At 36.2% G+C, this 72,089-nt stretch overlaps 1 protein-coding gene and 3 long non-coding RNA genes across 4 annotated transcripts; 1 reads left to right on the top strand and 3 right to left on the bottom strand.

Annotated features, from left to right (window-relative positions):
• Positions 1 to 21,763: 21,763 nt before the first annotated feature.
• LOC140892798 (uncharacterized) lies at positions 21,764 to 24,048 on the bottom strand. Its single transcript, XR_012152916.1, has 2 exons — positions 23,829 to 24,048; positions 21,764 to 21,968 (listed from the first exon to the last, which is right to left on the bottom strand). It is a non-coding gene; the product is annotated as an uncharacterized lncRNA (long non-coding RNA).
• A 6,553-nt stretch (positions 24,049 to 30,601) lies between these two features.
• LOC140889867 (uncharacterized) lies at positions 30,602 to 31,114 on the bottom strand. The gene has a single exon (XM_073297606.1). The coding sequence runs from the start codon at positions 31,112 to 31,114 to the stop codon at positions 30,602 to 30,604; it is 513 nt and encodes a 170-aa protein (XP_073153707.1).
• Positions 31,115 to 56,010: 24,896 nt separating this feature from the next.
• LOC140892855 (uncharacterized) lies at positions 56,011 to 58,130 on the bottom strand. Its single transcript, XR_012152925.1, has 2 exons — positions 57,886 to 58,130; positions 56,011 to 56,236 (listed from the first exon to the last, which is right to left on the bottom strand). It is a non-coding gene; the product is annotated as an uncharacterized lncRNA (long non-coding RNA).
• Positions 58,131 to 60,069: 1,939 nt separating this feature from the next.
• On the top strand, positions 60,070 to 62,217 carry LOC140892886 (uncharacterized). The gene is made up of 3 exons (XR_012152931.1): positions 60,070 to 60,326; positions 60,459 to 60,540; positions 62,020 to 62,217. It is a non-coding gene; the product is annotated as an uncharacterized lncRNA (long non-coding RNA).
• The last annotated feature ends 9,872 nt before the right edge of the window (positions 62,218 to 72,089 follow it).

Here is a 72,089-nt window from a genome sequence, read left to right as displayed (position 1 = left end):
ATTCGATCGGAGCTTCCAAACCCTTCCCAAGTAATTATGATTAATTCCTAAATCACTGATTTTGGTTACGGGCTACTACAAAATTACTCGCAAGCGTACGAGTGTCAAGTTTTAATATAGTGAAAGAGAGAGTGTCGATCCCACAAAGAGTAATTTGAAAATATTCAATACTTGTAATGAAAATAGTCTTAATTTTATCTAGAAAATCAAACTTTTGAAATTTGCTGAACAATTAGATAAATAGTAAAGTTTGTAAAATGCGCACAAACACAATAATTAAGAGATTATCAATCAGAGAGAAATAGTTTAAAGGTTTTGATTTCACCTGGTCTCGACAATATTCATTCCTATTTAATCTATTTTCATGAGTTCATTTCAATTAATAACCAAGAACACATAGATTATACTATTTCCCTCTCCCGAGTATCAAATAGAATGTATCAATCACAGATCTATTTCAATATCCCTATTAAAAATCTACTTGTAATAATATGTGTAAAACAATGTTCTTTCTAGGCTCTATTAAAGTTATAAGCTCTCCCGAGTCATGTAAACAATTAATTGTGTGAATTCTATCGATCCTATTCTAAATCCCCTCTCCCGAGTGCCGGATTCTAAATAAATATGGCAAATCAATTTATGGCCAGTAAATTGAAAAGACTTTCAAAACTAGAATCACAATTAATTTAGAAGAACTCAATTCAATAAAATCAACAATTTATAAACATGTCTTGATCAGGCTACATCAACCTTTAGACTTATAAAGTTTAGTTCATAATCAAAAATAGTTGAAACCAATTCATTTTCATGAAACTAGACATCAAATCAATAATATAAATTCAAGAGAAAGAAAACAAATCCAAATATTCGATCTTTCGTGTCCGAACGATCTATCTTCGTCTTTGTTCTTTGATGTTCTTCAAACTTGTGCAGAATTTTCTCTTCCAAAGTCTCCAAAATCTTCTCTCGATCTATCCTTGATTCTCCTCTGATGTGCGGCGGCTTTTCCCTCAATTGTGTGGAAAAGAATCCCTTTTATATGTGCTTCAAATCCAATAAATAAAAGCCCACGAAAGTCCGAAGGTTTCCTTCCCGAAAAACCCAAAAAACTGAATTTCGTGATGGCACGCCCGCGCCTGAAGAGAGGGGCTCCCGCGCATGACTCTCTGTCTCCGGATGCTCAAAATTTGCCCTGACGCGCGCCCGCGCATGTCTCTCGGGTTAGAAAATCTGCATCGCGCGACAACTTTCAAAAAATTATATCTCACAATCTAACCGTCGGATTGAGCTGAAATTTTGATAGTAGCTTCAAAACATCTTAAACTTTATTATAGACGGTGAAAATTGGATTTTGATGCCTCAATAATTCCCAGTAATTTTCTGAATTTGATACTCCATAATGCATCATTCCGCTTCTTCTTGCTACTTTTGCGTCAATCCTTGCAAATCACAAAAACAACAACTAATACACATAATATCCACTCGATACATCACTATATAAATTTAGTGCATAAATTGCACTTATCAAATTCCCCCAAACTTAGACTTTTGCTAGTCCCGAGCAAAACAATAATGAGCAATATAATTTAGCCTCCGAATTTTTACATTCCAAGATTAAATACACATGTAGGCTAATTTTCTCAAGAGTTCTCGTGTGTGTGTGATTGACCAATCTTGTCTATCCTCCTCGCTTTCGATACACTGGTGCAACAAGTTTGTTTCATAGAATCATCAACTCCGCTCTCTAGTTTCAAAACAGTCTCCACCATGTTCAACTTCTACTCACTAAGATCAAAAGGATTTTTCAAGTTATATCAAATATTTTTCATAACATCGCTGGATTTTGCACCCAATTTTATTTTAGCCTCATAAATTACCCGCAAACTTAGCTATAACTAAAGATAGGATTTGAATTTCAATCCCCTCGTCTATAGCCCGGATGGAGCATCAACCCCATTTTTTCCGCAAACTTAGCCATGGATTGGTGATTAGAATTTCAATCCCTTTTCAGGCCCGGATGGAGTTTGTTTTAACAAAAAATTTCTATGTTGCTTTGGCAACTTTTCATCATTCAATAAAAATTTTGCCTAAATCATTTCTAAGCTTGTAGAAGTCTACCTCGATTTCAAGTATAAATCACCAAAGTTAAGAATCAAATCATCCAATTCACTAACAATATCACAAAGTTTCTCTAATCACTAGGGTCTAGACAATCAAAGCATAGTGCATATGGATGAGAACTCAAGATTAAATATAGCTAGCATTGACATTTTTAACACCAAAAATTATTTTCATCATAGGCCAACATAATTGCAACATCATGCCTTCAACTCCAACTAACTCATAAAAAATTTCAGATTTTCACAATTTTTAAGCATCCCCCCAAACTTAAATTGTGCATTGTCCTCAATGTACATTATTCATTAAAAACAAGGGACACATACCTTAGGCACCAAGCGTCAGTACTCGGCAACATCTTGATCAATCAAAGCTCTGCTTTAAGGGTGGCTCCTAAACTCTTTCAGCTCCATAATTTTTCACCTACACAATTCAAAATCATTATTAATGTCTAGTCTCAACATGCACAAAAGATAAAAAAAAAAAAAAACAACAACAACAACTAAAGAATAAAAAAATAAAACAAATAAAAAAACTAGCTTGGGTTGCCTCCCAAGAAGCGCTTAGTTTATAATCCATAGCCCGACTATATGCTCATTTTAGCCCGGTACCGCTTTATTGGAGGATTTTCCCTTTTCCTTCACCCTCCAAATATATTCTACAACCCGCTTGATCTTTGGTTTCTTTCTCTTCTTTTTCTTCTTCTTTAGCACCGGTGGATCCTTCTCTCTGGGCACTTTTATAGCACTAACATCTGCATGACAACTTTCCATCTTCTTTGATTCTTTAATCATGAACACCTTTTCTGTGAATGGATTGTTAGCCTCTTTGAACACATGAAAAATCACCTCTCACCATCAACTCCCATCGACAGCTCTCCTTTCTTAACATCAATCTTTGCTTCAGTAGTAGCCAAGAATGGTCTCCCCAATATCAATGGAATATTTCCATCTTCCTCCATATCCAACACCACAAAATCCACAGGAAAAATAAACTTATCTATTTTTACCAAAACATCTTCAATGATTCCAAGCGGATATGTAATAGATCTATCAGCCAACTGCAAAGCGATCATTGTGGGCTTCACCTCACCAAGTCCTAAGCTCCTGAAAACAGACAAAGACATTAAATTAATGCTAGATCCTAAATAGCAAAGTGCATTATTAAAATAAGAAGAACCAATTGTGCAAGGAATAGTAAAACTCCCTGGATCCTTAAGCTTTTGTGGCATCTTCTTTTGCAGCACCGCACTGCACTCTTCAGTTAGATTCACCACCTCATTCTCTTGCAGCTTCCTTTTCTTGGACATTACCTCTTTGATGAATTTTGTGTAGTTCGGCATTTTCTCCAAAGCATCGACAAAGGGGATGTTGATATTAATCTTCTTAAAAATCTCCAAGAATTTGGAGAACTGCTCATCAAGAGTCTTCTTTTTGAACTTTTGGGGGTATGGAAGAGGAGGTTTGTATATCGATTTCGGCTCAATTTCAGGATCCTTCTCTTCGACTTCCTTCTCTTCAACAACAGCTTTTCCAGGCGTCTTGCTCTCAGGTTGGCACTCTTCTCTATCTACTTGCTTCCCACTCCTCAACGTGATATAATTGCACTGTACCTTGGGATTCACCTCAATATTGCTAGGGAACTGGCCACGGTTGTTATCTTTCAGTGCGTTCGCCAACTTCCCTATGCTAGTCTCCATAGACTTCATCATGGCATCCATATTTACCACATGTGTCTCCAAGCTGTCAAGGCGAGACTCAGTTCTCGCCATCCTCTTACCTGATTCCTGCACAAAGGTACTAATAACGTCCTCAAAAGATGGCTTACCCTCACCCTTAATTGTGTTGTATCCCGGAGGAGGATTCAACACATTGTTATTGTTAGCATAAAAAAAATTTCATGATTACGCATACTAGGGTGATAAGTATTAGGGACAGGGTTACCTTTGTAGCCTCCATACCCTCGATAGCCCGTAGGATTTATATAATTCACTTCTTCTAGGGACTGAGATCCTCCAACTCCAGTTGAATCTGCAAAAATAATCTTATTCAAAGAAGCTACCTGTGTAGTCAGTGCAGATAATTGAGTAGTGAGGGATGTGAGAGGATCCACTGCATACACTCTAGTTGGCTTCTTGACTCCCATATGCTCAGATGGCCATTGGAAACAATTGATTGTCAACTGCTCCAACATATCATAGGCCTGTATAGGGTCCTTAGCAAAAATGGTGCCTCCAGCAGCAGAATCCACATTCATCCTTGTAGGCGCATTCAGTCCATTGTAAAACTACTCGATCTGTTCCCAATCTGCAAAATTGTGGTTAGGACAATGTCTAAGTAATTCTTTGTACCTTTCCCACACCTCGTATAGTTGTTCAGTGTCCATCTGCCTGAAAGTTCTGATCTCTATCTTCAGTTGGGTGGACTTGGCAGGTGGAAAATATTTTGCAAGAAATTTGACCGCCATATCCTCCCATGTAGTAATGCTTCCTAGCGGCAGTGACTGCAACCAACTCCTTGCTTGATCCCTGAGAGAAAAAATAAACAAGCGTAAACGTATAATATCCTCAGACACACCATTAATTTTTATCGCATCAGATATTTCCAAGAAAGTGCATAGGTGTAGGTGAGGATCAGCAGTGGCGCTCCCATTAAATTGGTTCTGTTGAACCATGTTGATCAACGACGGCTTCAGTTCAAAATTTTTGGCGTTAATGGTCCCTCGAGCGATTCCAGAATAGTGAGTCTGGATCGTCGGCCTGAAGTGATCTCTGATAGGCAACAGGGAAGCTTGATTCACATTCTCTTCAGCCATGTTATTGACTTCTTCTCTTCTAATTCTTCTCAAAGCACGTGAAGTGCTCTCGATCTCAGGATCAAAAAGTAAAAAATTCGCACTTTGAGATCGTCGCATAAACTTTAATTTAAAAATAAGAAAAAATCAATTAGTAACTTAAAATAAAATAAAAACTCTAAATTAAAACTTAGACTAATTGGTAACAAGACTAAACAAAATCAAAATTTACTCCCCGGCAACGGCACCAAAAACATGTTGTGAAAATTACTCGCATGCGTACGAGTGTCAAGTTTTAATATAGTAAAATAGAGAGTGTCGATCCCGCAAGGAGTAATTTAAAAATATTCAATACTTGTAATTAAAATAGTCTTAATTTTATCTAGAAATCAAACTTTGGAAATTTGTTGAACAATTAAATAAATAGTAAAGTTTGTAAAACGCGCACACACACAATCCTTAAGAGATTATCAATCAGAGAGAAATAGTCTAGAGATTTTGATTTCACCTGGTCTCGACAATATTCATTCCTAATTAATCTATTTTCATGAGTTCATTTCAATTAATAACCAAGAACACATATATTATACTATTTCCCTCTCCCGAGTATCAAATATAATGTATCAATCACAGATCGATTCCAATATACCTATTAAAAATCTACTTGTAATGATATGTGTAAAACAATGTTCTTTCTAGGCTCTATTAAAGTTATAAGCTCTCCCGAGTCATGTAAACAATTAATTGTGTGAATTCTATCGATCCTATTCTAAATCCCCTCTCCCGAGTGCCGGATTGTAAATAAATATGGCAAATCAATTTATGGCCAGTAAATTGAAAATACTTTCAAAACTAGAATCACAATTAATTTAAAAGAACTCAATTCAATAAAATCAACAATTCATAAACATGTTTGACCAGGCTACATCAACCTCTAGACTTAAAAAGTTTAGTTTATAATCAAAAATAGTTGAAACCAATTCATTTTTATGAAACTAGACATCAAATCAATAATATAAATTCAAGGAAAAGAAAACAAATCCAAATATTCGATCTTTCGTGTTCGGACGATCTATCTTCGTCTTTGTTCTTTGATGTTCTTCCAACTTGTGCAGAATTTTCTCTTCCAAAGTCTCCAAAATCTTCTCTCGATCGATCCTTGATTCTCCTCTGATGTGCGGTGGCTTTTCCCTCAATTGTGTGGAAAAGAATCCCTTTTATATGTGCTTCAAATCTAATAAATAAAAGGCCACAAAAGTCCGAAGGTTTCCTTCCCGAAAAACCCAAAAAACTGACTTTCGAGATGGCGCGCCCGCGCTTGAAGAGAGGGGCGCCCTCGCATGACTCTTTGTCTCCGGATGCTCAAAATTTTCCCTGACACGCGCCCGCGCGTGAATGAGGCGCGCCCGCGCATGCCTCTTGTGTTAGAAAATCTACTTCGCGCGACAATTTTCAAAAAATTATATCTCACAATCTAACCGTCAGATTGAGCTGAAATTATGACAGTAGCTTCAAAACATCCTAAACTTTATTTTGGACGGTGGACATTGGATTTTGATGCCTCAATAATTCCCAGTAATTAAAAATGCATAATTCCGCTTCTTCTTGCTACTTTTGCGTCAATCCTTGCAACTCACAAAAACAACAACTAATACACATAATATCCACTCGATACATCACAAAAGTCAAGCCAAATCATATATAAATTTAGTGCATAAATTTCACTTATCAATGGACTCATGTGGAAAGAAGACCCTGAATCCAAGATCCAATCCCTCTTATATTTCTCAGTGGTAACCAGTAATATATCTGCACTCTCATAGACATCCTCTGCCACAGTTGCATCTCTTGATCTTAATTCCTTTTCACCTTGTTTCTAATTTCTATATGCACAATATCTCCTGAAATGTCCCTCATTATGGCATTAGAAACATCTCTTTTTGCATTTCGGCCTTGATTTTGATTGAGACTTACTTCTGGGCTTAAAATCTCTCTTGTCAGATCTTCCTCTAACAAAGATTCCCTCACTTTCACTACACCAAATTGTGCTATCAACAACACCTGAAAGACAACGGCTTTTTTGAAAAACCGTTGTCTTTTGGTCTTTAACAACTGTTTTTATTAAAACCATTGTTGTTGGCCTTTTTTAATGAACAAAAACAACGATTTTTTCAAAACCGTTGTCTTTTATGGGTCAAAGACAACGGTTTTTTAAAACCGTTGTCTATTAGTGGGTTTTTTAAGCCTACGACAACGGTTTTTATTAACCGTTGTCTATGAGCGCGTTTTTTATGGCCTACGACAAAGGTTTTTATTAACCGTTGTCTATAAGCGGATTTTTGGGGTTCTACGACAACGGTTGTTTTTAACCGTTGTCTTTCTCTATTATTTTATGTAGTTTATGACAACACATTTCTTAAACCGTTGTCTTTGTTGTTTTTTTTTGTTTTTTTTTTAAACACACATATTAATTATTATATACTCATATACCTACACAAGCCCTAGCCCAACCTCAACTTGTCGCTTTTTCTTTCCTCCTTCACCTCCTTTCTCTCTTCCTCTCCCTTCCTTACTCCGCCGCCTCTCATCCACACCAACCGGCCACTCTCCAAGAAAATCGCACATTCTTCACCTTCTTTTTCTATCTCCACACTTTTCATGTCTTCAATGGATTCCTTCGAGGCAGGGGGCTGCCCTGTTTTGTTCGGAATCGGAATGGCGACTCAAAATAGGTGACGCAAAAATATTACGATCGAGATATCTGCCGCCTCTTCCTTGCCGGAATCTGCCCTCACGAGATTTTCCAGCTTACGGTGATGTTGCTATTGATTTCTACCCCTTTTGTGTTATGAATAATGTGTGTGACCTGATTTTGCTTCTGAAAGTAGGGAAGTTAGTTTGTTTAGCGTTGCTGCCACTGCCTTTTATTTGTGTTTTTTTTTCACCATCTGTCTCCATCTATATATCTTGATTTTAGCTCTCCTTCTGGATCTGGCCGGGTTCTTCAAATCTAATTGGTGTTTAACATGCATTTTCCAAAGTACGTACAATTTTTTTTAAAATGGTTACTAGCTAGATTTGGTTCAACTTTGGGGTTGAAAGAATATTTTGGTTTATTTGCATCTTAATTACATTATTTTAACCCATTGTAGGAGGCTATTTCTTCAATTGTGTAATTTATAGCTTGTGATTCAATTGGTGAAATCTTTGTGCTGATGATTTATGTGCGCTTCTCGTATTTGTAGAAATAGGAGGATCCAAGAGATTCTCGACGAGGATAATCTAAAATGGTAAGATGATCTCTAGATTTTGATGTCGTGACATTTTATACGCTTTTAAGATTTTTGTCCGTTCTCATGGTTTACAAGAACTGATTTTGTTTGCTTGTGTATTGCCAGTCGGCGCTCTTCAATTTCCATTCTTTCCTAACAGTGGTATTGTTAGGCATCTGTGCCTGCACGTATGTAAAGATTCAATTCTCGGCACTTCTTGAGCAGAGAACTGGGTGAGCCTGCTTGCTGTTGTTGATTTCGCGGGTTCAATTTTTCGCAAACCATTTCTATGTTATTTGATCTTTGCAGTGTTTGGGTTTCTTATCTTCCATGTAACATTTTCTGTGGATAAAATTGGGAGATTTTTAAGATAAAAGTAATGCCAATCAGCAAAATCTCAACTCGTATAAGCTATAGCACTGTTGCGCCCCTTGATTCACTTACATAATTGAGCTAAGATTCGAGCGTCATTAATATGGTTTTTTATGTCTCTTTTCAGGTTCCATTCTTGTGCTTGCATACTCCCTTGTGTAGATGATTTCTATATTTTAAAAGATACAAATACTCTTACAAAGAGTAGGCAAACAATGATGATTTAAATATTGGTTGACCCTGGTGATGGAGTAGAATGACTGGATGGTGGCTAACCAATGAGTAACTTCTTCTACGTATAATGAGCTAGTGGTTAGCTATTGCTTCACTAATCTAGTCGCCATGTCATTTACAACTTCCAATAGGAAATTAAGTTTCGTAATCAATGAGTAGCTTCTTCTATGTATAATGAGCTAGTGGTTAGCTATTGCTTCACTAATCTAGTGGCCATGTCATTTAGAGCTTCCAATAGGAAATTAAGTTTCGTACCCTATCTGCAAATTAATATGATTTGCTAAACAGTTCGCCCACATGAAACTCAAATTCTAAAATTGATATGACGTTTGTTTTGCTGTCCTTTGATGTCCACTGATGTAGTTCTGGAAATTATTTAGATGGTGGCTTATTTGTGATTATGGAATTCCAATTTATCAGTTCATGAATTCTCCTGTATGTTGATATCCTTTGTTGTAGTTGAATGGCAACATATTTCTTGTTGCAGTTTATATTGTTTACTCTGCCTTTATTTCTTCTATGATACATTTATTATCTTTAATTTCGTTATTAGGACATTTTTTTAAAAAAGTAAACGCTTCTTCCTCACACAGTTTTGGTATGGCAGGTTTCGAGTTGTCTTTTGGAAGGCTGCTAGAATAGGTATGGTTAGCTAAATATTTTAATGTGCAATGATTGTCTTGCCAGGACTGAAGTATTTGAACAATGTGAACAAACTTCAAATGTATCATAGACACGTCTGACCATTGATTGTGTTTACAATAGCTCAGCCCTTCAATTTTTTGAAGCATCTGATATTAGGCGTATACATAATTCCTTGTGTTTTAGAAACACATCAAATAATCTTTATTCTTGAGTGGTCCAGCCATATGTTCCAGGATGGTTCTCAGTTGCTTAATTATTATTTGCTTCTAGTGGGGAGCGACAAATGATAACCATGTCATGTGTACCAAAAGAAAGACGAGGATCACTTGTTTGTTTGTTTTTATTTTCCCTTGACATTATATCCATGCTCTATGAATTGTAAAACATTATAGTAGGAGATATGTTTAGTGAGCTTTTCTCATGAATATTTGGTGCTTGTGTTTTCATGAACTTTCATTTTTTGATCACTCTGTTGTGGTGTGTAGTAAAGAGTTGTGTTAAGAGTTTTTTTGGATGACACAAACACCATATTTTATGATGTATTATGTTCAGTTGGTACTAGTTTCATGAAGCCTCATTTTTTTGTTTGGTTATCATTATTCTGAAGTTAGGAGCAAAGTTGCAGTTTCTTTGTGTCTCTTGTAAAACTTACTTTCTTTCATTAATACTAGTGACAATTGCATGCAATCCACGTGTGTGCTCACATTTTAAGTGGTTTTGCTATATTTTATTTTTAAAATTGTATTCAGGGTGAAAATTTAATAAATATTAAAAGTATTTCACAGTTTTAACATCAAAACTGAAATTAGATTTGGTACAATAGGCTCTTGTACTGGACGTGTTTTTTTTTTTTTTGCCTAATTGTGTCTTTCATGATTCCCTTGGCCACTGGTTATTGTCATCTTCTTTCAACTTGTTTATGAAATACATAATCGATGAATCGAACGTGAAGCAACTTGGCACAATCCAGCCTACGGGTCCATGTGATCCAAGTCAAAAAAAGGAAAATATAAATTGAGAAGGGAGAATTAGTTTTTGGGTTGTATGAGCTTGGATTCCCTAAGGTACGAACAAGGCCTAACTAGCTGCATAGGATCTTTAGTCAACTTTTAGTTAAAATGAAATATGCTGTAGAATAGGAGAGATTTAATATGCATAGCTTATTTTACATGTACCTAAAATAATGTTAATTTGCTTATGATATCAAACAAGAAGGCAGATCCATGCTAGTATGAATTAAAGTTGGGAGGCTAGCTTATTGAGATGTGGAGTGGAACTTAAAATGGTGTGTGGTTTGAGTTATTGGGATGTTGTGGAGTGGAACTTGAAAGTGCCAAATCCATGGTTTAGCTTGTGGCCTGTGGGTTGGTCGGAGCCCACGGTTTGTCAACTGTGCCTACTATATTTTATGAATTCAATAAAAATGCAAAAATGAGTTGAATAAAATCTGCATTGCCTTCCCTTTTGGAGTTGCTGAGTTTTTTTCTTTTATTTTTTTCCAAGACAAGCGAGATATTAGTTTGATAGTTGAGATTGGATTCCATGTTTAAATTGGTCTAAGATTTTGTTGATAATTTTGGACTGAGAATGTGTTTTCTTGTAGGTAACTCGGGAGTAATGCATAAGGGGTTTTGATGCAAGGATTGAGCTGTGTTTCAGATCGCCTTGGTAATACGTAGAAGTCATCTCGTGAACATCGTTATCAAGAACAAATACATGATGATTTATGTTTTGATACAACCATCTTTTGGAACTACTTTTGTTACATTTATATTATATTAGATGGGATATTTTGAGTTTCGACTACGTAGTATTATCTTCCAAATTAGATGTGTGTAACTATTTTGGAACTTGAATATTTTCATGGATTCAATGTAGTAAATATTTTATTTTATATTGATTTCTTTATTAATATTTATAGTTTGTATGAAGATTAATTAGGCAACGGTTTTAATGACTCCAAATACAACTGATTTATGTTATTGCCAAAACCGTTTTCGTATATCACAAACGACAACGGATATACACTGTTGCAAAAACCGTTGTCGTCATTCAAAAACGACAACGGATATACACTGTTGCAAAACCGTTCTTGTAATCCACAAACGACAACGGATATAAACTGTACAAAACCATTGTCTTAAATAGTCAATGACAACGGATTTACACTGTTGCAGAACCGTTGTCTTTGGAGACTTACGACAACGGTTACAAACTGTTGCAAAACCGTTGTGGTAGGATGGCTACGACAACGGATATAAACCGTTGTTATAGGGCACGCTTTTTACAACGTCCTCAGTTACAACGGTTTTAATCCCCCCTATAACAACGGATAATATCCGTTGTCGTTTTGCAATTTTCTTGTAGTGTTTGATCATCTATGTTGGTCCCAATTTTCTTATTCAACTCTTTTGACATTAATACATCATGAACTTCTTACAAGGTTAGAGATTCTTTGCCATAAATCATGGTATCTCTGAGATTATCATAAACATCAGGGAGAGATTGTAGCAACAGCAGAGCTTGGTCCTCATCTTCTTTAATATCTATATTCTCAAGATATAAGATAGTGTTATTGAAGTCATCAGTGTGATCTTCAATCAAATTTTCACTTGGCATTTTGAATGTGTACAACTTCTGTTTGAGAAACAAAATGTTCGCCAGAGATTTAGTTATATATAGATGTTCCAGCTTCATCCAAATCACAACTGCTGATGTCTTCTTCGATATCTCATGCAACACCTTGTCTCCAAGACTCAAGATTAAGGCACTATGGGCCTTCGCAAGGATGTATTTTGTAACGCCCCAATTTAATCTTAATTGAGCTTATTAAAGATAATCAGAGTTTCCATAGTTCAAGAGCCGAATTTTTATTGATCGGGGTATATTTTGCAAATTTTGAAAATTTCAAGAACTAAAGTGCAAAATTGGAGTTTTATATATTATCTTTCCTTGTTTTACTTGGGAATAGTATTCATCCCTCCCCCTTGGCCGTTCCTTCTCCATTGAAATGCCCCTTAGCTTTCCAAGCTTTCAGAATTCAGTCCAAGCTCGATCCGTCCGTTGGAATTTATTTATGAGGGCAGATTAGCGATAACTGCAGCGAGAGCTTCGTTATATCGTAAGTTTTTCTCCGATCAGATATATTCTCTTTTTTGGATGTTGTTAGATTCGATTGAGTTTCGAGTATGTTGTTCTTGGCAGAGTTCTGATCGTTTATTTTTTGTCATTTTTGAAATAGAGCGTCGTTCGGATTTGTTATGATTTTTGAAGCTTTATTCGAAAATTGGAGTTTGAGATTTGATGGGTTTGCAGTATTTTTGTTGTTATAGCATTTTTATGAGTTAGTATCGTTTTTATACTGCTGTCTGTGTTTTCGGTTTGTTCAGTTTATAGTCGTTATGCTGCCGGTTTGAGTTTTAGAGATTGTGAACCATTTTGTGTTGTTGAACCTTGGCTTGTGAGTTGATCGTCGGTTGTTGATCTTCTTTGCCTCCGTACATATTTGTTTGGAGTTTGTCAAGCCCTGTGTTAGCTGCATTCGATCGTCGAGGAATTGGATGAAGAACGGTAAAGAGATTACCTTGAGCAGTTGTTGTTGTTAGGTTGTTTAGTTTCTGATATAACCTTTTGTTGTAGCTTATCCAGAGTTGGAGCTACTTGCATTGAAAAGGTAAAAGCAGTCATCGTTAGCGGGATAGCATACTCGAGACAGCTTGGTTCTTGAGTTTTCCCTTAAAATCACATATTTGCATCGATACTTGTTCTAGCATGTGGAACATGTATTTTTTTGTTATTTGAGTTTTGCTATATGGCTTATGTGTTATTTTTTCTTATGCATTCTTCTTGAGCCAAACCTTTGTTTCAGTGGGCAGAACAACCCTTTTTAATTAGGCATTTTGGGGGGCTATGTTGTGAGTGGCCTGGGTTGTAGAAGTTCACCTCGTGTCAGCATACTCGTTATATTCGCACCAAAGTATAGGGGATTGGGATACGTGGCACCACCTCGATTGGGAGAGTCGGTGAGTCATTATGTGATCTCATCCTCGGGATCCCAACAAGCACAGCAGCAATCCCTCGTTTATCAAAATTGATATCCCGATTTAAAGACATGCATTTCATTATGTTGATACTGATTACGTTGTTGCCTTGAAAGCATGTTTGTTGTTGTATTACTTGTTATGTTGCTTTTACTGGGAGTATCTTTCTCACTGGAGTTAGCCGGCTGTTGCTTTGTTTTGTATGTGTACTTGGCAACAGGTGGGGCAAGATCAAGTCAGCGAAGACCTGGTTAGCATCAAGAGGGAGAGTTAGTAGTGGGAATCGGTTTAGAAGTCGATTTCATCATGTATACCTAGTTATGTTAGAATATGTTAGTTATCGAGCTTCGTTATTTTGTTGTATTGATTATGCAAGCCTTATGTAAGAATGTTGTCTTTACATGTTCTATCTTCTGAGCAACTGATAGACTCTAGAACCTCATGTATTATTTGGAGAATCGGGGATCATAATGCATGATCACGTTTTGGATGTATGGAATGGCTTTTGGTCTGAGTTGGCGAGTTGTTGTTTGTTTTTGTTGTTCTGGTACAGGGTGCGAACGGTCTACATTTTATAGCAGACCGAGCGCCCCCCCTTCCGAGCAAAATAGCAAGTTGTTGTTTTTGCCGCGCTCGATCTGCTGTTTTTAGCAGACCGAGCGCAACCCCTGTTGAGCAGAACACTAGGGCTGGGATTTTGGAGGCGCCCGGTCTGCAGTTTTTAGCAGAACTGCAGACCTAGCGCACTCCCTTTAAAAAAAATTCTTTTACTTTTAGTCTTGGATCTTGTATGCTTAATTGTTATTTAATCCGAGATTAGTTGTTTAGAACCGAGGTGTCACATTTAAGTGGTATCAGAGCAATAAGTTCTTGGTTGAACTAGAGTGAGCGGGGTAGATCGAGTCTGAGTGTATTGGCTCCTCACATGTGATTGAGTTATTTAACTGTTTATTTAATTCCATGTGAGCATGCTTTATTATTTGAGAATTATTTTACTTACATGACTATGTGATTTAAATTTATAAAGCATGATCTACTTGAAATATAATTGTTTTTGTTTATCGACTGGTATCCGATTTTTTGAGAGGTTGAAAGGGCATCGATTGGTAGAAATTGAGATATATCGTGTCCTAACCTTTGATTATTAGATGGGTCCTCTTCGAGTTATTAACAAAAACCCACCGCCAGTTACTCCTCCGAATGAGCAAGCTAGTACTGAAACGGTTCAAATGGATGCTACATCGACTCCTATGGAAACCTTGCTGAAGAGTTTTCAATCATTTAATCTGCCTTTGTTGCTAGGTACAGAGAATCCGGTTGATAGTGAAAGCTGGTTGGACGACATTGATCAGTTGTTCGATTCCCTTGATTACTCTGACGACCGCCAAACTAGGTTAGTCATTCATTAGCTTCGTGGGGTTGCTAAGAACTGGTGGATCACGATGAAGAGATCCATGGAGAATCGAGGTACAGTTGTTACTTGGTCTCTTTTCAAAACTGAGTTTTATAAGCGGTTTTACCCTGTTTCGTACCGAAAGGACAAGGGAGCCGAGTTTGCCAATCTGAGGCAAGAAAATTGAACATCGAGGAGTATGTAGCCAAGTTTGACAATTTGCTGAGATTTGCACCGCATATCGCCGACACTGAAGAGGCCAAAGCCGATCAGTTTATCAACGGCTTGAATCCCGACATCTTCACGTTGGTAAACACTGCAAGGCCTGATAACTTTGCGGATTCCATGAATCATGCAAAGGGAGCTGAAGTGGGTTTGTGGAGACAGAGAGGAAATCAGATGGTACCTCAGCAGCCGAGACAGTCTCAGAACCAACATCTCAGCATCAAAATTAGCCACCACAGTATCAGAACCAACAATAGAGGTATGAAGGTGGAAGAAGTAGAGGTAATATGAAGGATCATTACAAAGCAAGGGGGAAACAGTTCAAGAGGCAGGGGAACAGTTCTTCTAATTCCAGTGGTTCCGAGAAATTCGGTTCAGGACAGAGTTCTGGATCTTCATCCTTGTTCTGCAACAAGTGTGGAGGTAGACACTCATCGGATCAGTGTGTAGGGGTCTTTGGGAACTGAAATACCTGTCAGCAACCGGGACACTTTTCTAAGGTGTTCCCTCAGCGTAGTAGAGATCGAGCTCAGAGTGGGAGTTCATCTAGACCTACAGCGCAGCCTGAGAGACAGTCTTTTGCAGTTCACTCCTTCCAACCTCAGCAGCAGAACAGACAGGGAGGTAACCCTAGTGCGAACCAGCCTCCGAGACAGCAGGCACGAGTCTTTGCTTTGATAGAGGATTAGGCTCAGGTAGCACCTGACGTTGTTATAGCAGGTAACTGTTCGATTTTCGGTTATTCTTCTCATGTTTTGATAGATACAGGTGTTTCCCATTCCTTTATCTCTGAGAAATTTGTGTTGTTGCATGATTTGCCTACTAAGTTATTACCTATTGTAGTAGCTGTTACTTCACCTTTGGGTGGAGGAATTGTTTCTTTCAGTTTAGTCAGGAACTGTGAACTCTGTTTTGAGGGAAATTTGTTAGAGTTCGACTGTATTGTACTTGGTCTTTCAGGTTTTGATATATTGTTGGTATAGATGCTTTAACCAAGTACAGGGAAACCGTCGATTGTTTTCTGAAGGTTTTCAGATTCAGACCTGAAATGGCAGACGAGTGAAAATTCTTTGTTAAGGGTTCTCGATCTAGAATTTCTTTGATTTAAGTGTTATCTATAACTCGTTTGTTACAGAGAGGTGCAGAGAGATTTTTGGTTTATGCAGTTGATGTACTGAAATCTAGCCCTGAATTGGTTGATATACCAGTGGTTAGAGATTTTGCTGATGTGTTTCCGAAAGATGTTCCTGGATTACCGCCTATTCGAGAGATCGAATTCAGCATCGATTTAGTGTCAGGTACTCAATCTATTTCCAAAGCTCCGTATTGTATGGCACCAGTTGAATTGAGAAATTTGAAGGAGCAGATTGAGGATTTGATTGTCAAGGGATACATCAGACCTAGTGTATCGCCTTGGGGTGCTCCTATTCTGTTTGTTCGGAAAAAGGATGGTTCTATGCGACTCTATATTGACTACCGTCAACTGAATCAGGCTACAGTCAAGAACAGGTATCCTTTACCCCGAATAGATGACCTTTTTGATCAGCTGCAAGGTTCTTCTGTCTATTCGAAGATTGATCTGAGGTCAGGTTATCATCAGCTGAGAGTGCGTGAGGAAGATGCTCCTAAGACCGCATTCAGAACGAGGTATGGTCATTTTGAGTTTATGGTCATGCCGTTCGGTTTGACTAACGCTCCAGTGGTTTTTATGGGTTTGATGAACCGAATCTTTCAGCGCTATGTAGATGAGTTTGTCATTATATTCATCGATGATATTCTTATCTACTCGAAGAACCGTACTGACCATGCAGAACATTTGAGGACCATCTTGCAGATTTTGCGAGTTGAGCAGTTGTTTGCCAAGCTATCTAAGTGTGAGTTCTGGTTGGATCGAGTTGTATTTCTTGGTCATATCATTTCAGGAGATGGGATTTCTGTCTATCCCAGCAAGATTGAAGCGGTCATGAATTGGCCTAGACCAATATCAGTGCCTGAGATCCGAAACTTTATGGGTTTAGCTGGTAATTATCGCCGTTTCATCGAGGGATTCTCGTCAATTGCCAAGCCGATTACCCAGCTGACTCAGAAGAATGTGTCTTTTATCTGGACTGCAGATTGAGAGGCTAGATTTGTTGATCTGAAGAGGAGACTGACCACTGCTCTGATTCTTTCTATTCCATCAGATACTAGAGGTTTTACTGTGTATTGTGATGCTTCTAACCAAGGCTTTGAATGTGTTATTATGTAGCATAAGCATGTGATAGCGTATGTATCAAAGCATTTGAAACCGCACGAGACTCGTTATCCGGTTCATGATCTTGAACTAGCTGCGATTGTATTTGCTTTGAAGATTTGGCTTCACTATCTGTATGGTGAGTCTTTCGAGATCTTTTCTGATCATAAGAGTCTTAAGTACTTGTTTTCACAGGCAGAGCTGAATATGAGACAGAGAAGATGGTTAGATCTGTTGAAAGATTTCGACTGTGAAATCAATTATTATCCGGGAAAGTCGAATGCAGTTGCAGATGCCTTGAGCTGAAAGCTTTGTTCTTTATCTCTTTCTACTATTGGTGTTTCTCAGTTTCTCGATGTTTTTTGCACTTCTGGTTTGGAGTTTGAAACAGATAGGAAGAATATCAGGGTGTTTGTTATTCAAGCCGAGCTGGAGTTGTTTATTGCGATCAACGAAAGCACAGAAGTATGATCCGAGTATTCAGGTGTCAGTAGAGAAGGTCAGATCTGGGCATCAGTCTGAATTTCAGGTTAGAGATGATATTTTGTTTGTGAATGACCGCATGGTTGTGCCTGATATTTCGGAGTTGAGGTAGCGTATTCTCCGAAAGGCTCATTGCAGTCGGTTCAATGTTCCTTTTCACCTTGTTTCTAATTTCTATCTGGACAATCTCTCCTGAAATGTCCCTCATTATGGCATTAGAAACATCTCTTTTTGCATTTCGGCCTTGATTTTGATCGAGACTTACTTTTGGGCTTAAAATCTCTCTTGTCAGATCTTCCTCTAACAAAGATTCCCTCACTTTGATCATCTATGTTGGTCCCAATTTTCTTATTCAACTCTTTTGACATTAATACATCATGAACTTCTTACAAGGTTAGAGATTCTTTGCCATAAATCATGGTATCTCTGAGATTATCATAAACATCAGGGAGGGATCGCAGCAACAGCAGAGCTTGGTCCTCATCTTCTTTAATATCTATATTCTCAAGATATAAGATAGTGTTATTGAAGTCATCAATGTGATCTTCAATCAACTTGTAACATGACATTTTGAATGTGTACAACTTCTGTTTGAGAAACAAAATGTTCGCCAGAGATTTAGTTATATATAGATGTTCCAGCTTCATCCAAATCACAACTGCTGATGTCTTCTTCGATATCTCTTGCAACACCTTGTCTCCAAGACTCAAGATTAGGGCACTATGGGCCTTCGCAAGGATGTATTTTGTAACACCCCGATTTTATCTTAATTGATCTTATTAGAGATAATCAGAGTTTCCAGAGTTCAAGAGCCGACTTTTTATTGATAGGGGTATATTTTGCAAATTTTGAAAATTTCAGGGACTAAAGTGCAAAATTGGAGTTTTATATATTATCTTGCCTTGTTTGACTTGGGAATAGTTTTCATCCCTCCCCCTTGGCCGTTCCTCCTCCATTGAAATGGCCCTTAGCTTTATCAAGCTTTCAGAATTCAGTCCGAGCTCGATCCGTCCATTGGAATTTATTTATGAGGACAGATTAGCGATCACTGCAGCGAGAGCTTCGTTATATCTTATGTTTTTCTCCGATCAGATACATTCTATTTTTTGGATGTTTTTAGATTCGATTGAGTTTTGAGTATGTTGTTCTTGGCAGAGTTCTGATCGTTTATTCTCTGTTGATTTTGAAATAGAGCGTCGTTCGGATTTGTTATGATATTTGGAAGCTTTATTCGAAAATTGGAGTTTGAGATTTGATGGGTTTGCAGTATTTTCTTGTATTAGAATTGTTATGAGTTAGTATCGTTGTTATACTGCTGTCTGTGTTTTCGGTTTGTTTAGTTTATAGCCGTTATGCATTTGAGTTTTAGAGATTGTGAATTGTTTTGTGTTGTTGAACCTTGGCTTGTGAGTTGATCGTCGGTTGTTGATCTTCTTTGCCTCCGTATAGATTTGTTTGGAGTTTGTCAATCCCTGTGTTAGCAACATTTGATCGTCGAGGAATTGGACGAAGAACGGTAAAGAGATTACCTTGAGCAGTTGTTGTTGTTAGGTTGTTTAGTTTCTGATATAACCTTTTCTTGTAGCTTATCCAGAGTTGGAGCTACTTGCACTGAAAAGGTAAAATCAGTCATCGTTAGCGGGATAACATACTCGAGACGGCTTGATTCTTGAGTTTTTCCTTAAAATCACATATTTGCATCGATACTTGTTCTAGCATGTGGAACTTGTATTTTGTTGTTATTTGAGTTTGCTATATGGCTTATGTGTTATGTTTTCTTATGCATTCATCTTGAGCCAAACCTTTGTTTCAGCGGGCAGAACAACCTTTTTTAATTAGACGTTTTGGGGGCTATGTTGTGAGTGTCCTGGGTTGTAGAAGTTCACCTAGTGTCAGCATACTCCTCATAGTCGCACTAAAGTCTAGGGGATTGGGATACGTGGCACCACCTTGATTGGGAGAGTTGGTGAGTTGTTACATGATCTCATCCTCGGGATCCCAACAAGCACAGCAGCAATCCCTCGTTTATTAGAATTGATATCCCGATTTAAAGACAAAAATTTCATTACGTTGATATTGATTACGTTGTTGCCTTGAAAGCATGTTTGCTGTTGTATTACTTGTTATGTTGCTTTTACTAGGAGTATCTTTCTCATCAGAGTTATCCGACTGTTGCTTTGTTTTGTATGTGTACTTGGTAACAGGTGGGGCAGGATCAATTCAGCGAAGACCTAGTTAGCATCAAGAGGGAGAGTTAGTAGTGGGACTCGGTTTAGAAGTCAATTTCAGCATGTCTACCTAGTTATGTTAGAATATGTTAGTTATCGAGCTTCGTTGTTTTGTTGTATTGATTATGCGAGCCTTATGTTAGAATGTTTTCTTGGCATGTTCTATCTTTTGAGCAACTGATAGACTCTAGAACCTCGTGTATTATTTGGAGAATCGGGGATTGTAATGCATGATCACGTTTTGGATGTATTGAATGGCTTTTGGTCTGAGTTGGCGAGTTGTTGTCTGTTTTTGTTGTTTTGGTAAAATGCAGACCGTTCGCACCCATTCCGAGCAAAACAGCAAGTTGCTATTTTGGCCGCGCTCGATTTGCTATTTTTAGTAGACCGAGCACAACCCTTGTTGAGCAAAACAGTAGGGCAGGGATTTTGGAGGCGCCCGGTCTGCAGTTTTTAGCAGACCGAGTGCACTTCATTTAAAAAAAAAAATCTTTTACTTTTAGTCTTGGATCTTGTATGCTTAATTGTTGTTTAATCCGAGATTAGTTGTTTAGAACCGAGGTCTCACATATTTCTTGTCAATTCCTTTAACTTTATCAGACATCTTTTCCTCTCCGAGGAGCGCATCTTCCACCCTATTTTGAACCAACAATGCCCTCATCTTCAACCTACATAGACCCAAGTCATTTTTTTCCGTACACTTTCAATGTCAAATCGCGTGGTATTTTTATTGTTCGATGTCAGTCACGAAAATAGCCTCATCTTTAAACCAGGATCTGATGCCATTTTGTTATTCTTCCAATCTAATACAAGCGATGATGTTGCTTACAAATCGATCAACTCGCAGCAAGAACAACACAATATCCATTGATCGATCAATGAACAAAATGCACAAAAAATAAAAGAGGAAGCACAAACAATATATAGTTGTTCCGATCAATGATCCTACATCTACTTGCCCAATACTCAATCACTATCACCAAGGTTTTGAATCAGATTCAAGTTTACATTCAATATCTTCAAATCGATATGGCAAATATACAATGTACATGCGAAGAATACAACAAAAGATATGAACACCTTTTTCTCTAAGCCACATAGCCACTCCAGAAGATGAAGAACGATCGCACACATGGACTCTTAATTTGTTGCATGTATTCCTATCCTCCTATGCATATAATTGCTCTCAAAGTTTGCTAGAACAGTTATTAGTGCCACAATCTCCTACAACTTCATTCTTGTAGTTCCCGTGCACCCCAAACCATCTTTAAATTGTGATTTGTCAAGTGAATAGGCAATCCAACTCATCAATTTCTTCCTTTTGGTAAATGGATAAAATATCTTGTAGCTGATTTTGAAAGTTACCTAGCACATTTATTTTTATAATTTTAATTCCTCTCGATTTTTTGGGATCTATTGTATTTTATTGTACTGAGGCATCATCTATTTCTAGTTGCACTAGAAATGTTTCCATTTGTAAAACCCATATTAGGTTCATTTTATGGTTTAACCTTGAAAATGACAATCAATAATTATGAGACGACTCTAACCTCTAATGCGATAAATTAATAAAGAAAAATTTGGATTTTAAAAAAAAAATTGACATGACTTGTTTGTTTCAACAATAAACCACTTGTCACAAATCAGCAATTCATATAATACCCCAAATAGGAAAGAAATTATGAGGTAATAAGATATAAGTATGCAGTGACAATCCCAAAGCAGGGTAAAACGTTAAAATTTTACATGCCAACAAATATAAGTGAAGGGATACAAATCCTGCTAAATACAGGAAATCATAAGTATCACCAATTCATTATTACAATTAACTTAATGCGGAAAAAGAAATAAGAGCGGCAACGGTCGAGGGGTATGCCGCCGAACACTACAAACTCAAAGGATCTTGCCCCTCAGCCTCCTCAATGAACTCACCTGCACCAAGCATAGTAGTGAGCCTAAAGACTCAACAAGATTTTCACTATAAATAAAGAGGGTTCAAAATACTTACATCATACTAAAAATAATACTAAGCATACGATGAACTCACACGAATGAAACACAACTTATGCCCGAAGTAGAACATTTACAATATGCAATGAAAACGTGACATTCATGAATAATTCCCTTTCAATTAACTTGTGAATTTAGATCCTCGATTGTAACTATCGTTTTTGATTGATCAATGGCTACAGTACTATGCCGGCAAGGATATCGAGATCTTTACCGACACCATATTGCCCCTTTGAATTGGTAGGGATACCGAGATTTCTTCCGACACCGTACTACACGTCTGGTTGGTAGGGATACCGAGATTTCTCTCGACATCTTACTACACGTCTGATTTGATAGGGGAGATGAGATGTCTCCCAGCCGCACACTATACGTCTAATTTTGGCAAGTGAGCCAAGGCATCCCCCGATCCATCATTGCACGTCTAAATCATAACCAACTCACCTCATTCATTTACTTTACATTTAATTTAACTTTTTTACATTTAACTTTTCATCTTTTCACCTTTTCATCATTTATACTTCGGGACTAGAACATGAATATTTTGATGTTTACTCACGCGAAGAATAAGAACATCAAATTTAAAGACACGAACCAAAATGATAATATAAACTTTGAATTATGGATGAATGACGTATAGGTGGCCACGACTAAGTTTATAGACATCCCTAGGATCACTTAGACTTAACCCCTTAATGAGTCGATAAGGGCGTTCGGCCCGTACGGCCCATAAACTAGCTCATTCTTATCCGAATGACCTCCCGTTCGAACCGACATTTTGTACACATACTAAATCACCCCTAGGATCATTCTTTAACCTCTAATTCAAGCCCGAGCAGCCCGTTCAATTTAGGTTACCGGACAGTCCCTAAACTTCCTGAAAAAACTGCTCTTGTCATTTCAACTTAGTCCACCTTTTTCCTAACCAAAACTTTCCCGAATTAAGCCCAATTTGAACCGACACGACACCAACATCATACAAATTAAGAAGATTCAGGGTACCCCCTGTCCAGGTCTCTAAAAAGCCAAGATCAGTACCCATTTCTAGAGGCAAACCGCATGGAGCATGAAAAATCTGCTCTAGCCCTTCATTACTTAAAACCTTTAAAACCCTTTCACCAATGACTACTCCATATTACAACCATCAAGACATCATCTAGGACCTTCCTAGTGACCAGCGAGTGCCCTTGAACTAGCCACGTGCCCGGTGCTAGCTCAAGTCAATGTTTTAACCTGACAAGCATCACCGGATCAATCCAATCGCCACAACCAAGATCCTATCCTAAATTCCTCCAAATCCAGCCCCTAACACCCATCAAATACACTACCAAGACCACATTTACACCTTTATAAATCAACATGAACAACCCCTTCACACATTCATCCATTACATCAAAATTCAAGTTCAATTGCCCACAATATCATGACGATTTTCTAACTTTTCAATATATAATTTCAAGGATGTAATATAACATGATACACGACTCAAATCCCCTCAAATACACATGCAATAGGTTCGAGTTTTACACATGAACATTCTGAAATTTTATTAAATTCTCGAAATGCCTCAATTCAATGCTAGTTACCGCCTCAAATCAACATATAACACATGCTAGCAACAAAAGGATTTAAAACTTCAAAGTTTCTTCAAGGACCCTACTGATTTTTGAGTCAAAATCGAGCCATACACACAAATAAGATGAAAATTTCAGAATCAAATCAAGGTTAGAACAAGAAACATAATATTCCATGGTTGGTGTTCAAAGGAGCATAAAATCTTGCCTAAAATTTGAAAGAACAAGGAAGAAAAAGGCGGCCAAGAACTGAAGCTCCACGTCCAGCTGCTGAAATGGCCTCCTATGGTCGGCTCCAAGGTGGCACGGTGGTTTTAGGTGGTTGCCGGTGGCCGTAGATGGTGAATGGAGGTTGGCCGAGGGATTGGAGGACTTGGGAGAGAAGGTGGCGGCTAAATGGGGGGCTAGGGTTTGGGATTTGTGTTTAATTTGTGTTTTGTGGAATATTCTAAGTGTATTGTATGTATTAGTGTATGTATGTATAGGTAGGTGGTATGTACGTGGTGTGTACTAAAAAGTGTTTACTACACTTATAAAAGTGTCATTTTTACTATTACAACTTTTACTCTACAAGTTTTGCATCTAATTTAAATTTTTAAGTTAAAAAATCCTAAAGTTAAATATAAGAGTAGAATTTCACTAGTCCGGGTTCGAAAAGGCTAATTTTGAGAAATATTGAAAGTTATGCTCAAGAATGTACCTACGCGATTTTTGGCACCCGAAAATTTTTTTAAATAAAAATCCCTTTTTATTTTCCTCAACTCTCTTAAATTTTAACTCCCAGTAATAAAATTTAAGGTTTTACCGCCAAGTCTACCACCACCGCGTGCCAGAGCCGGAGTTCACTGAATTCAAGAATAATTCCTTAATGATTAAATAATTAAACCTCTGAAGTTAAACACTAACTTATAAATTAAAATCAACACTTTAAATATTTGATGTCACGGTGATAAGTAAAATATTTAAATAATAAACAGAGCGATTAAAATAATTTAAATAAAATAAATGATTGTTTAAAAGTCATTAAATAAATATACAAGCGGAATAAAAAAGTCTTTAAAACGACTTGGACAATTAAAAGTAATTAAAAAAATAAGCTAGGTATTTAAATTAATTTAAAATATTTAACCGCTAAACATAAGTTATTTAAAATAAATAAGTTGGACAATCAAAAGTATTTAAATAGATAAGCTGAACAATTAAAATCATTAACATATGCAAGCTTAAACATTTAAAACATTTAAATTTAAAATAATTAAATTGCACAATAAAATCATTTAGAAAAATAAACTTAAACAATTATAAACATTAATTAAATAGTTAGTACAATAAAATCATTTGAATAAATAATTAATATTTTACTAATAAATAATTCAAATAAAGAATTTAAATCGATTAAACTTAAACATAATAATCATAATATTTATTTAATTTAATACATGCGATTTAGTAAATTGGATTTTGTGCTACAAATTAGATCATCGAGTGAATAGAATAAGAGTCATTTGATTAAAGTTCAATAAATGAAATTTGTCTTTTAGTCAAATATAGGTGAGTCTGTGCTAGAATTCTAGGTGAGTTTGTGTGAGACGTTCGCACCAAGATCTCATATAAAACAAAAAGGTACCGATGGACCCACTTTCTTTGTTTTGCAGTGATATGTTCGTGTGAACATCTTATACAAAAACAAAAAAGGGAGTACTTCTTCCGATGTAGTATAGACTCACCTATTAAATATTTATCCTAAAGATAGTGTTAAATGACTAGAATCTAGCTAGATAGAATGTACTTTTTTGTAATTTTGAGGGTTAATATTAAGGGTGTCTAGATAATATCATATTTTATGTGATAATCATAGGGTTTTTTTTGTGCACCAATCCCCATATGAAATAATATTGAAAATAGACACTTCTCTCATGTAAAATTTTAATAGGCATCTCAGCCCTTAACATTTATGTAATAGTTGCACATGTAACCCTTGCCACGACGAGTTTGTTAAACATGTGTTGTTTTTGCGCCAAAATAACTATTTTTTATAATATTAGGATTATGATACGAAAATAACCATATATTATTATAATCATTTTTATATCTACTCAAATATATCACCCATAACAGAATACATATTTTTTCTTGACAAATACATGTGATGTATTTGAATAAATATGAAAAATGCTACAATAAAATAAGGATATTTTTGTACTATAAACCTAATATTGTCAAAAAAATGATTTCTTAGGCGTCATAACAGCTCATGTTCAATAACTCATCGTGACAAGGGTTAGAAGTGCAATTATTACAAATGGTTAAGGGCTAGGGTCCCTATTAAAATTTAACAGGAGAAAAATGTGCATTTTCAATATTTCACAGAAGGTGTTTTGAGCAATAAACTCGATAATTATATCATTTCCCACCTATTTTCAAGTTAGTAAATCTAACTACTAGAATCTAACCAACTAGAAAATTAGTTTCAGATAATTAATCACATTTACTGATAAAAAAAATGACTGGTTAGACTTTATTTATGATAAAGAGTCCTTCTTTTCTTGACAAACTCTGAAACCTCCCACGTATGTAAATGGATGTTGTAATTATAACAATACTATCTCTACATAAACTTATCACATAAGTTCAATTTGAAAACAAACACCAAATTTGTTATTAATATTCCTCTCCTTTTCAAAACGATGGAAAATGAATATTCAAAAACTCGGGATTCTTTTATAGTAGATATTTTTGTTCGGATGATGAAATTTTGTCGACGATAATTCAGAATGTCGAAACCAATACAACTTAGAAGAAGTAGAAATTATCCAAATTGTGGAAAGTTCGTTGAATAATTTCAATGTTGACATCATGGTGGTATGGTATTTGAGAGTATTGATTGTTTGTTTCAACTTATCGAGACCATGCACGACATAAAGAATTTAGCATTGTGAAGAAAATAGGTTGGAAGGTGAATTGATGAAGATAAATATGTATTGATTAATTGTGATACATGTAGAAAATCACGCTACAAATAATCTTCAAAAAGAATAAACTACCCAACTAGGATTAATGCAATAAAGAAAGGAATTGAATGTTGGATGGCTTCGAAAATATTCATAAACCACAACCATGATCTTAAACCTGAAATACGAATTTTAATGGCAGGGCATAGGTATATATTGGCTTTGTTAATTTGGACATTTGGTCATCTCCTCTTTAATGGGCCGTGTCCCCTTATCCCAAAAGTATAAATATTATTTTTTAGTATTTAATACATTTTTTAGTTGGTTTCTCAAATAAAATAAGACAAATATTTTCAAGTTGCTATCGTCCTGACTCTTCTTGTCTTCTTATTATTTTTCTTCTCTTCGACTCCTTTGAGAAGTTCCGACTTCTGAGTGGCCGATCAACACACAACACGGCAACACCCAATTAAGTAATTTCGTTAATGCTTTCAGCTTTTCTTTTGTGTATTTTATTTCTTCATATTGTGTATTTTAAGTCCCTTTTTTTCCCCAAAAAAATAGGTTTTGGTTTCTTGAGAGCATATATTTCTTAATTCTTATATTTTTTTTCTTGTTTTAAATCTTTGTTTTATTTAAATATGGGACTAAACATTTGATAAAAATATTTAAAATACTAAAATTTCTTGTAAAAATCAACGAGAGATGTTAAATAAACTAGCAAAAAATTGAAACAATGATGTTTTTTCATTAAAATGTGTTATTAGCTATTGATTTTGTTTAATTCATTTGTATATTAAAATATATAATGAGATTATACAATGTTAATTGTTAGGTACTAAACTGAACTATCATAAGAATGAGAAAAATTTAATGTTTAGAAGCATAAATTTTGTCCATTTCACTCTACTTCTCTGGTTGGCTTTGTTTTTTATTTATAATATGGACAAATTAATTCTTGCATTATTTGTTGTTTTTATTAATAGATTAGTTTATCGATTATTACTTAAACTTAGTCAATATTTTTTGTAGATGAAAAAACCACAAACAATTGATGCATTCTTCAAAAGAAATAACGACGAGATTCAAGCATCTCAATCAAATATAGCTAAAGATATTGATCCTCCCTTGTTGGCCCCCCTATTATGTGGTCTTGGCTCCGCCCCTGGATGGAGATGTTCAGGACATTTGGAAGCTGTTTATGAGAATTCAACCGAGGGATAATAAATTCTTTCATTTTTTGGATGTTGGTAATGAAGGTAGACAATATAATGTCTTGTGGATTCATCCACAAAGAAAACTGCTTATGAAAAATTTCATGATGGTGTAAACTTCGACACAACAACTTATCTAGTCAATAAATATGAGGGTAGAGTTCAACCTACCTAATGTGTATTACCCCAATGATTGATCTAATATCCCATGATTTTTTATGTCAATAATATATAATTAATTATGCATATGCGTAATGATACAAACCATTGAATGCATGATTTGGGTATTACCCTTAGTGTAGGATCTCATTAACCAAATATGATATTCCTTTTGCCACTATCATTGACATTAATAACCATGGCTTGTCCAATTTATTAGGGTGTGTGTTGGTTAAAAATGATGATGCAAAGATAATTCAAATGGTTATTCAAGAAGAAATGAGAAACATTCATCCTAATGCTTTATTAACGGAACAATGTGAGAATATTAAGGTAGCCCTTAGGAAAATGATGCCCAACACTATTTATTGATTTTTCTTATGAAATATTCTGTTGAAACTACCACAAAAGTACAAGAATGTGATTGCTTTTGACAAGACAGTTGTTGAATTGAAAACAATAGTGAATGAAAACATTACAATTGGTATTTTTGAGAGAAAATGGTTTGAATTTGTAAAGAGTTAAGGAATGGAAATAAGTGAATGACTGAAAAATATATACAACAACGAAAGGGAAAGTCGCATGTTTACTTGAATTACATTTTTTGGACAGGTATAGGTTTTACACAAAGAACTAAAGGAACGCGTTCTTATTTTCATGGCTATGTTCACTCTAAGAGTACACTTGATAAGTGAAATTGTTGCACTTATATTTTATATGATTTAACTTGACTTTTTTTATGTATCGAGCGATATTATGTGTATGTTGTGTTTGTGTCATTTGCAAGAATTTGAGTGATGAACATTTTATTTGAATTAAAAAGGTGGGAAATGTGCGAAAAAAAGGAAAATAAAAGTGTGCGAAAAACGAGACAAGTCGAGCACAAGGGCGCCCCACCACCCGAAATCCAAAGCTCTCGGTGCCCCAGTGCCTGACATATTTTGAAAAAAAAAGTTTCGGCGATCGGCACCCTAGCACCAAAAAATTGGCGCCCCAGCACCAACGTGTTTGAATATTTTTGGAAACTTTTCGGGACGGTTTAAAAGGAAAATTTGGGCATCTTTTGGGGTACTTTTTCAAGGGTTTGCATCAAAGGGATGACGGTTAGAAACTTTGGAGCACACAAGAGCCAGAGAACTCGGTACGAAGACGGAAGACGGAGACATCCGGGGACGGAGAAGCTTATTCTAGCTTCATTCTTGTTACTCTTTCATCATATATGTCACGCCCCGTGTCCGAGATGTGTCACCGGAGTTGTTTAAAATTTATAAAAATTATCAAACAACAAGCCTCGTATATACAGTATATGCCAAACCAGTCTTTTATTCATAAATAAAGGCCAAAATAACTTGTCTTACATCCCAACAGAGATTAGCCAAAAGTAAATAGTAAACACTAGTAAAACTTGCGGAAGCGTCCATTACACAAAATAATTCAAAATACTAAAATCCAACAAATCCAGAATATTCAAACGAAATCAGAAATCATTGTCTTCTTGTTACCAATCCCAAAACATGTCCTGCTCCTTGTCATCTAAATCTTCTTTGACATATGGGAAGGAAAAGTAAGGGGGATGAGTGTTTTGGAAAACACTCAGCAAGTGGGGGCCGATCGATCATGTACATATATATTTATAAAATGATTTAAACAGATTCAGATCATCTCATAACGTAACATGTAATCATTCATAACATAATTATCATTCAAAAACATTGCAAATCCTCTCATTACTTGTGGTTAACTAATCAGTCTCCTATATGTAATCCCTCTAAGAGGTGAGGTCATAGAACGGTTATTGCTACCCACCGCATCAGGGCCATAACATACATTGTTTGGAAATTCTCTTTCCAATCATAATGTGAATCTTAGCAGTGTCTCAAATAGTTTTAGTTTCATACATGTAAATCATAATTCATAGCAAGGGTTTAAACATATTATGACGATCGAACTTTAAAGCATACATAATAGTTTTAAAACAAGTCCACTTACAGAGTTGTTCTTGAATCAACAAATAACAGTCAAAGCTTGGATCGAAACTCAGAAGAAGACTTGGAAAATCAGCCTACTGATTTTCGAAAATCAAGCAGTTTCCTTGGATGAATTTGCTAAGCGTTTTCCTTCTCAAATTCTTTGCCTTAACCTTCAAAATCATGGAATGAAAATAGGAGAATAATGAGACTAGATTACTAAACTAACTGTTTGAAAACTAGGCTGGGAAAAATAGGCAAAAACTTACATACTCTAGATGGCTCAACGGGTACCAATTCTTCAACAGAGAATCGCCAAGAATCCTTCGAGATTCCAACAGCTTTGGTTCGAAAATTCGGCAGCTAATCTGTTCGAAAATTGTGAGAGTGAGAGGGAGGTTTTGAAGTGATTTATGTGTAATATATATCAGTAGAAGTTGTACGTGATGAATGGAGTTGATTGGGGCGGTTTTTGCACTAAATTTGAGGCCACAATTCAGCCTTTCTCTCATGTATTTGGCAAGGAAAATCTGCAGCTTTATTCTCGATTTGAATGTTGCCATTAAGATTATTTGTGTCCATAAATCTCAGTCAGTAACTTCTTATTTTAAATAAGGAAAGATTGCATCTTCCAATGTAGAGAGATCTTACCAAAAAAGACATAGGCTTGGAAGCCAAGTTTCCGAATCTTCACATCCTTCCCTCCTTATGGGAAGTTTCGTCCTCGAAACTTAAGTTAACTTGATCTTCGAAGAGATAGGGATACTTCTGTTGTATCTTCTCTTTCAACTCCCATGTAGCTTCTCTTTCAGTGTGATTTGACCATTGCACTTTGACATAAGGAATGGTCCTTCGCCTAAGGACTTGGTCTATGGTATCCACTATTCGGATAGGAACTTCCTCATACTTTAGTTTCTCAGTCAATTTCCCATCAATAAAGAGTGGTTCAACTTCAAGGACATGGTTTGGATCTGGAATAAACTTCCTCAGTTGCGAGACATGGAACACATCATGAATCCTTGACATATTTGGTGGCAATGCTAGTCTATAAGCAAGCATACCCACCTTCTCCAAAATCTCAAAAAGTCCAACGTATCGAGGGTTCAGTTTTCCAGCTTTGATGAATCGGACGACTCCTTTCATTTGTGATACTTTCACATAAGCCTTCTCACCGACTTGGAATTCCAGGGGTCTCCTTTTCATGTCAGCCCAACTCTTTGTCGATCTTGTGAGGCTTTGAGTCTTTCCTTGATAACCACAACTTTCTCTACTTTTGTTGGACAAGTTCTATTCCCGTAATAGACTTCTCTCCCACTTCATCCCAATATAGTGGTGATTGAAATTTTCTCCCATACAGTGCCTCGTATGGTGCCATTCCAATACTTCTGTGATAACTGTTATTGTAGGGAACTCAATTAAGGGTAAGTGTTTGGTCCAATTATTGCTGAAGTCTAGAGCACAAGCCCTTAACATATCCTCCAGAGTTTGAATTGTTCTCTCGGTTTGTCCATCCGTTTGAGGGTGGTAGGTCGTACTGAGGGTGACCTTGGTTCACATAGTCTCTTGGAAGCTTTTCCAAAAATGGGACACAAACCTCGGGTCTCTGTTCTGATAAGATGCTTGCTGGAACTCCATGAAGTCTGACTATATTGTCCATGTATAACATAGACAAATTATCCAAGTTGTAAATCATACGGACTGGTAGAAAGTGAGCAGACTTTGTGAGTCTATCGACAATTACCCAAATCCCGTCATGTCTTTGCCTTGATTTTGGCAGCCCTACTACAAAGTTCATAGAAATGTGCTCTCATTTCCATTCGGGAAATTCCAGGGGTTGAAGTAATCCTCCAGGTCTTTGGTGTTCTGCTTTGACCTTTTGGAATACTTGACATCTAGAGACGAATTCGGCCACATCTCTTTTCATTCCGTTCCACCAGAAGTGCTTCTTAAAATCTCTATACATCTTTGTACTACCAGGGTGGATTGAAAATTTTGATTTATGTGCTTCAAACATCACTTCTTGACGAATATTATCAATGTCTGGTACACACAATCGTCCTTTCATACACAAGACTCTTTTCTCATCTGACTGAAAATCATTTGACTTCCCTTCCTTGACTTGTTCCTTGAGTTTTGTCATTAAGGGATCTCGATCTTGGTTCAATTTGACTGTCTCTCGAAGGCATGGTTGGATCGAGACTGAAGCCAAGATCGTTTTACTCATATCCTTTTGGCTTAAAGCTTCAGCCACTTTATTTGTCTTACCCGGATGGTAGCTAATGGTCAAGTCATAATCCTTCAACAGTTCTATCCATCTCATCTGCCTCATGTTTAACTCCTTCTGAGTGAACAAATACTTGAGGCTTTGATGGTCAGTAAAAATCTCGCACTTGGAACCGTAGAGGTGGTGTCTCCAAATTTTTAGTGCGAACACTACGGCAGCCAATTCGAGGTCATGAGTTGGGTAGTTCTGCTCATATGGTTTTAATTGCCTTGAATCATAAGCATTTACTCTTCCATCTTGCATGAGCACACACCTTAAACCTCCTTTAGATGAGTCACTATAAATGGCAAAGTCTTTGCCTTCTTCCGGTAGTATCACTTGGGTAGACGCAAGTTTCTTTTTCAGAGTCTCGAAGCTTTTCTCACAATCATCATTCCAGTTAAACTTAGAATTCTTTTGTGTGAGTTTGGTGAGAGGTATAGCTATAGAGGATAATCCCTCAACAAACTTTGGGTAATAACCTGCTAAACCCAAAAAGCTCCGAATCTCTGACACTGTATTTGGTCTAAGCCAGTCAGAGATTGCTTTCACTTTCTTGGGATCCACAGACACGCCGGTCTCTGAGATGATATGGCCCAAGAACATGACACTTTTGAGCCAGAATTCACATTTCTTGGATTTCGCGTACAACTCTCTTACTCTAAGTGTCTGCAGGGTGAGACGGAGATGTTCCTTGTGGTCTTCCTTGCTTGGTGAATATACAAGAATGTCGTCGATAAACACTACCAAGAATTTATCAAGAAAAGATTTGAACACTCTATTCATGAGGCCCATAAATGCCGCTGGAGCATTTTTCAATCCGAAGGGCATTACTGTGAACTCATAGTGTCCATACCTTGTTCTGAACGCTGTCTTTGAGACGCCTTCTGCTTTGACCTTCAACTGGTGGTACCCTGATTGAAGGTCAATCTTGGAGAATACTGTAGCTCCTTTGAGTTGATCGAAAAGATCATCGATTCTTGGAAGGGGGTATTTGTTCTTGATTGTGATCTTGTTCAACTCTCTGTAGTCAATACACAATCTCATACTCCTGTCTTTCTTCTTTACAAACAAGACAGGAGCTCCCCATGGAGAAGCACTTGGTCTGATTTGTTTCTTATTCAAAAACTCTTGGAGTTGATCCTTTAACTCCTTAAGTTCAGCTGGTGCCATTCGATATGGCGCTTTAGATATTGGTATAGCATCTGGTACCAAATTAATTTCGAATTCTACTTCCCTATCTGGAAGAGTTCCAGGTAATTCCTCAGGAAAGACGTCTGGGAATTCTTGCACTACCGGAATATCTTCCAGCTTAAGTTCGGCTCTTTCTTTTACTTCGCTAATCATAGATAGGTAAATTTTCTCACCGTTCTTAATGGATTTCTATGCTTGGGAAGAAGATAAGAGGGATTTGTGTCCCTTGTCTTTGCCTTGAAAGACGACTTCCTTTTTGTTTGGCACCCGAAGCTTCACGTTCTTCTCTCTACAATCGACCAATGAATGGTTCTTGGCTAACCAATCCATACCCAGAATTGCATCGAATTCGACCATATTGAGTTGAATCAAGCTGGCTTAGAAAGTATGCTTATTGATACATATATTGCAGTTTCGGTGAACCTTATGAGTCTCAATAGTTTTGCTAGTAGGAGTTGCTACTCTATAAGGTTCGACAAGCATTTCAGGTTCAAGCCTTAACTTCTTAGAGAATCTCTTAGATATAAAAGAATGTGTGGAAAAGCAATCAAACAATACATAAGCAGGAAATTGATTGACCAGAATGGTACCTGCCAAGACATCATTTGCGTCATCAGCTTCCTCTTGAGTGATGGAAAACACCAGAGCATTGGGTTTGTTCTCTTTCGGCTTGCCTGGGGTGGTTCCAACGCTTGATCCCATTCCCGCCTTCTTAGGCTTGGGGCAATCAGCAATGCGGTGTCCCATCTTTCCACTGTTAAAACATGCATCGGAGGTTCTATGACATTCACCAGGGTGGCAAAAGTTGCAAATGGGGCATAGCTTAATTGATGCATCAGTCGGAATAAAACCCTTGGATGGGCCACTAGATTGATTTGGCCTCTTTAATTTCTGTCCACTTTGGTTGGTTGAGACCGAGAGGGGTCTTTTATTTTTGTGCTAGTCCTCACGCTGTTTGATATCAGTCTCGACTCTAATGGATGCTCCCATTAGATCAACAAAAGTCGTTGCTTGATAAACTTCCAAGGCTGACTGGATCCGAATGTTAAGTCCCTTCTTGTAATGGTTCATTTTCAGAGTGTCATCAGCCATGACGGTCGGTACATAGGCTCCAAGGGAGTTGAACTTGGATGTGTACTCCATCACCGACATCTCTGGGGTTTGGACAAAGTTCTCAAACTCGTTCAACCTTTGCAATTTGATTTCTGCCGGGAAGTACTGCTTCAGAAAAGCATCTCGAAATTGCTTGCTGGTGAAATAGCCTCCCACCACTTTCTCGCTTTGTCCTCCAAGAATGGTGTCACTACATCACCATTAACTCCTTCCGGAATTTCAAGTATCCGGAGCTGAGTTTCCATGTTTTTGAGCCAGTTCTGACCTACTTTCGGATCAGAACTCCTATCAAAGGTTGGTGCCTTGTTCTTCCTAAGGGACTCATAGTGATACTTAGTCCCATGTTGAGCAGGAGGTGGCGGATGAGTCCCGCCCAAACCTTGGAGGGTGGTAGCCACTATTGTAGCTATCGCCATCATATCTGCTTGGCTGAGATTGACTCTCGGTGGTGGGGGTGGAGGTGGAGGTGGATTCCCATTGTTATTGTTGTCTGCACGTTTGCGATTGTAACGGGGGTTGCGACCTCGTCTCGCTCCTCTTTCCATTTCCTACAAATGCACGAGAGTTTTTTAAGAACAGATTGATAGTTGCGAAAAGATAATAGTGAGAGATAATAGTTAAATAATGGAAGTCAAATTCGAAGGGTAAGAGAAATATTGTTTTATTGATAATAAAATCCCGAATATAAAAGGTTCATGCAAACAGCTGACTCGAAAAGTAAGGAAAACAGACATTGAGTAACATGATAACAAGTTCCAAAAAGACAAGATAAATGTAAACAACAGAATGGAAAAGAACGATGTCTCAAAACTCTAGACTAATCTAGCCTAGTCTATGACTTCTCCTAATCCTTGGCCCTCATCAATTTATATTTCAACAGTGTCTTCTTCTTCAGGTTCTTCTTCTTGTTGCAACTCTTGAATCTCTTGAAGTAGGGAAACATTTTGCTCGTACAGCACACTATTGTTTCCTTCTAATTGTTGTATGCTAGCATTAGCTTGCTGGCGGTACTGTGCAAATTCATTCACAACTTTTTGTTTTTGCTCCTCCAACTTTTCAGCTCGCTTTGTGAGGTTGAAGTTGACTTCGAAAAGCTGTGAGATGGTAAGGTGAGCAGCTCTAACCTTCTCCTTATTCTCCTCATCTTGCAAGTCTGCCTGAGTGAGATAAGAAACATAGCGCTTGATATCTTCACGCAAATCCAGCTCCTTGATTCGGCTGGTGCTGATATCTTCGAGTAGCTCTGAATAACGCTCCTCAAGTTTCTCCTTCTCTTGACCTTGTAATTTCATTTTGTTCTCCAGATACTCCCTTCCTTTTTGCGTCGCGAGTTTCATCAACTTCTCTTCTTCCAGTTTCATCCTAAGGTGTCGTATCATCTCTTTCTGGCATTCCGAAGCTAGTCGCGACATGTGGAGAGGAATATCAGCTTGAGATCGGGGAGCCATTTCCTATAACCAATCGAAGGGAAAAATTTTCAGAAAACAAATAACAACTGCAACTTAGATCAATGTAACAATTATATTATCAATTCAGTGCAGTAATACGTCAAACGACATTTTCGAGAAATTTTTTTTTCCAAAAATGGAAATTTTCGATATTTCTATATGGGCAAAAAGTACAAATCGAGGGTGTCCAGGGACAGTTCGCGAATCGGATTTCGAATTTTCTAAGTGAAGTTATAAGCATCCGAAAACTTTCCTAAAACGCAAAAACGCAATTTCGGAGGCCTAAACGATTGAGTTCAGCCGAAATAAGAGTTTCCACATGGCGAAATGGAATTTCGCGATGATTATTGCTCGTGAGGTCGTTTCGGAGGGGACTACATTGGCCTTTTGGCCCCCTATGAGAAAACGTAAAAAATTTTCTAAGGAATTCCCAACCGGATTATGAATCTAGCGGCTCTGATACCACTTCAATGTCATGCCCCGTGTCCGAGATGTGTCACCGGCGTTATTTCAAATTTATAAAAATTATAAAACAGCAAGCCTTGTAGATACAGTATATGCCAAACCAGTCTTTTATTCATAAATAAAGACCAAAATAACTTGTCTTATATCCCAACAGAGATTAGCCAAAAGTAAATAGTAAACACTAGTAAAACTTGCAAAAGCGTCCATTACACAAAATAATTCAAAGTACTAAAATCCAACAAATCCAGAATATTCGAACGAAATCATAAATCATTGTCTTCTTGTTACCAACCCCAAAACATGTCCTGCTCTTTGTCATCTAAATCTTCTTCGACATCTGGGGAGGAAAAGTAAGGGGGATGAGTGTTTTGGAAAACACTCAGCAAGTGGGGGCCGATCGATCATGTACATATATATATATTCATAAAATGATTTAAACAGATTCAGATCATCTCATAACGTAGCATGTAATCCTTTATAACATAATTATCATTCAAAAACACTGCAAATCCTCTCATTACTTGTGGCTAACTGATCAGTCCCCTATATGTAATCCCTCTAAGGGGTGAGATCATAAAACGGTTATTGTTACCCACCGCATCAGGTCCATAGCATACATTGTTCGAAAATTCCCTTTCCACTCATAATGTGAATCTTAGCAGTGTCTCAAATAGTTTTAGTTTCATACATGTAAATCAAAATTCATAGTAAGGGTTTAAACATATTATGACGATCGAAACTTTAAAGCATACATAATAGTTTTAAAACAAGCCCACTTACAGATTTGTTCTTGAATCAACAAATAACAGTCAAAGCTTGGATCGAAACTCAGAAGAAGACTTCGAAAATCAGCCTACTGATTTTCAAAAATCAAATAGCCTCCTTGAATGAATTTTCTAAGCGTCCCTTCTCAAATTCTTAGCCTTAACCTTCAAAATCATGGAATGAAAATAGGAGAATAATGAGACTAGATTACTAAACTAACTGTTCGAAAACTAGGCAGGGAAAAATATGCAAAAACTTACTTACTCTAGATGGCTCAACGGGTACCAATTCTTCAGCAGAGAATCGCCTAGAATCCTTTGAGATTCCAATAGCTTTGGTTCAAAAATTCAGCAGCTAATGTGTTCGAAAATTGTGAGAGTGAGAGGGAGGTTTTGAAGTGATTTCTGTGTAACAGATATCTGTAGAAGTTGTACGTGATGAATGGAATTGATTGGGGCGGTTTTTGCTCTAAATTTGAGGCCACAATTTAGCATTTCTCTCATGTATTTGGCAAGGAAAATCTGCAGCTTTATTCTTGATTTGAATGCTTCCATTAAGATGATTTGTGTCCATAAATCTCAGTCAGTAACTTCTTATTTTAAATAAGGAAAGATTGCAGCTTCCAATGTAGAGAGATCTTACTAAAAAATACATAGGCTTGGAAGTCAAGTTTCCGAATCTTCACAATATATTTTTGTTTTGATGAATTGTTGGAAAAACATGCGTTGTTTATTACTTAAATTAATCATGAACTAACTTTTTAATCTAGAAGATAGACGTATCTTGACTTGAACCCATGATTTTGATGTTTTTATTTATAATTTGAATTCTTCGCATATTTTATTTGTGTTTTATTGTTCTTAATTATTTCAATTTATTGGTCATAGATTGAATGATTTATTGTTTAGAATTCATCACTCGGGAGAGAAAATTTTGAATAAGACATAGAAAAATACATTGTTGGTATTTATATTTTTCGGAAGACATATATATAACTCCATTGAAGTCATTATAAGAATTATTGTGATGTGTACCGGATTTAATATTCAAACATTGATAGGAATATTGAATTTAATATTAGATACAAACTTCTACTATCACTTAGGAAAGAGAGTATAAAATAGTTGAATTTTTGGCTAACAAATTAAAGTAGAAGAATTTACAAACTAGAAGAATTTATAATTAAGAAATCAATCGCAATTAATCTTGGTGGATAGTCAAGTGAAGGTGATCCTCTAGAATTTATTGCTCATTGATTTTTGTCGTGCAAACTCATCGTTAGTTAAATTTATTATTTGCAATTTTTAGTTAATCGAATTCAAACCATCATCGTAGCTCTAAATAGGATTGCGATTTTGTTAGTTACAAATATTTAATATAATATCATTTGATTCATTTTTTGTGGGATCGACTTGAACTTAATTTCTATATTAAAACTTTACACCATACGCTTACGAGCGAAAATACCGCAACAACACCAAAAATATTTGTTGAACAATATGATATTTCAAAGGAATAAAATTCAGAAGGAGTTTCACACGGACTATGAATCAAAGAGCAAAGTTATCAAGTGCAAATTACAGTTTGATTTTTGAGAGACTATTTCGAATGGCACATACAAATTCAATTTTCAAGTTAGTTCAAAATGAGATAATGTAGGTATGGTATTGTCACATTTTTCCATCAACTGAAGATAATATTGACTATAGACTGAATAAGGAGTATCCAAATTACAGAAATTTGGATTCAAGTGAATTCTTTGTTGTGATATTTTGAAGTAATCTCTATGAAGCACCTTCATAATTTCAATGAAAGATATTTGTCATGAAGATGGAGGATAAAGATGTCCTTAAACAACATTCAATTATTTTATTCGTCAGAGGTTATCCACGTATGCATACGAGTACAAGAAATTACAATAAGTTGAACAATGTTTTCAAGAGTGTGCTGATTTATCCATTGACAGCAGAGAGAAGATGGAGTTAGTTAAACAAAGTTTATTTGATTTGAAGAAGAATTTGGAATCCTACAGTGGGGGCTCAATTAACCAGATTACCACGGTTAGTTAAACATATGGTATTGGAGGTACGCCTGTGCTGGATCCTCACATTATCCGCTCTCATGGTAAACCAAGGAATAATCGATTGCAATTAGAAAATGAATCTAAAAGGTACTAGAGATGGACGTCATAGAGGCCATGCAGGGACGTCAAGCAGCATTGGACATGCGACATCCAAGTCAATTAGTGTGTGAATGAAGAGAACACATGTTAATTAGGTTTTTTTCCTATGGGAAAATAAAATTCGTCTATTAGAAATAACACGTAATTGGTTAGTTTGTTTTATTCATTTGTGTAGCGGATGAGTCTATAAATACACAATTGCCTAGTATAAATGATGGTTAATAAAAAATTATATTGTACATTAAATTTTCACAAAAAAAAAAAATCATGCCTACACAAATTATTATATACTACTCATACATAATAATTCTAAAACGTTGTAAAATAATTAATAATTATCCAAAAAATGTCAGAAAAAAAATATATAAATATATTATATTTTTAATTAGTATACTTAGTGGTCGTGGTTTTCATAGCGTGGTTTTCTACCGTACCACAATTATTATTTTATATAAAAATATATTATATTTTTTAATGAGTATAATTGTTAGATCAATTAATTTTTAGTGTTTAATTTAATAATACAAGACAAAAAACTGATTAAGAAAAACTTATATCAAGTCAACTAAATGGTTAACTCCAAAACTCAACTGGACTAGTCAATTGAATTGAATATAACTCGACTGATATTTCTGAGACTATCGAACTGAAAGTAAAATTATTATGTCAAACCAACATTCTCTGAATAATATCAATTTACCTCAAACTTACAGCTGGAAATAGATAAAGTTTTCGATACAAAAATGACTCCGAGAAATCAGCAAACACTACCAAGTGTACTATTGTCATAAAGGACGATGACGTGAAAAAAAGACAAGAATAACGACTATCATATTTGGAATGGACATTATTTGATTTTTATGATTGCTGTAATCAGAGTCTATAAATAGAAGATGTGATCAATTGAGTAAAGCTTATCCTGCAATTCAAGTAAAAAGTACAATTATTCAAGTTTACAAGAACCTAACTGATCAAAGCATTCGAGCACACTTTTCACATATTGTATTCTAATCATTGATGATCATTTTGTGTTTTTCCTTTAATTTCTAAAATTATTTGTAAATTGAAAGTTAGCAAAACGTTCATGGTGCTAAAACATAGTGTTAGGATTCAGTTAGGCAGTGTTAAGTCATAACTGAACTGAGATTTTGCAAAGTGTTGTAATCTACAAAGCCTTCTAGTGAAAATCATTCACACGAGGAAGAATGAGTGACATACGAGTTATTCAAATATCTGAACATTCGTAAACAAATTGTTTCATTTAATTTTTAGTCATTCTTTCTTTATTTTCATACAAAATCCAGTTTCTATGTTCAATCTGTCAGTCACGCTATCTTATGCATAGATTTTTCTGATTAGCCAACTCATATCAACTTGCGAGAATTATAATTTCAAGTTGCTAACCCAACTAAATTATTTGAAGAAATTAATATGTTTGTTTATTCAACCCCACTTCTAAGTTCAACCAATCACCAGATCCTAGCAATAATTTTTCATAGCTTGGTTTTCTACCATATTTATCTTCTCCATTCACCTTATGAACAACGCTCTTCACAACGCTAAAGTATTTGTGTCGTAAATGGTCTCGATAAGTTGTGAACAAACTATCAATATATCATCACGAGGTTTGACTACAACATTAAACTATTCGGCAAAATTTGAACAATTTGCATACTTTATACTCGTCTGACTTGGATTAGTGTCTGCCACATTCTGAACTTTTGAAAGGGAGAGAGAGAAAAAAATTCATGTTTATTCTTATATTGAACTTTTGCGATAAGTTTAATTTGTGAAAGAGAGTGTTGTGATAATTACAACAGCCATTGAAGTTGTGTAGGGATTTAGAGTTTCTAAAAAAAAGAAAATAAAATAAACAGGACTCATTATCATAATTAAGAGCTAACCAAAAAATTTTATAAGTAAATGTCATTATTTATCAGCAAATAATTTTAATTTTTAGCTGATTATATTTTACTCGTTTAGATTTACCGTTTCTTTGAATTTGTGATTTGAGAAATCCAATTTGCAGGGACTAGAGTTTATTGATTGTCTTTTATTTTAGATTAAGAATGCCTTGGTGAGAACTCTTTTTACAAGAGTTCTTGGTTCACATGTCTTTTCACGGAATCACATGTAAAAATCAATACAAAATATCATAATATGACACTAATATATGATATTTGGATACTAACTATTTTAGATCTGCTACAAAAGATTAGATTTTGAGTATTGAATTGGAACAACTTTAGTAATACAACATTTGCTACATATTTTAAATACTCAAATATCATATATTAATACTAGATCTGAAATATTTTGTAGCGACCCGAATTAGATCACCTATTATTCAGAACTCAAGCATGCAATTAACTTAAATGGATAAATTTATCAGAGAATAACTGCGAAAATGATAAGATTTATACAAAACAAATCCTCCATATATAATCGAAACAACAACTGAAAACACATATCTGTTTATATAACCATATCGAATCAGTATTTGAAAACCAACAAAAGCAACTGAAACATAAACAGATAAACTTCCAGAAGCAGTCACTAGATCCGCCTCTAGCCCTGTCTTGATCCAACCTGAGACCTGTCCCATCGAATGAGATTCAATATAATTCTACGGATGTGAATTAGAGCCGTCAATTTGGGTTAGGCCCATCGGGTCGGCCCGGTCTGCCACACAATTTAGCTGGGTTGGGTTGAAATTTTTTCAACCCAACAAAAGGTGGGCCTAGATGGGCCAACCCGCGTGGGTTGGCCCGCGGGCCTAGAGAATTAATAATTTATTTTTATTTCTATTGTGATATATATATTTTTTTAATAAAAGTTGTGAATTTTTTTTGTATTAATTGCATTATATAAAATTTACACACATGAAATCAATAATTAAATTTTTTATTAATATGTTTCTATTAATATTTATTTATGAAATTATATTTATAATTAATTATAATATTATTTATTTATTTTTATTTATCGTGAGCCAACCCGCAGGCCGGCCCGCCTAACCCGCAACCCACCTTGGGTTGGGTTGGGTTGAGTATTTTCAGCCCGCCAGGATGGTGGGTCGGCCCACCATCGACCCGCCAAAAGGTGGGTTTTTGGTGGGCCGAGTTGGCCCGTTTGACAGCTCTAATGTGAATGACTAACACCTAGTATATATGGTATGAGTATACAAACCGATATGTGCATGCAAATGATACGGGAAAGTGGGTCAAGTAGATCAATAAAGCTCGGACTAGGCTCCATGAGTGAGTAATACCATCTAGGGTTCTATCAGCTGGTTAGCTCACACACTCATCAATATTATGGATACTAAGTATCCTAGTAACCGTAGTATTGATCCTCTTAATCACGGTATCTCCCGATATCTGATTGTGTATCGAACAGTATATGGTTGAGTGACCCTATCAGAATGGCTATCTCGAAGACATAAAGGCTCAATGTGATATATACACATGCCTCATATATGTAAATAATTAAAATATGGATAATATGGCACATAAAATACAACATATAAGCATGTATACTCGTTGGATATCTTAGTCAGTACTTACATACCTCTACTAGACAGTTCAGGGAAAACAAAGTCTACAATCCAAGTCTAAAGATCAAGTGAACATCATATCACTATTTCTTTTCTAAAAAGCTTAACTTGATCAATGACTACTCCCAATAGATACTATGGATTCAAAACTATGCATGCGTCCCTCGCCCTTTGGTGTTGAAAATTCATAACTTGAGCACAGTTTCGCTAAGATCTCAGTAGCATCTTGTTATAGCTCGACCCTTGATTATATGACCAAGAACACTCAAAGATACATAGAAATGAGATACACAAACCCATTTCACCTTCCAATATGTGAAATTCGATGGCCTATTTATAGACGTCAATGAAAAGATAGAATACTGAGTTTGGATGATCCGAGCTCTGCATGCATAGACGTTTCAATAACATTTTGATACCTCAGTGGGCTCCTAGGTTCGGAAGGTCTAAATTGGCCTTCAGAAGTTCCGATCTACTACGTCTATGTGCCCTTTTGACACCTCATTGATCTAAATGTTAATGAAACCTTTGGAACATCCGATCTATGTTCGGATGATATGATTTGTTCGGTGCTTCCAAAATCTTTTCAATGGTTCTGAACATGTTGATTACTTAATTGCTTTGATTTGATTAATTAATGACCTTTTTAATCGTGTTTTATTATTAAAACTGAACTCGGGTAACTACATATTTGGTACTTAAATATAATATATTACTACCATATTTTTAATATTTTGTAGCGATTTACATCTGCGAAAAGATAAATTTATCATTAATACCAATACTTTATATACATGTTTGAATACTCAAAAATCATATATTAGTATTAGATTTGAAATAATTGGTACTCAAATATCATATAATAAAATCATATTTTCAATTTTTTGTACCGATTTTCATCTAAAAAAATATGTGTCCAAAGATTGCAAAAATATTTCTTTTATTGATCATGTAGTTTTTTTTTTTGAATTTAAAGTAAATTTACCTTGATTTATTCTATTTTCACATAAAAATTTACACACTATTTTAGAATAAATGCAATTCATTAAAATTCAAAAGGTAAAATGATAATTTTTAAATTTTGTTTGATAAACCATGTTCGTCTTAATCCATTATCTCTTCTATTATAGTAAGTGTGAGGCTATACCAATCTTGTACGTTGGTGCGGCCTCTTTATTTTTATTTTTTTTAACAATGATTTAATATCTTTTTATTTTATAAAACTATTTAATAAAAAACGGATTGTACATGAACGCAAACGTGTACACAAAAACGCATTGTATAGCAACGCGTGCAATTCGATACTAGTATTTTATTAAAGTTGAGGAGTTGGTATATGGTATGACTAACCATCTTTATTTTTCCCTTTAGTACATATTTAATTACCAAAATACCATTTTATTTTGTACATTAACAACTACTTATTTACGAAAATATCGCGTTTATAAAATTAATTAATTTATTTACAAAAAAAAACTTTTCAAAATTGTTCTTTGTTTTTTTTTTTTTACCAAAAAAATATATTCAATAAGCACGCAAAGAGTGTACCCGAGTACTAGTAATATAATAATATATAGGTAGAGATTATAATGATTACAAGTCCAATTAACGAATTGACTAGTGTTTATAATGACATGTTACAAACATTTACATAAAAAAAATTTCTGGAAAATACAAGTGAGCTAAACCATGAGTGGGTATTATGTGAGATGATTTCATGGATATATATTTATGATACATATCGATCAGAATCATATGTACAATGCTTTTTCATGATCGGATCGAGAAAGAAATCCTGTTAGGATCGACTAGCTAGGTATTAGAGGAGGGGTGAATAAACCTTACAAAATTTTTGGCTTTGATTGGATTGGGTTGACAATATACAATCTGATATCTCTACTTCGGCAAAGATACATGTTAGAAAAGTAAACTTGATGCGCGGAACTTGACTTGTAATCAAAGTGTAGCCAATAAATGCTTGAAGACAAAATTGGTGATATGGATAAAACAGTAATAAAATGAATCATTAGATGTTTATGGAAGTTCGAAGGTGATTTAAACCTTCTTTATCTTCACTTCTTTTGTTTTCAAAATGATGTTCACTAGAACTTTGATAATTACAATAAATTTGCGAATTTCCAATTCGGCTTGGACTTACGATCTTTTTTTTCAGTGTTTTTAGAGATCTTTTGTTCATATGATGATCCTATTTATGATATATTCAAATTTTCGAATTCAATCTTCAAATATTTTCCCGTTAATAAAAATGGCACCTTGTGCCACGTGTCACTAACATATTACCCAATATAGTACATTCGGTGAGTGTGCGGGATACTATCAATTAAATGGATGTTGTACTTTTTATTTTAGCATGAAATATTGTCTAAACTTGAATGTTGGCATGTTTGAGAAATAATATCCGCTTAGATAGCTGGAGCTCTTGATCAGACAATAGTAGACACAAGAATCGACAGATATAGTACAATTTGGTAGACTTGAAAACACTTTAGCCGAATTCTCTGAATGAAAAAAGCTTTGTAGATTTTATATTTAGTAAATATTTTTACTTTGTAAAAAATTCTGATAGATTCATATTCGGCAGAGTTTTTATTAGTTCAATAATTTTCAATTTCATCAAAACTTAATTTTCCATTAATTTTCTTCTTTTTGGTGATTTTCAAAATATTGTCACTGAGTTTGCAAAGAGAATTTGAAGTGATGCATAAACATATCCATTGAATCGATTGATCAAAATAAATGTAAGGAGAAAATATCAGACTTCAAAAGAAACTTTACTGTCTCTTATGTTGATATATCTTTGTTGGTGTAATGCTCTTTGATACCATGCTGATCTCTACTCAATATTGGTTTTAGTTTGAGAGGCCTTGCACTACTCAAATTGAGTATGTCTCGAATGAACCGTTTTTGACAGCACATAAAGTTCTTTGAGCATCCTATGTCTGAATAGGTTGAAGTCTGTACCAGCTCTTTCTTGTGACAAGCTGGTCTTCTTGACATGTAAAATAAGAGTGTCCAGCCTTGCCGATACTTCATTGAGACTGATATGACCCTCTTCTTCATGTTCTACAGGTGCTTCCATTAACTTAGAAGAAAATTCAGAAGCCTTTGGATTTTTTAATACAAGAAGCGTGAGTTCAGAAGAAGTTGAAGAATCTAATGAATTTTTTAAGTGAGGTGTAGAAGGATCTGCTGATTCTGGTGTAGGAAAGATAGGATTCTGATCACTTTCTATGGTGATCTCAATTGTCTCAGCTGAATTTGTTTCCAGTAGATTCAGTTAATCTGAGACAGATAACTGCAAGTTCGGCTAAGAATGAGCATCATGCAGTGCCATAGATTTCTAGGCTATTGTTCCAATTCCGATTGTGGCTCAGGCTGCTGCTCAGATGTAGTTTCTTCTGGATGTTCTTCAAGATAGTCAAACGCTGGAGGAGGTTCCTACATTAGAGAAAGATCACCAGCATCCTCTTCATTTTTTAAAGTGCAATTTATTGCACTACATCATCCACAATAGATAAATAGATCTCTCGGATTGGAGGAGATGAAATAGGTTGGAATGATTGTACTAGGGGAGCGTCCAATTTCGGTGAGGATGGAGGAGTTGGTGCTTGGATGAAAGCTAGGTTAGGATCGGCTGTAGTTGGATCCTCTTTCCGAATACTTTATTCGGCAGGGTTTGGAAAATTGGCTCGTCAGGCCTTGGAATGATGAACTACTGAATCATATTCTTCTTCAGTGCTCTTCTCTGAAATACTGGTGGTGGCAATAGGATAAGTAAAACAAATTCCTCCTCCAACAGTTTGATAGTGCATTCCCTTTTGAAGAGATCTATTTCAAGTTGACGATAATATCAACCTTATAGAGCAATGATTCACCACAGCGGAGAAGATTTCATTGTAGTCTACCCTCTCAATTTGTGAATAGCCTTTTGCAACCTACCTGGCTTTGAACTTCACATTGTTTGCTGTAGTAGAATCCTCTTTGACTTATAGATCCACTTACAACCTAATATCCTTTGTTTCTTTGGTTTGTCAACCAATTCCCATGTGTTGTTGTGAAGAAATTCCAAAATATATTATTTATTATATTAAATTATATAAACGGTTTTTCGGTTCGACCGTCTGGTTAAAATGGTCCGATCGGTTGAACCATTTTTTTAAGTAAACCGGTTCGATCACCGGTCCGGTTATAAAAATACTGATTAATACATTACTCTTCAAAGCATAATACTCATCCAATCACTACAAGTGCTACAAGCTCTACCTTCTTCCGCCTCAAAGCTCCGCCGTCTGGCCAGCCCACTAGGTTAGAGGTTAGAACTATTATTACATTAGTATGGTACGTTGTTTAGTACTAATATTTCCTGCATTGCCTTCATCCACTTGTCTTTGTATTTACTTGACATGGTTTCTTTATAAGAGGATGGTTCATCATGCTCCACCTGCTCTGCTATACTCAAGATAGGTATTGAGGTTCAGATTTTCTGTTTGCTCCTGTAACTCCACCTCAACTTGAGTGTCATTCAACCTTTCAGTTCCAGCTTTAACTTCAGCTTCCTTGAAGTGTATGTAATTCTTGTCTCATCAAAACTTGCATCTCTTGAGTTAAAACACCTTGGCCCCTTTGTCTCCAAATTGCAAATTTTATAACTTTTTACTCCCTCTAGATAGCCTATTAAGATGCATTTTAGAGCCCTAGGTTCCAGTTTGTCTTGCTTAATGTGTGCATATGCTAGACAACCGAATATATCATCCTTTTCTTTATCTTTTAATGCAGCAGAAATTTCCTCCTTCGATTTCAGTGCTTCACCTAACCCCTGTTGAACCAAGATTGCCTTCATCTTGATTCTCCATAAGGAGAAATCATTTTTTCCAGTAAACTTTTCGATATCAAATTTCATTGATCCAAACATGGTTTTAGATTCCCACGGACGACGCCACTGTTAGTAAATAAATGTACTTGTGTATGTATTTCCTTTAATTCTCGGACACAATCAAACACATACCAATTACACAACCACTACTGAGAACAAATCGAGATTCCAGAATTTGAAAGATTTCACAATCAAGATTTAACAGACAAATTCAAGAAGTAAAACAATAATCAACAAAATACAGGTTTACGTGGTTCGGCAATAATGTGCCTACATCCACGGGAGATCGCCACTTTTATTTGATCAATCCAAGTCTCAGTAAAATACAATCAAACCAAAGAAAGAGAATGAGAAACAATTACAGATAGAGCTTATTTCTCCTCTATTCATTGTTTCACTCTCTCTTGCTTTGTGCCTCCGATTCCCAGTGAATTCCTGAGAAAACTCCTTCCATCTCAATGGATGTTGCTTCTCGATGTATCTCTCTTGCCCTCGACTGTGTTGTTTTTCTGTTATACCTTGAACGAGACACTGAAGTCGGTTAAAAGGGGGAAATTAGGGAAAAGGCACATCGCAAATTGGTATTTTAAAAATTAACAATCGGTTTTGAAATGTCCCTTTTATCCCCATTTTAAATCTTTTTTTATTTAATTTTTTTTTTTACTTTTTACCCTAATTAACTTCTTTCCAAGTCTTTCCAATTCAATCTAACGTCTCGGAAACAGATTAGAAGGGCATCATCCATCCGTCTCTTTCGACGGAAAGAAAGCCAAGTAGATCTCGAAGAAGAGACGCCTAAGGGATCCGGATTCGGACAGAAATTGGAACGTTTGAACTCACTTTCATGGAGTTCTTCGCTTCCCGAGAATGCTGAATAATTCCACCATTGAAACCCATCAGTTCACCATAGCCGATCGAGTCCACTCGGAACGACTACAAAATCCCTGCTAGCCTGACGCCACTTCCGCAAAGACAAGGCATAGTTCACGACACACTAGTGCCATAAGTTCTCTAGCCTCCGAATTACTCCAGTGACCCAGTTTGTGGAATGATGCATCAAAGCTACGAGGCCGCTGATGTAATGCCCCAAAAATATTTAATTTGAGAATATACGAAATTTAGATTTAAATTCAAAGTTTCAGAAATTTAAGGACTGAATTGAAAGTTTGAAAGCTTCAAGGACTAAATTGCAATTTAGAGATATTTAATAATTTCATTAATTATAAGTTGGTATATGCATATGTGTATGTATCATATCATCTTCATTATCACCTACCGGGAGAAGAGAGAAGGAAGAAGGAAGCCATTAACGTGTGCCGCTTCAAGCTCCGATCTGACACCATCCGGCCGGTAGATTTCAAAAATAAATACGATTTCGGAATCCTTACGACGAGGGCTACGTTTCTACGTAAGTTTTATTAAATTCTATCAAGTTCAAAAATTTTGGGTTTTGTTGGATTCGAGAATTTATTTGATGAACATGTTCTCGAGTTAATAGAGATGATATATCTAAGACGGTTTATGAAAATACCATTGTTTGGACATGTTTTCAATTTTTGGATGATTTTCTGGAAAATCACATTTGAAGTGATCCCTATATTCGAAATCTTGGGGATTGATTTATAATGGAGTTTAATATGATGCAAAAATGGTGTTGATACTTATGGAAATATAAGTTTTGAATTCTTGTGTCGTCGGTTCGATTTTTGAAATGGAAATGGAGTTGTAAACGTTGGGAATACATTTGGGATGAAGTTAGAATAATATAAAAGAATGACATTGATGAATTATTATTCATTTTTAGTTTTGATTTGGAGTTTATCGAATTCGAGTTGCAAGAATTCGATTTGTTGAGAATTTGATCGAGCCTGCGGATTTGAACACTACGGAATTGTTGTTGAAGGTATGAGCAAGAGAGGAATCATTGGGGATTGAGCACTTGAGATGAGTTTGATTCTCGAGCCCCTTAATCACACAGTTTACTTGTTTGTATGCCATTGACTGTTTTTATTCGATTCGTTGCAGTTGATTGAATTGCATGTACTAATTAATGGCTCTTCGTTTTAATATTGGTTTCATGCTATTATTTGAATCGAATATGTATTGCATGCTTTGAGATGATTTTTTTTAACGTGCAACAGTAGAAAGAAAGTGTTATGATATTTGAAATAGCGAGAACAAGCTATTGTTACATTATTACATCATCTCATACATATTGAGCCTGATTTATTTCAGTTTGAGAAAGCAAGCAGTAAGCGGACATTTTGGGCCTATATACGAGTGGGTCAGGTTGCAGCATAGGCTTCCTGTATGCCAGCATACTCTATATAGCGGTGCCAAAGTCCAGGGTTAAGAAACCTAACACATCACCCCGAGTGGTAGGGTAGGTGGTGATGATTGTGTTGTCTTTTCCTCATTTTGGGATCCCTACTGCCAAGAATTTAATGTGAATCTCGATGCCGGGGTCGGATATGAACCTCGATGATTGATATCCATCGTTTGGAAACCAACATTTTATTGAGCATGCATTTCATGAAAGCACGACATACTTTGAAATGTGTTGTAATTGTTATATTTGATTTATATTATTCCGCTGTTCATACTGGGTTTTATACTTACCGGTTTATCGGGATGTTACTTTGTTTTGTGTTTGTGCATTGCAACAGGTGAATCAAGGCCAAGTAATCGGAGGTCATGAGAGTTTGGGTTCAAGTATAGAAGTGGTACTCCGGGTCTTAGCTTGTTATGTTGGGGTTTTCTTTAGGGCAATGTTGGATATTTTTCCATTGTCAAGTATTGTTATATTTTCCTATTGATTGTGATTTTTAAACTCATTTGAAATGTTAGAATGGACCATGTATCAAGTTTGAGTCATTCTGGGTTTTCGTTTGAAAGTTTGGTCAAAATTAACCGAAGTGTGTCGATTGTTTCCAAATATTTTTGCACTGACACATCTTGGTAGAATGAGCATAGTTTTTCACTAAAAATTCCGATTATAGTGAGATTGGTAGCATTGGAAATCCAAGACAAAAATCTACAACTTATATGTTTACCACTTTTTCAGATTCTGCATGTAAGATGTCGAACCAGTAGCATCTTTGAGCTACAACTGCAGTATTACAGTGTAGCGCATAGCGCCCTAGCGCCTATTGTAAGCTCTCCAGCTCCTGTAATTCGAAGGTTTAGCGCCCCAGCGCCGCTTGGCAGTGCTCCAGCGCCTCAGTGATCCGGAAATACGATAGTTTGGCGCCCCAGCGCTGTATCTCTAGCGCCCCAGCTCTATATTTTAGGCTCTGCAGCGCCTTAGCTTCAACTTGGATTTTTCAAATATGATTCCTTTTGTCCTAAATTCATGTTTATGGTATTTTTGGACTTCTAAAAATATATTAAGAGTTCCTATTTAAAAAAAAATTCGGATCAGTTTTGCATTGTCGATTTGTTCGTGGGACCCGGGGTCTCACATTAGGTGTATCGGAGAGATAAGATACCTCGAGTCGACATTAGATGTTGGTGAGTTGGGTAGAGTTGAGTTGCACGATTGTTTTGCATGAAATTGATACATTTCTTAATTATAAAATTTCATGCGAATGTGCCCTACCCCTTATACCTATGTGCTATGTGATTATGTGCCGTAACTTGTAAAGTGTGTGTGATTGGAAGAAAGAGAACCAATATCAATTCTTTGGAAATTAAATGCTCTCAAGTTTAATGAACTAAGAATGACCTAACTGAGAATGAGATTATGATATTGTGAATTATTGTATAATTTCAGTACTGCAGCATGGCTCCTCGTAGACTGAGAAGTACACCTAGAACAGAAGAAGTCCCTCAAGCAGAGGAAGTTCCTCAAAAAAGGGAAGTCCCTCAGAATAGAGAGGTACCTCAAACAGAACAGGATAGTGATGTCGCCGATCCTATGGACACTACTCCTACCCCTATGGAAATACTACTGAAGAGATTTCAATCGTTTAAGCCACCAACCTTGAAAAGGGACAGAGAACACCGTTGAATGTGAAAGCTGGCTCGATGATATTGAATAGTTGTTCGAGTCGCTAGACTACTCTGATGACCAGAGAATCCGGCTAGTCATACATCAATTGCTGGATGTTGCTAAAAGTTGGTGGATAATGACGAAGAAATCTTTGGAGAACCGAGGTACTATTATTTCTTTGAGGGTGCTTAAGACTGAGTTCTATCAACGTTTCTTTCCTACATCCTACAGGAAAGATAAGGGAGCAGAATTTGCCAATCTGAGGCAATGTGACATGAATATCGAGGATTATGTTTCTAAGTTCTCGAGTTTGCTCTGATTCGCACAACATGTTGCCGGAGACAAAGAAGCTAAGGCTGATCACTTTATCAATGGCCTAAATCCCGAAATATTTACTTTGGTAAATTCTGGAAGACCGAACAATTTGGCTGATGCTCTTGGTCGAGCCAAAGGAGCTGAAGCTGGTATTTTGAGACAGAGAGGATTTTCATCCATGCCTACACCCTCGAGACCATCACAATCACACTCCTAGCCACAGTATCCACAACAGTACAGTCGATACGAGGGAGTTGGAAGCAATAACAACAGGAGGGATCGGTTTAGGCCTATGGGTAAACAGTTCAAGAAGCATGGTGGGAACTCTTCCAACTCTAGCGGATCGAGACAGTCTGGTTCGGTTCAGAGTTTGGGATCCTCAGCATTATACTGCAACAAGTGTGGAGGAAAACAACCCAGTGATAACTATGTTGGAGTTTGGGGCAACTGTAATTTGTGTGGATAGACGGGACATTATGCCAGAGCATGTCCTAACCATGGTTCCGAAAAATCACGTGGTGGATCTAATTCGAGACCTGCAACACAATCTGATCGACAAGCCACCTCAGTGCACTTTTTTCAGTCTCAGAATAGGCCAGAGCAAATCAGAAGAGGAGGAAGCCAGAGTGTAGGCCAGCCTCCTAGACTGCAGGCACGAGTCTTTGCATTGACAGAGGACCAGGCTCAATCTACACCTGACGATGTGATCGCAGGTAACTGTGTTATTTCTGGTTATCCTGCTTATGTGTTAATTGATACTGGTGCATCGCATACATTCATAGATGAGCGATTTGCTATGTTTCATTCCATGCCTATTGAGCCTTTGACGTCTGTATATGTCATTTCTTCGCCTTTGGGGAAAGGGAAGATGTCAGCAAATATTGCCAAAAGTTGTGAACTGTGTTATGAAGGGAATGTAATGGAGATTGATTGTATTGTACTTGGGTTGTCTGATTTTGATTGTATCATTGGCATAGATACCTTGACCAAGTACAGAGCGACTGTGGATTGTTTCCACAAAGTGGTCAAGTTTAGACCAGATATGAAAGATGATTGTAAATTTTATGGTAAGGGTTCTAGAGCCAAGATCCCTCTGATTTCAATGTTAACTATGGCCCGTTTATTGCAAAAACGTGCCAAATGATTTTTGGTTTATGCAGTAGATGTACTGAAACCTAGCCCAAAATTAGCAAACATTCCAGTTGTTAAAAAATTTGCAAATGTATTTCCAAATGAAATTCCGGGTTTTCCTCCAGCCCGTGAACTAGAATTCAGTATTGAACTGATGCCTAATACTTTACCTATATCAAAAGCTCCTTACAGAATAACACCAATTGAACTAAAAGAACTCAAGGAGCAACTTGAAGATCTGTTAGCCAAGGGACACATCAAACCGAGTGTTTCGCCTTGGGGTGCTCCAGTGCTATTTGTAAGAAAAAAGGATGGGTCGATGAGATTATGTATCGACTATCGACAACTGAATAAAGCCACGGTAAAGAATAAGTACCCTTTGCCTCGAATAGATGATCTATTTGATCAATTGCAGGGTTCTTCCATCTATTCGAAGATTGATTTGCGATCTGGATACCATCAAGTGAGGTTCAAATAATCCCAAGACCACATTTAGAACCAGGTATGGGCATTTTGAATTCCTGGTTATGCCTTTTGGAGTGACAAATGCTCCTGATGTATTCATGGACTTAATGAACACAATTTTTCAGAAGTCTGTTGACGAGTTCGTAGTGATATTTATCGATGATATTTTGATCTATTCTCAGAATGAGACTAAACATGCAGAGCATTTGAGAATTATTTTACAGATTTTGAGAACTGAGCAATTGTATGCCAAGTTGTCCAAGTGTGAGTTTTGGTTGGATAGAGTTGTATTCTTGGTCGTGTTATTTCAGAAGATGGGATTGCAGTTGATCCTAGTAAGGTTGAAGCGGTGATGAACTGGCCTATACCTACTTCTGTTCCTGAAATACGTAGTTTTATGGGTTTAGAAGGGTATTATCGCAGATTTATTGAAGGGTTTTCCAGGATTATTTGACTATTTATTTTTATAGCATGCGGTTTCAAGTTAAACGGAGTTGTTGTACTAATATTCCTTCCAGTTTTGGATAGTACGTGGATGTTGTTTGAGTTATTAGGTGGTGTTAACAATATTTGGTGAGATTGTAGGAATTTGTCGGAAATATTAAACTTGCGTATTAGGAGGTATTATTTGATCTGCCCTTTTTTTAATTTATTCTCTTAGGGATGAAATTTAGTCGGATAAAACTAAGTGAATAGTTTTCTTAGAAATTGAATTATGTATGTTTTGTCAGTAAGTTTATGAATCGAACTCGTGCGAAGACTTGGGATACGTACTTTGTTCTATATTATTATGGATAGTTTGAGTTTCTTTTGTTATTTGGGCAGTATAATTTTGGGAAATAGCGAGTCGGTTACTATGAGCCTTTCAATTATGTGAACTATTATCTCGATAATTATTTCCTTATTCTTTATTTGTGTTTGTATCTATTGCAAAAAATACTTTTGAGTATCTGAAATTTATTTGCACACCTTTTTTTCATTTATGGATTCGTATGACATCAGTAAACGTTGTATTCTGCTACTTTGACCTTGGTTAAACTTCTTAATAAAATATTGTTTATATTTCGCACTTCTTGAAAAAAAATTTCGGTTCTAGAGCCACATGTTGATGTGAGTAAGATCCACTTTGTCTTCCTTTTTGGTGATCTACTCATGTTGTGGTTGACATCTGAATATGTCTTAGGACCGTTGTTTCCCCTAATGATTGACTTGTGTGAACTTCTCTCGATCGAAGTCGCACCGATGGCTCTTAATTATGCTTTGACTGTTTGAGCATGTTTTCATTACCCTTATGAATGACCACGAGGTTTGTATCTTATTGGCTCATATTTATTATCCATGGAGCCTTCATTATCATTCATTTACCCCTAGAATTGAATTATGAGTGAGTTGTTTTCACTTATCTAGAATTTTTATTGTCAACTCGTTTGTTTGTAATGCTTGCATTATTTCATTTCATATTAAGCAACATCACTTGTATGTCTGTTTCCTTTCCTGATCCATCATGTTGAATTATTTGGGTGGATCATAGTTTCAAATTATCATTTCTATTATGGTGTAGAGAATCGACTCGTAACCGCTTATTAAGTGTTTAGACCGTTGGGAATTTAGTATTAATACTAGATGAAATCCTAAGTTATTGTTGTGATCCGAGGAATGACGACTACTAGCTATATCTAGTTTTAGCGAGAATACTTCTGGTTAGTGAAGTAATTGAATGGGTGTTTCAATTTTTAATACGATCTTTAAGAGTAAACAGTTGATTTTCGATAAGCTGAATGAGTGAACAGATATGAGATACGAAATAGAGTTGTTCCTGGGTACTTTACATTTGCATTCTAAGATTTTGTGAACGTAAACCGGTAAGATTAATGCACCAACTATGGGAACAAAATGACGAATAAAACATTTAGAAAGTTTTCCCGAATAAGCTGTAGATTTTGTTTATCGAAATCTCACAGTCACAATCCATGGATCTAAGTTCAAATATTTATGACTATGTTTCAGTATAGTTTATTCAGTTAAGGTGATTATATTCGACTTAGCCATGCATATGATTCATTTATGTTCACTTCTTTCCTTTAGAGATTATTTATTCAAATTAAGGGCACAAAGTATTTTATTATCAAGCTATTTTTAATCTGCGTGTGCATGTATTTATGTAGTACTCATTATTTCCCCCAATTGTTGGGCCCCTAGGCTCACATCTACTTGTTGCAGGTATAAATTATCATTGAGATCGAGGGGCAAGACTATCGAGTGGACTGCGATGCGGGCACGGCACATCCCTCTGACCTATGCTAGTCTTCCGCAGAAGTTTATTTTAAACATTATAGCTATTTAAGTTTACATGCCAAATATTCTAAAGCAGGGAAAACACCTCCTGCAAATGACTGACAGAGTATGAAAATATTTTCACTCATAAATAAAAAGGCAACAACAGAGTTTGCAGAACAACTGAAAGCACGTCGGTCAAGGGCATGCATCACCGGTGACCTCGCCCTGGGGATCCTGCCCCTCAATCTCAACGTAAAAGTCATCACCTGGAAACAATAAGTGTAGTGAGCCAAAAAGACTCAACAAGAATATGGTGGGGGGGGGGGGGGGGATAACGAGTACTACATAGATACAAGCACAGGCAGACTGAAGATAACTTGTATTAAAATACTTTTGTGCCCTTAAACTTAAAAAGATGATCACAGGGTAAACGATGTGAATATGAATGTAACATATGCATGGCTAAGTCACACATGAACAATGAAACTGCATACAATGTGCTGAACATGAATATAATTGACTTGAACTGAAACTGAGAATTTAGATCCTTGAATTGTGACTCTAGTTTCGATCTAGATCATGGTTGCAGTGCACTATGCCACAAGGAAGTCAGGATATCTCCCAACCCGTCTTGCCAATGATTGGTATGGGAAGCCAAGATTTCTCTCAGCCCATCCATACACATCAGGTGGTAAGGGAAGCCAGAACGTCTCCCAGCCCGTCCATACACGTCTTTCTATGGTCACAACCAACTCACTTCGTTCAAAAATAATTTTTTTTCTTATTGATTCATGTTTTTAGCATGCATACGTAGATGTAATGTTCTTGAAAATATTTACTCAATGATCAGGCAAGTGACTCAAATTTGGATGATCGGGATGGTGATTTAGGAAGTAATACCAAGGATGAAGATCTAAACCAAAAATTCAGCTCTTAGGTTATTGGAGCATTTCGCCCTAACAACTAATAATTTGCTCAACACTTAATCAAAAGGAAATCCGCTAGGAACGACATATTCAAAACTCTTAGGCTAATTCCTAAACCGAGCCCTTAACCCAATTCCAACCTTAACTCTGTTTTGAACATTCAACCCGAGCAGCAACTTATCCCTTAGAATTTCTGTCTCTCTTAAGCCCAAAGGCTTAGAACTTAGGGAAAACTCAAGCAAATTGTACTCCGTTCGAAACCACACTTCTTTAACATCCCACAGTGCCACCAAACCTGAGTCCTTCGCTAAAACCAGACTCTAACCCGGTTATAAGTGCTCAAACCCGAACAGCACCTGTCCCAATCCTCCAATTCTGCCCATGACTTAGCTACCTATCCAATGAAAACCTTGGCTAAGTTAACTCCCATCTCTCAACCCAAAATTCTTAGGACCATACTCATTGCATTAGTCCCACTCACACCACTGTACTCGACTCCTACACTTACCAGCATCACAGCCCAACGGCATGCCCAGCCATCCTCAAACCGAGCCCTTAAGACAAGAAGCTAGACCGAAACCTCCAATACAGTACTCCATTCCAAATTCATCACTTCTAACGCTACCATGTGAACTACGAATAAACCACGGTAGCTCCTAAATCACCAACCCATCATCACCATCAATAACAACAATTTTCGAAAATAACAGGTCAAGAAATCTGGAAAAAAAATCGAACATAAGCAACCTTCCACTGTATTATTTCTCAAATGCTTCGAAGTCAAACATTCCTCGACCTAAACATGATTAAACCAATAGAGAAACAATAAACAAGCAAAAGAAAACTCATTGCCGTGTCTGGAAGAAGAAGCAGGGCACGCACTCACGATACATATTTTTTTGAAAAACAAATGGAGTGCACAAAACTTAAAACCAATCAAAACATACATAAATAATCTACAAGATATGCCAATGAACCCATAATCTTGCCTAGTTAAATGGAGAAAAAAAAATCGAAAGGAGTGAGTTCAATGCACTAAGCCGATCGAAGAGGAGCTGGAATGGGATGGAATCGAGCTCAATCGACAGCCACAGCTCGCCCCTACAGCCTTGAAGATGCTTTGCCGGAGAAAAATGAAGAAGAACAGGTGCTACGAAGAAGAAGAAGAAAAAGGAGCGAAGGATTTCTTTGGGGAGGAGAAGAACAGGGGAATTGGTGGGTGTCGTGTGGTGTGTGTGTGTGTGTTTGGGAGCTAGTGTGTGTGTGTGTGAGTATATATTAGAAGCTAGGGTTTGCAGGGTTTGCTTTGAGTCAAATGTAAAAGTGCTACTAAAAATTTTAAAAGTGCTATATTAAAGCTAGTAATTAGGACTATAATTTGGTCGTACTAAATAAAATTTCAAGCTTTAAAATCTTAATTTAAAATATTAAATTTTTATTTTACTAATCAGAAAACAAAAATACTAGTTTTCGCAGAAGTTAAAAACGATAAATTCTAATGCGCGAGGAAAATATAATATTTAGCCAATTGATCACAAAAAATTAAAATAATTGCAAATAATTAAAATAATAAATATTAAAGACTAATTTAGGCACAAAAATGAAATTAAGAAATTCTAGGCGTCACAATATCTTTGTTCCGTAATATTAACGATTTGGGAATATAAGAAAAATTAACTCGTTTTTTCGGTCCATATATGATTGATGAGGAGATTGGTAATTCGTTTAATCGTTTGGGCATGCCGTATAGAATTTTTTTGTGGGAGTATGTGTTAGATCCATCCCATATCTTGAGGTCTAACGAGGTAGACTTGTATAATCCTTTAGCTACCCTATTTAGAAAAGTTTACTGTTAATTGTTAGGTATTTTGTGAACTTGCGAATTTCTTAAGAGCTCGAGTTTAATATTATATGAGTTAAGTTTAAATAGTAAATAGGTATTGGTCGAGGTCGACATAAATTATTTATTGGTTATATGGACTCTATTGCTTGGAATTTCGACGTAGAATATAAGGTTAGCAAGACGTAAGTTGTGCAATAACTTAAAGATTCTAAGAATTTGTAGGTTGTAGAACTTATCAGTTGCAGTAAGATGACATTTCTAAGTTTGTAAATTTAGGTCGAACGTAAATTCGAGGAGTGATAAACTTTCATAGAGGATAAGATCACTTGGAAAGATGTAGGAATTGTAACTTTTATATTGGAATAAAAGTTAGTCAGGTCCTTGATGATATAGATATCAGTAAGCATCAAAGTGTGCAGCGAAAGCTGATTTGGACCAACTCAGGTAGGTGCTAAGTTGAAAACTTAGTGTTGATCTAGTCTAAGGTATCCGGACCTAGTTAATGAGTCCTGAATTTCGAGGATTAAATTTCATTTAGGGGGGGGGTTGAGGAATTGTAGTATCTAAAACCCAATCTACAAAATCGCATGCATTAAATTTAATAAATATTAGGATTATTATTTTTTAAGTTTAATTGATTAAATTCTTTATGTGAATTATGTGTTGATAAAATATTTTTATTATTTATTCAAATAATTTTTTTATTGTACTAACTATTTAATTAATATTTTTAATTATTTAAGTTTATCTGTCTAAATGATTTTATTGTGCAATTTAAATTATTTTAATATTTTAAAAGTTTAAGCTTTGCATATTTAAATGATTTTAATTGTTTAATTTATTCAATTAAAAGATTTTAACTATTTAGCTTATTTGTTTAAATAATTTTGAGTGTCCAACTTATTTATTTTAAATAACCTAAGTTTAGCGGTTAGTTATTTTAAATTACTTTAAATTATTTTAAATGTCTAGCTTATTTATTTAAATCTTTTTTTTAATTATTATTATTGTTCAAATCATTTTAAAGATTTTTACTTTTCTCCTGTGTATCTATTCAAATTTCTTTTAAACATTAGTTTAGTCTGTTTAAATTATTTTAATCGCTCTGCTTATTATTTAAATATTTTACTCATTAACGTGACATCATAATATTTAAAGTATGTAATTTTTGGATTTTCAAGCTTGTGTTTTATTTAATGCAATTTAATTTATGGACCTAGTTGCTATTTGGGATTGACACTTTTTAAAAGTGCATAGCTTTTTTTCTCCTACACACTCAATTTTAATACATAACCCTAACCCCTAAATCACACACACAACTCACGCCAAACACACACTCACACTTCACGACATTCCCCTACTTTCTCTCACGCCTTGCAGCCATCGGGTTCCCATATCCATTTCTCCTCCAAGTTCGGCCGCATCAGCTCTCCTTATCTTCTTCTCCGGCGAGCTGGTCAAATTTGCTTTCTCTTCCCTGAGCTCGGCTTCAGCTCGTGAAGCTTGCAGAATCGATTTCCAGCTCCCCTTCGATCGGCCATAGCTCGCTCCAGCCTTCATTTCTTCAGATGTTTTTTGGTAGCTAAGGCAAGGATATGGGCTCCTTTCTCTTATCAAGTGGATTATTATGCATTGTGTTTAAAATTATGTGTTAGCATCTCAAATTTTAGAAAACAATTCTTTTAGTGCCCTGTTTGATTTCTTTTCATTTTTCTGCAGTGATTTGCCATTCATTCATGCTTGAGAAAACATGAAGTTATGGTTTCTTGATGAAGATTGGATTGGAAATGAGTTTGAAATGGTACTAGGCAGTTCACGTTTTATTCAAAGATTTATGCCATGTATTTCGAAAATGTTAGATTCTTTTATAGCATGTTGGTTCGAAAATTTCATGATCTTGTTTGTGTTGATTTGGATGGTGGATTATGGGCTACCATGGGTAAAATATAGTTCACATGGTAGCACTTAGGTGTGTTGGGATATAGCTAGAAAATTGGAGGTGAAAGGCTATCGAAGTTGGGTCATGTTGGCTTCGGTTTTGGGGGCAGGTTAGGTGTCGATGTGCGAGTTGTGATAGGCTGAAGAAGGGACTGGTTTCAGTGGTTCGAGTGAGTCTAGAATGTGGTCTTGGTCTGGTTTTATAGGCTGGGATAAAAGGGAGTCCAATGGTCAAGGCTTAGGAGGGGGAATGGACTAGAGTATGTGAGCAGATTTCTTTTAGTGTTTGAGCTGCCCGGAAATGAGTTTTTAAAACGGGATTAAAATCATAATTTGGATAAGGGCTCAGGTCTAGAATTAGTCTAAGATGTTTGAAATATGTCGGTTCAAGTGGAATTTAATTCAGTTAAATTTTGGTAGGGTTATAAGCTTACGAAGGTCTAGGTGCAGATTTTTGGACTTAAAGGGGCTGCTGTCCAGAAATAAATTTCTATAGCATGATTGGATGGGAATAATACATCGAGGATCACTTCTATGTTTAGTTCTAAGTGTGAGGGAGTCGTGGTTTCAAGCAGAATCTTTTTTGAATAAGAATCGAGCAAGTTACAAATTTTACGGGCGAACCTCTTGAATTGTCTTAAGTGCTAAATTATGGTTTAGTTTTCCATCCTTTGGTTTGTCTCCTAAATCACCATCTCGGTTATCCATGTGTGAGTCATATGCATGATTATCGTTTAATATTTACACGTACGTTATATTTACATATGCATGCTAAGTACTATATTCAAGAAAGAAAGGAAAATTATTTTTTTTACGAACGAAGTGAGATGATTGTGACTATATTTATTGACGTGTATGTGTGGGGTTAGGAGACGTTCTGGCCTACCTTACCACCTGAATTGTATGTGTGGGGCTGAGAGACGTTTTGGCCTCCCTTACCAATTATTTACGTGTATGTGTGGGGTTGAGAGAAATCTTGGCCTCCCTTACCAAGTATGGGCAAGATGGGTTGGGAAATACCTGACCTCCTTGCGGCATAGTGCACTGCAGCCATGATCATGATCGAAATCACAGAGTCACAATCCATGGATCTAAGTTCAAATATTTATGACTATGTTTCAGTATAGTTTATTCAGTTACGGTGATTATATTTGACTTAGCCATGCATATGATTCATTTATGTTCACTTCTTTCCTTTAGAGATCATTTATTCAAATTAAGGGCAAAAAGTATTTTATTATCAAGCTATTTTTAATCTGCATGTGCATGTATTTATGTAGTACTCGTTATTTCTCCCATATTCTTGTTGAGCCCCTAGGCTCACTACATCTACTTGGTGCAGGTATAAATTATCATTGAGATCGAGGTGCAAGACTATCGAGTGGATTGTGATGCGGGCACGGCACATCCCTCCGACCTATTCTAGTCTTCCGCAGAAGTTTATTTTAAACACTTTATAGCTATTTATTTTGTTGTTTGGACAAATATGGTGTAAGGATTTATTGTAAGTATATTATTATGTAAATATTAAATTATTCAACCTTTGGTTGTTTGATTATCGAAATTATTTCTTGGGTGCTCGTTCTTTTCTCGGTCCAGTTTATTTAGTGTTGTCGGTTGTTTTCTTTTCTTTTAAATTTGTTGTCTGTGACAGGTGGGTTGTGTTATAATTAGTTAGGTCATGTCGAAAATTTTTAAAACCCCGTATTTTTATTTAATTATTATTTAAAGTACAGTTGGGGTCGTTTCACCACGGTAAAGAATAAGTACCCTTTGCCTCGAATAGATGATCTATTTGATCAATTGCAGGGTTTTTTCATCTATTCGAAGATTGATTAGCAATCTGGATACCATCAAGTGAGGGTCAAAGAAGCAGATGTGCCCAAGACCACATTTAGAACCAGGTATGGGCATTTTGAATTCCTGATTATGTCTTTTGGAGTGACGAATGCTCCTGATGTATTCATGGACTTAATGAACAAAATTTTTCAGAAGTATGTTGACGAGTTCGTAGTGATATTTATCGATGATATTTTTGATCTATTCTCAGAATGAGACTGAACATGCAGAGCATTTGAGGATTATTTTACAGATTTTGAGAACTGAGCAATTGTATGCCAAGTTGTCCAAGTGTGAGTTTTGGTTGGACAGAGTTGTATTTCTTGGCCATGTTACTTCAGGAGATGGGATTGCAGTTGATCCTAGTAAGGTTGAAGCGGTGATGAACTGGCCTAGACCTACTTCTGTTCCTGAAATACGTAGTTTTATGGGTTTAGCAGGGTATTATCGAAGATTTATTGAAGGATTTTCCAGCATTACGAAGTCGATTACCCAATTAACCCAGAAGAATGCTCCGTATGTGGACAGATGCCTGTGAGAATAACTTTGTTGAGTTAAAGAAGAGACTGACCAGTGCTCCTGTATTGACTATTCCATCAGGTACAGATGGTTTTGTTGTTTATTGTGATGCGTCTCACAGAGGTTTGGGTTGTGTGCTTATGCAGAGAGGCCATGTAATAGCCTATGCATCAAGACAATTGAAGCCACATGAGACCCGATATCCCGTACATGATCTTGAGCTTGCAGCCATTGTCTTTTCTCTAAAGATTTGGCGACATTATTTGTACGGTGAGACCTTTGAAATATTCTCTGACCATAAAAGTTTGAAATATCTGATTTCTCAAGCTGAACTGAATATGAGGCAGAGACGTTGGCTATACTTACTGAAAGATTTGACTGTGAGATTAAGTATTATCCAGGAAAGTCTAACGCAGCTGCCGATTCCCTAAGTAGAAAGGTATGCGATTTGTCCTTGTCTACGATGGGTGTATCTAAATTAATTGAGGATTGCTGCACTTTTGGTTTAAATTTCGAGACGGATGTTCAGTCGATCAGGATTTTTGCAATCCAAGCTGAACCAGAATTGTTTATGAGAATTAAAGAAGCGCAGAAATCCGATCAGAACATTCAGAGTTCAGTAGAGAAAGTTAGATCTGGACATCAATCAGAATATCAGATCAGTGATGATGGAATTTTGTTTGTGAATAATCGCATCGTTGTGCCAGATGTCTCTGAATTGAGACAACAGATTCTAAAGGAGGCACATTGTAGTAAGTTTAGTTTCCACCCTGGTAGCTGAAAAATGTATAATGACTTGAAAGGTCAATTTTGGTGGAAAAAGATGAAAACAGATGTGATAGAATTTGTATTCCGATGCCTAAACTGTCAGCAAGTGAAAGTAGAAAGAAAGCGACCAGGTGGTCTATTGCACAGTTTAGCAGTTCCAGAGTGGAAATGAGATCATATCACCATGGATTTTGTCACTAAACTACCAAGATCCTCGAGGGGTTGCGATGCAATCTGGGTAGTTGTGGACAGACTTACGAAGTCTGCTTGCTTTATTCCTTATCAAATGACATACCGACATGATCAAATGGCTAGTATTTATGTCAGAGATGTCGTGAGATTGCATGGTGTGCCGAAGTCTATTGTGTCCGATAGAGATCCTCGTTTCACTTCGCACTTTTGGCACAGTTTGCAGGAAGCTCTAGGTACTCATTTGCATTTGAGTACGGCGTACCATCCTCAGACCAATGGACAGTCAAAGCGGACTATCTAGACTCTAAAGGATATGTTGAGAGCTGTTGTACTTGATTTTGGTACCAATTGGTAGGATTCTTTACCACTTGTTGAGTTTTCCTATAATAACAACTATCAGGCAAGTATTGAGATGACTCCTTTTGAAGCGTTATATGGTAGGAAATACAGATCTCCATTGTTTTGGGATGATCTTTCAGAAGCACCAGTTACTGGGCCTGACATGACCAAGGAGATGGCAGAAAAAGTGAAGTTGATTCAGTCTAGAATGAAAGCATCACAAGATAGACAGGCCAAATATGCTAATGTGAGGCGAAGACCTCTAAGTTTTGAACAACGTGATCGTGTATTCTTGAAGATATCTCTCTTCTGAGGTACAATATTTTTTGGAAAGAGGGGTAAGTTGTCACCGAGATATATTGGGCCATATGAGATTCTAGACAGAATCGGCGATCTTTCTTACAGATTAGCTCTTCCTCCAGCTCTAGCAGGTATACATGATGTATTCCAAGTGTCTATGTTGAGAAAGTATCAGCCAGATTCTTCCCATGTACTTCAACCTGATGAGGCAGAATTGGATGAGACTTTAAGCTACTTTGAATGACCGATTCAAATTCTTGACAAAAAGGATAAATAGCTTAGAAACAAGTCAGTTCAATTGGTTAAAGTACAGTGGAGTAGACACAGTGTTGAAGAAGCAACTTAGGGGTTAGAGCAAGATATGAGACAAAAATATCCCGAGATTTTTGTTTGAAATTTGTTTTATTGTAATTAAGTCCATATTGAAAGTATTGAGTTGTAACTGAGATTTGAAGGACGAAATCTTTTATTAGAGAGGAGGAATTGTAATGCCCCAAAAATATTTAATTTGAAAATATACAAAATTTAGATTTAAATTCGAAGTTTCAGAAATTTAAGGACTGAATTTAAAGTTTGAAAGCTTAAAGGACTAAATTGCAATTTAGAGATATTTAATAATTTCATTAATTATAAGTTGGTATATGCATATGTGTATGTATCATATCATCTTCATTATCACCTACCGGGAGAAGAGAGAAGGAAGAAGGAAGCCATTAACGTGTCGCTTCAAGCTCCGATCCGACACCATCCGGTCGGTAGATTTAAAAAATAAATACGGTTTCGAAATCCTTACGACGAGGGATACGTTTCTACGTAAGTTTTATTAAATTATATCAAGTTCGAAATTTTTGGGTGTTGTTGGATTCGAGAATATATTTGATGAACATGTTCTCGAGTTAATAGAGATGGTATATCTAAGACGGTTTGTGAAAATACCATCGTTTGGACATGTTTTCAATTTTTGGATGATTTTTTGGAAAATCACGTTTGAAAGGATCCCTATATTCGAAATTTTGGGGATGGATTTACAATGATATTGAGTTTAATATGATGCAAAAATGGTGTTGATACTTATGGAAATATAAGTTTTGAATTCTTGTGCCGTCGGTTCGATTTTTGAAATGGAAATGGAGTTGTAAACGTTGGGAATACATTTGGGATGAAGTTAGAATAATATAAAAGAATGACATTGATGAATTATTATTCATTTTTCAGTTTTGATTTGGAGTTTATCAAATTCGAGTTGCAAGAATTCGATTTGTTGAGAATTTGATCGAGCCTGCGGATTTGAACACTACTGAGTTGTTCTTGAAGGTATGAGCAAGCGATGAATCATTGGGGATTGAGCACTCGAGACGAGTTTGATTCTCGAGCCCGTAAATCACACACTTTACTTGTTTGTTTGCCATTGATTGTTTTTATTCGATTCATTGCAGTTGATTGAATTGCATGTACTAATTAATGGCTCTTCGTTTTAATATTGATTTCATGCTATTATTTGAATCGAATATGTATTGCATGCTTTGAGATGATTTTTTTTAACGTGCAACAGTAGCAAGCAAGTGTTATGATATTGGAAATAGCGAGAGCAAGCTATTGTTACATTATTGCATCATCTCATACATATTGAGCCTGATTTATTTCAGTTTGAGAAAGCAAACAGTAAGCGGACGTTTTGGGCCTATATACGAGTGGGTCAGGTTGCAGCATAGGCTTCCTGTATTTCAGCATACTTTATATAGCGGTGCCAAAGTCCAGGGTTAAGAAACCCAACACACCACCCCGAGTGGTAGGGTAGGTGGTGATGATTGTGTTGTCTTTTCCTCGTTTTGGGATCCCTATTGCCGAGAATTTAATGTGAATCTCGATTCCGGGGTCGGATACGAACCTCGATGATTGATATCCATAGTTTGGAAGCCAACATTTTATTGAGCATGCATTTCATGAAAGCACGACATACTTTAAAATGTGTTGTAATTGTTATATTTGATTTATATTATTCCGCTGTTCATACTGGGTTTTATACTTACCAGTTTATCCGGCTGTTGCTTTGTTTTATGTGTATGCATTGCAACAGGTGAATCAAGGCCAAGTAATCGGAGGTCATCAGAGTTTGGGTTCAAGTATAGAAGTGGTACTCCGGGTCTTAGCTTGTTATGTTGGGGTTTTCTTTAGGGCAATGTTGGATATTTTTCCATTGTCAAGTATTGTTATATTTTCCTATTGATTGTGATTTTTAAACTCATTTGAAATTTTAGAATGGACCATGTATCAAGTTTGAGTCATTCTGGGTTTTCGTTTGAAAGTTTGGTCAAAATTACCCGAAGTGTGTCGATTGTTTCCAAATATTTCTGCACTGACACATCTTGGATGAATGAGCATTAATTTTCACTAAAAATTCCGATTATAGTGAAGTTGGTGGCATTGGAAAGCCAAGACAAAAATCTACAACTTTTATGTTTATCACTTTTCAGATTCTGCATTTAAGATTTCGAACCAGTAGCATCTTTGAGCTACAACTGAAGTATTTTAGTGTAGCAGATCCAAAGCATAGCGCCCCAACGCCTATTGTAAGCGCTCCAGCGCCCGTAATTCAAAGGTTTAGCACCTTAGCGCCACTTGGCTGTGCTCCAGCGCCTCAGTGATCCGGAAATACGATAGTTTGGTGCCCCAGCACTGTATTGTAGGCACTCCAGCGCTAGACGGCTCTAGTCTAGCGCCCCAGCTCTATATTTTATGCATTGCAGCGCCTTAGCTTCGACTTGGATTTTTCAAATATGATTCCTTATTTCCTAAATTCATGTTTATGGTATTTTTGAACTTCTAAAAATATATTAAGAGTTCCTATTTAAAAAAAAAATTCGGATCAGTTTTGCATTGTCGATTTGTTCGTGGCACCTGGGGTCTCACAGCTGATGTCTCAGCTTCAGGCCACCATGTTAGCTATTGAAATTGACTGCAATTCGATCCAGGTTTTGTTTTGTTTCATTTTCTCTCAGCTTCATCAGTTCCAACGAGCTTGAGGGGGTTTCGTTTATTTCACCGTTTCTCTCAAAGTTGATTGCTTTTTTTTTTTTGGTAGTTTTGTCTCAATTTTGGTGTTTTGAACATTGTAACCTTGGTTTAGTAAATTGTATCACTGGTATTTCAGTTCGTTTTATTCGAGAGTCTTAGTTGGAACTTGGTAGATGCAAACCAATGATTAATATGTTTTCTTCCCATTCTCCAGTATTTTTTTTCGAGTTATTTTGAATAGGATTTATTTGTTGTTTATTCTCTTACTTTACATAGTCGGTGAAGGATTCACCATGTTGGTATTCTTGATTTTTTCCTTTGGGTTGCCTTATGTTTTACTTTTGGAAAGTAGTCTGCTAGTCTTGCAAAAGAGGAAGAAGGGAGTCCGGGACTATTTCTCGCCCCAAATTGTTGGAGATTTATTCTTCTTCAATGTCCAAGAATCAACAGTAACATTGATTAATATGTTAATTTAGTTTTTTTTTGCAAGCCATTTATAAAATTGTTTATGCGTGAGTTCAATTCTTAGATATGATTATCTTTAATATGGGTATTTTATGAGTGATGTTGAACTTGAAAGAGTTGATACCCCGCTAGCCAGGTTGTGGCTAAGAGCTTTGAGAGTCTCTTATTGTAAACAATCTTTGTTTAATATAATTTACATTCATTAATGACATTTTCTTTATCTTTCTTCATAATGTTATATTGTGATATACTATTGTTGTTTTGATAAAGACCTTGAATATATTATACTGTAAGTAAGATGAGATAGTGAATAAAGAGAGATCACTATCATGAAACACATCTTATAGACACTGTATATTCTAAACAGTTCCTAGTCAATTGAGCCGTCCGCAAATAAGGATAAGGATCGCTCGAGATCGATACTAGAATTTGCGATGCCAAGTACCACGTTTCATTTGAAAGAGTGGGTGCCCGGTGAGCCAACTTGTGGCTAAGGGCTTTGATGACTCTATGTATAAACAATATTTTCTTTAATATAATTTACACTTTTATAAAGGCGTTTACTTTATCTTCTATCATATTATTATGTTGTGACATACTATAAGATGTTTAGATGAAGACCTTGAATATACTATAGTGTAGGTAAGATGTGGTAGCACATGGGGATGGCTATCATGAAACACATCTTATAGTCACTGTATATTCTAAACAGTTCCTAGTCGATTGAGCCGTCCGTTAATAATGATAAGGATCGCTCGAGATTGAGACTAGCATTTGCGATGCCGAGTACCACATTTCATTGGTATGGAACATAGAGATGTTCAAAGCATGCAAATGGATATTCATACGATGAATGATCGAACTACCCTATCCGGACTTTCCAAGTGGTTATCACTTATCGAGTGGATAAAGTCCGTGGTTTTGGTTGTACACCATTAGTCCTTACTACTTGAAACATCATTGAGACTCTATATGCTAGTACTGTACTTTGACTCGTTTACTGACTCTATTGGGGTCATCAGGTGTCGGGATTGGGTGCAGTTACGACACATATAGGAGTCGATGCTTTGTTGTCAAGGATTCACCACATACTTGCTAGTGTGGATATCCTATGCAATCTGAGGAGATATTAGTGTGACCAATCTCTGACCAGAGTACATGATGTGTTTTAAGAAATGGTTTCTTAGTAGCACATGCGATGTCACTATTTGATCTTCAAGATGTATTGCATAGTTATCGAATCTCGAACGACTCTCGATTTACCAATGGTTGTTGATTCGATCGGGATATATGGATGAAGGGACCGTACTGTACGCTAACCAAAATCTATTGGTTCTTGCAGGCACTATCAGTGATACCTAGGGAATCATGGGGCGATGTTGCTAGGCGCTCTTACCATGATTCGATGGGCAAGTCGGAAATTGTTGTTCCGAGTCACAAGGAGTTGTGAGCCCACGGCTAGCTGTATCCCTGAACCATTGAGGGTTACACAAGTAATGGATTTTTAATCCCCGTTGAGATAGTTAAATTTAAAGAGTTAAATTTAATGAACAAAGAAGTGGGACTTCTTATTTAAGAGTAGAGGGAGTAAGATTTCCTAAAATGACATAAGGATGGGCATTTTTGGAAACCACAGAATTCGGATTCAGAAAATTTATCTTGACTTTAAAAGATGCAGAAATGGTTTCTGTGCACATTGGTGAAATTGGTTTATCAATCTGAGTCACGATGAATTTTATATTAATTTCTGAACATGCGGGCTTTGCTTGTCAGGCTTGAACTTATGACTAATGGGCCCTAATCTGTTAGCAGCCCACATTATAAATAAGTTATTGCAGTACAGAAATTACATAACAGAGGTCACAATTTTCGAAAACCCTAGATTTTTTTCTCTCTAAGTGGCCGCCCCCCTCCCTCTCTGCTCGGGAAAATCCAACCTGTGAATTTTGAATTTGCAGTCTGGTTTAACGGATCAAATTCGTTAATTCTCTTCGTAGAAACTTCTGATAGATTTTCTAGTGCAATCTATCAGAGGGATTAAATTTTTGTTCGTGGACCTGATTGAAGAATTTTTCGTCCATTAGTTCCTGGGATATACAACAAGAGCAGAGTAATCTGTTGGTGTCCGTAATCTCGATTCGAGATTGGAGGTAAAAATTTAATTGTTATTTAATTTTTACACGCACAATTTAATCGTAAAGTTTTGATACCCATGATATGGAATTGTTCCATATAAAATTTTTAAACTTCCGCTGCACCGGGTATCAATTCCAATTGATCTGATCACCGTTCTCCAACAGTGGTATCAGAGCCAGGTTGCTCAGATCAAGCGATTAAATTAATCGATTGTACAAAAAATTTTTAAGCCTCGGTTTTTGAAACAAAATAAATTTTTTTTTTCGGGCAAAACACGGGCAGCGATTGGATCGCTGCCCGGCCCGAGCCCCTTTTGGGGCGCGGGCCGCCCGGGATCGTCCCGGGCGGCCCGGGAAAATTTAATTTTAATTTTAAATTAAAATTTTAATATGTTAAAATTCTATTTTTGGTCCAATCGAAAATTGTTTTTGATTGGTCCACGAGGCATCGGATCGAATTGTTCGAGTTCGAAAATTTTAAAATTGATTTTTGGATAAATTTGAATTTTTGGAAAATTTATAGATTTTATCCGTTAAATCAGATTTTATGAAATTAATTATTTTTGTTACAATTGATGATAAGATATGATCTTATGGAAATATTGAGTAAAATATGATTTTATGTATAAAATTGGATTTTTTATGTAAAATATGATTTTATTTGATAAAAAGATAAAATATGATTTTGTATGTAAAATAAGATTTTATATATGGAATATGATTTTATCCTTTTAAATTTAATTGCCATTGCATGTTATTCAATAAATTAATTTTGAATTAAATATTATTGGATAAGGATGATCGATTGCCATGACCAATTTTGTAGGTGTATGTTAGGAATTTACATTTGTTTTTATTGTTGTTGGATTTATTAATGGGCCTGGTTTATGGCCCAATATGAATTGTCATATGTAATAAAAGTGGGTCTGGTTTATGGCCCGTTCCCACCCCTTGAAATGTATCCCCTACTTGTCATAGTTATTTATTGTAAATACATTAGACTTAGTGGGAGATGAAGATTTGAAGACGGAGGTGGGCCCAGCAGACAATAAAGACTGAAGAAATATAAATTGGAAGCTCAATGTAATAGGATTGCATTGCATACCTGCATATTACCTAGGATTGGACTTAGACTTGTGATTGGCAACCACGGGTCGATTAGAAATGGAATCGATCATCCTATATAATATATGATATTATCGTTGTATGCATGTTTTAGACTAAATTGTATGAATCCCGCAAGCATACAAAATTTTAAATGATGAGACAAATTTTCAAAATTAAAATCCCTCATTTTAAATATGATTTAAAATTGATATCAAGATAAATAAAGGAAATTTAAATATTGTTTAAATGTTCCTACCTTCCATCAACGATCAATGTATGAGATGCTACCCGCGGATACGGTCCGGCTCATATTATTGGGGGGGCCCGTTCGTCGGAAAGCTGTACATTGGATCGACACATGTTGTAAGTTGGGTGGAACTCCCATGGGATCGGCTCATATTATTGGGGGATCCACATGGCGACCGTCCATCACAACTTAATATTGATGGATCATCTTGACATGTCACAATAAACGGCGTCATATTATTGAGTCCTTATTGGACATGAGGTAAAAACGTGGAGGTTGCTTTGGAAGCAATTGGGCTCTACCTTTTGAAAATTATGGTTGGCTGATATTATTCGGGACCATAGTTTGTCAATTGGACTCCATGTTTCCACTAAGGAAAACAGTTTCCCGTTTTCACAAGAGGGTAGTGAAATTGTTAAAATAGTGGGAGTGAGATTCATAAAATAAATTTCACCTATTTATGTCTTAGTAAATTAATTAAACAAT

The sequence above is a fragment of the Henckelia pumila genome, chromosome 3 (assembly GCF_033568475.1).
Source record: "Henckelia pumila isolate YLH828 chromosome 3, ASM3356847v2, whole genome shotgun sequence".
NCBI classification, from domain to species: Eukaryota; Viridiplantae; Streptophyta; class Magnoliopsida; order Lamiales; family Gesneriaceae; genus Henckelia; species Henckelia pumila.
This window is presented reverse-complemented; position numbering and strand designations above follow the sequence as displayed.

Bases quoted from the DNA above. Each gene is read 5' to 3' on its own strand.
- LOC140889867 (XM_073297606.1), bottom strand. From the start codon at position 31,114: ATGAAAAGGAGACCCCTGGAATTCCAAGTCGGTGAGAAGGCTTATGTG.